The 71,624-nt window shown below is 42.8% G+C and overlaps 5 protein-coding genes across 6 annotated transcripts; 2 read left to right on the top strand and 3 right to left on the bottom strand.

Annotated features, from left to right (window-relative positions):
• Window positions 1-20,352: 20,352 nt before the first annotated feature.
• On the top strand, window positions 20,353-23,432 carry LOC127308164 (uncharacterized). The gene is made up of 10 exons (XM_051338935.2): window positions 20,353-20,589; window positions 20,948-21,286; window positions 21,588-21,660; window positions 21,790-21,902; window positions 22,001-22,085; window positions 22,222-22,294; window positions 22,430-22,485; window positions 22,582-22,647; window positions 22,818-22,883; window positions 22,971-23,432. Exons 1-10 carry the CDS (start codon window positions 20,465-20,467, stop codon window positions 23,052-23,054), a joined length of 1,080 nt encoding a protein of 359 aa, XP_051194895.1. The 5' UTR covers window positions 20,353-20,464; the 3' UTR covers window positions 23,055-23,432.
• Window positions 23,433-25,366: 1,934 nt separating this feature from the next.
• LOC127308158 (probable glycosyltransferase At5g03795) lies at window positions 25,367-28,335 on the top strand. Its single transcript, XM_051338927.2, has 5 exons — window positions 25,367-25,878; window positions 26,073-26,359; window positions 26,814-27,046; window positions 27,181-27,338; window positions 27,698-28,335. Exons 1-5 carry the CDS (start codon window positions 25,441-25,443, stop codon window positions 27,797-27,799), a joined length of 1,218 nt encoding a protein of 405 aa, XP_051194887.1. The 5' UTR covers window positions 25,367-25,440; the 3' UTR covers window positions 27,800-28,335.
• A 400-nt stretch (window positions 28,336-28,735) lies between these two features.
• Window positions 28,736-31,084, bottom strand: LOC127308160 (cyclase-like protein 1). Its single transcript, XM_051338929.2, has 6 exons — window positions 30,561-31,084; window positions 30,382-30,426; window positions 30,007-30,079; window positions 29,826-29,923; window positions 29,576-29,646; window positions 28,736-29,176 (listed from the first exon to the last, which is right to left on the bottom strand). The coding sequence occupies exons 1-6, from the start codon at window positions 30,958-30,960 to the stop codon at window positions 29,051-29,053; spliced, it is 813 nt and encodes a 270-aa protein (XP_051194889.1). The 5' UTR covers window positions 30,961-31,084; the 3' UTR covers window positions 28,736-29,050.
• Window positions 31,085-32,850: 1,766 nt separating this feature from the next.
• On the bottom strand, window positions 32,851-35,348 carry LOC127308162 (cyclase-like protein 1). Of its 2 annotated transcripts, none has more exons than XM_051338930.2 (6): window positions 34,914-35,344; window positions 34,701-34,745; window positions 34,280-34,352; window positions 34,070-34,167; window positions 33,872-33,942; window positions 32,851-33,211 (listed from the first exon to the last, which is right to left on the bottom strand). In XM_051338930.2, the coding sequence occupies exons 1-6, from the start codon at window positions 35,302-35,304 to the stop codon at window positions 33,086-33,088; spliced, it is 804 nt and encodes a 267-aa protein (XP_051194890.1). In that variant the 5' UTR covers window positions 35,305-35,344; the 3' UTR covers window positions 32,851-33,085. The 2 variants fall into 2 exon arrangements, with proteins under 2 accessions (XP_051194890.1, XP_051194891.1); XM_051338931.2 differs by lacking the exon at window positions 32,851-33,211 and adding an exon at window positions 33,219-33,751 and having other exon boundaries at window positions 34,914-35,348.
• An 882-nt stretch (window positions 35,349-36,230) lies between these two features.
• LOC127308159 (cyclase-like protein 1) lies at window positions 36,231-38,835 on the bottom strand. Its single transcript, XM_051338928.2, has 6 exons — window positions 38,321-38,835; window positions 38,047-38,091; window positions 37,587-37,659; window positions 37,400-37,497; window positions 37,125-37,195; window positions 36,231-36,697 (listed from the first exon to the last, which is right to left on the bottom strand). Exons 1-6 carry the CDS (start codon window positions 38,754-38,756, stop codon window positions 36,572-36,574), a joined length of 849 nt encoding a protein of 282 aa, XP_051194888.1. The 5' UTR covers window positions 38,757-38,835; the 3' UTR covers window positions 36,231-36,571.
• Window positions 38,836-71,624: the final 32,789 nt, after the last annotated feature.

The following is a 71,624-nucleotide window of genomic DNA, read 5'->3' as shown; positions in this document are numbered from 1 at the left end:
GAGGGATGTAATATTTGCGGAATGGTACTTCGTGAATGTTATATCAACGACTGGCATACTACAACATGCAGTGGTATGCAGGGTCACCACAGCACCTATCTTCCTCTTGCCGGTGGTCGGCTTCTCAGGCGCGTCGGCGGGCTTGTCAGCATCGAGGTTGACCGTGTCGGACTCCTGGGTTTCAGCATCCTCAGGTGCAGGATTTGCTGCAGCCGAGCCCAGGGGCTCACTAGATCCCATGGCGTACTTGCCGGTGGCGAGACCGAAGGAGAAGATGGTATGCATCTCGTCGTAGTTGGCGATGGGCACATTCAAGAACTCCGCGTCATTTGGCTGATCCTACGATACGAAGGGACAATGATGTTAGTTCTGCTCGTGGCTGATCACAAAAGTTAGTGAAGAGGACTGAGTTAGTGAGGTGCTCACCGCGACGTGCCCGCAGTAGTACTCACCCTCAAGGACGATGCATTTGGTGTCCTCGCATCACTGAGCACCGCTTAGATCGCGGAACCTGCTAATGGTGAGCCACCTCCGCCTCCACTTCCGTAGGTGGTTGTACATCTGAGTGGAGCAGACGGACACACAAGAGTGCTCAAAAAGGCCCTTCGCCACATAATTGAGATGGACTTCCTTGAATCCTTTGTCAGTACTCACTCCGCTCTGGATCAAGCCGCACATCTTCTCCAACACGAAGCTGGACATGAATGGAAGCCATTTCATGGTGACATTCCTTTCCTGCTCGGTCTTCAAGGCCCTCTCCGCTTTCCTGCAGTTCTTGTTCTTCTTAGTGGTGGCCAACCTAGCCGCCACCTCTGCCGCTACCTGAGCCACCAGGTCAGACACAGGCAGAGGGGTGACCTTGGAATCATACGTGGGCTGCGAATGGGAACTTGCGAAGGGATCTGAGAGTCTCCAACGCAGACAAGTGCCTGGCTAAAGTCATCGCAGAAGGAGTCCTGCACACATCGTAGTACATCCTAAATCAGACAAGCAGTTCATTGCAACTGTGAATAGCGCAAATCATACCAACAATCATCCTAAATCAGACAAGCAGTTCATTGCAACGGTGAATAGCACAAACCCTTGTAAGATCATGGCAAGTGACTACATTTTGGACTAACCCCTGCTACAAGACCAAACCCTAGACAAGATCATGGCAGTAGCAACCAAAAATGTCGAATCCTAGCAAGGTCATGATAGCTCACTAATGTCTACTCACGCTTCTTTTCCTGTAGACAGTGTTGGGCCTCCAAGAGCAGAGGTTTGGAGAACAGCAGCAAGTTTTCCCTTAAGTGGATCACCCAAGGTTTATCGAACTCAGGGAGGAAGAAGTCAAAGATATCCCTCTCATGCAACCCTGCAACCATAAAGCAAGAAGTCTCTTGTGTCCCCAACACACCTAATACACTTGTCAGATGTATAGGTGCACTAGTTCGGCAAAGAGATAGTGAAATACAGGTGGTATGAATGTATATGAGCAGTAGTAACGGCGCCAGAAAATAGCTTGCTGCTACAACTGGCATGTGGTTGATGGTGGTAATATTGCAGCGATACGAGATGCGATAGAAACAGTAAACAAGCGATGATTGCAGTATTTGGGAACAAGGCCTAGGGATCATACTTTCACTAGTGGACACTCTCAACATTGATCACATAACAGAATAAATAGATATATGCTATACTCTACACTCTCTTGTTGGATGATGAACACCACTAATTGTGTAGGGCTACAAGGACCCTCAATGCCGGAGTTAACAAGCTCCACAATATTCGATATTCATATTTAAATAACCTTAGAGTGCATGATAGATCAACACAACTATACCAAGTACTAACATAGCATGCACACTGTCACCTTCATACTATGAAAGGAGGAATAGATCACATCAATACCATCATAGTAATAGTTAACTTCATAATCTACAAAAGATCATAATCATAAACTACGCCAAGTACTACATGATGCACACACTGTCACCATTACATCATGGAGGAGGAATAGAGTACTTTAATAACATCACTAGAGTAGCACATATATGAATAATGATACAAAGCTCATTGCAATCATAAAGGGATATAAATAAGCACTTCACTATGCTATTCATAACAGTGAATAAGTATTCTGTGAAATATAGCCTAAGAGACCCACACGGTGCACACACTGTCACCTTTACACACGTGGGACAAGGAGTCTCCGGAGATCACATAAGTAAAATTCACTTGAATAGCATAATGACATCTAGATTACAAAGCTCATCATATGAATCTCAATCATGTAAGGCAGCTCATGAGATTATTGTATTGAAGTACATAGGGAGAGAGATTAACCACATAGCTACCGGTACAGCCCTTAGCCTCGATGGAGAACTACTCCCTCCTCATGGGAGACAGCTGCGGTGATGAAGATGGCGGTGGTGTCGATGGAGATGCCTTCCGGGGGCACTTCCCCGTCCCGGCGGCGTGCCGGAACAGAGACTTCTGTCCCCCAGATCTTGGCTTCGCGATGGCGGCGGCTCTGGAAGGTTTCTCGTACCGTGGCTTTTTCGTATCGAAGATTTAGGTCAGGGACCTTTAAATAGGCGAAGAGGCGGAGTCGGAGGGCTGACGAGGTGGTGACACCATAGGGGGGAGCGCCCCCCCCTTGGGCCGCGCCGCCCTGTCATCTGGTGGCCCTGTGGCCCCCCTCTGGTTCCTCTCGGGTGTTCTGGAAGCTTCGTCCAATTATAAGATGCTGGGCGTTGATTTCGTCCAATTCCGAGAATATTTCCTTACTAGGATTTCTGAAACCAAAAACAGCAGAAAACAGGAACTGGCACTTCGGCATCTCGTCAATAGGTTAGTTCCGGAAAACGCATAAAATCATCATAAAGTGTGAACAAAACATGTAGGTATTGTCATAAAACAAACATGGAACATAAGAAATTATCGATACGTTGGAGACGTATCAGCATCCCCAAGCTTAGTTCCTACTCGTCCTCGAGTAGGTAAACGATAACAAAGATAATTTCTGAAGTGACATGCTACCAACATGATCTTAATCATACTATTGTAAAGCATATGAGATGAATGCAACGATTCAAAGCAATGGTAAAGACAATGGTTAAACAACTGAATCATATAGCAAAGACTTTTCATGAATAGTACTTTCAAGAGAAGCATCAATAAGTCTTGCATAAGAGTTAACTCATAAAGCAGTAAATTCAAAGTAAAGGCATTGAAACAACACAAAGGAAGATTAAGTTTCAGCGGTTGCTTTTAACTTGTAACATGTATATCTCATGGATATTGTCAACATAAAGTAATATAACAAGTGCAATAAGCAAATATGTAGGAATCAATGCACAGTTAACACAAGTGTTTGCTTCTAAGACAGAAAGGAGTAGGTGAACTGACTCAACATAAAAGTAAAAGAATGGCCCTTCGAAGAGGGAAGCATCGATTGCTATATTTGTGCTAGAGCTTTTATTTTGAAAACATAAAGAGAGCATAAAATTAAAATTTTGAGAGGTGTTTGTTGTTGTCAACGAATGGTAGTGGGCACTCTAACCCCCTTGCCAGACAAACCTTCAAAGAGCGGCTCCGATGAAACATTTTTATTTTTGGGTGGCACTCCTTCCAACCTTTGCTTTCACAAACCATGGCTAACCGAATCCTCGGGTGCCTGCCAACAATCTCATACCATGAAGGAGTGCCTTTTTATTTTAGTTTTATTTAGATGACACTCCTCCCCACCTTTGCTTTCTCAAGCTATGGCTAACCGAATCCTCGGGTGCCGTCCAACAATCACATACCATGGAGGAGTGTCTATTTTTTTGTAAAATCATGAAGGTTAATTAATTGGGGCTGGGAACCCCATTGCCAGCTTTTTTTGCAAAATTATTGGATAAGCGGATGAAGCCACTAGTCCATTGGTGAAAGTTGCCCAACAAGATTGAAAGATAAACACCACATACTTCCTCATGAGCTATAAAACATTGACACAAATAAGAGGTAATAAATTTTGAAGTGTTTAAAGATAGCACTCAAGCAATTTACTTTGGAATGGCAGAGAAATACCATGTAGTAGGTAGGTATGGTCGACACAAATGGCATAGTGTTTGGCTCAAGGATTTGGATGCACGAGAAGTAATCCCTCTCAATACAAGGCTTAGGCTAGCAAGGTTGTTTGAAGCAAACACAAGTATGAACCGGTACAGCAAAACTCACATAAAAGACATATTGTAAGCATTATAAGACTCTACATTGTCTTCCTTGTTGTTCAAACACCTTTACCAGAAAATATCTAGACCTTAGAGAGACCAATCATGAAAACCAAATTTTAACCAGCTCTATGTAGTTCTTCACTAATAGGTGCAAAGTATATGATGCAAGAGCTTAAACATAATCTATATGAGCACAACAATTTCCAAGTATCAAGTTATTCAAGACATCATACCAATTACCACATGTAGCATTTTCTGTTTCCAACCATATAACAATGAACGAAGCAGTTTCAACCTTCGCCATGAGCATTAAAAGCTAAGAACACATGTGTTCATATGAACCAGCGGATCGTGTCTCTCTCCCACACAAGCATTTATTCAAACAAAAACAAAAACAAAAACATACAGACGCTCCAAGTAAAGCACATATGATGTGACGGAATAAAAATATAGTTTCAAGAGAAGTGACCTGATAATTTTGTCGATGAAGAAGGGGATGCCTTGGGCATCCCCAAGCTTAGATGCTTGAGTCTTCTTGAAATATGCAGGGGTGAACCACGGGGGCATCCCCAAGCTTAGACTTTTCACTCTCCTTGATCATATTGTATCATCCTCCTCTCTTGACCCTTGAAAACTTCCTCCACACCAAACTCAAAACAACTAATTAGAGGGTTAGTGCATAATCAAAAATTCACATGTTCAGAGGTGACACAATCATTCTTAATACTTCTGGACATTGCCCAAAGCTACTGGAAGTTAATGGAACAAAGAAATCCATCCAACACAGCAAAAGAGGCAATGCGAAATAAAAGGCAGAATCTGTCAAAATAGAATAGTCCGTAAAGACGAATTTCTAAGAGGTACCAGACTTGCTCAAATGAAAATGCTCAAATTGAATGAAAGTTGCGTACATATCTAAGGATCACTCACGTAAATTGGTAGAATTTTCTGAGTTACCTACAGAGTATTCAACCCAGATTCGTGACAGCAAGAAATCTGTTTCTGCGCAGTAATCCAAATCTAGTATGAACCTTACTATCAAAGACTTTACTTGGCACAACAATGCAATAAAAATAAGATAAGGAGAGGTTGCTACAGTAGTAACAACTTCCAAGACACAAATATAAAACAAAAATTGCTATAGTAAAATAAAAACATGGGTTATCTCCCAAGAAGTGCTTTCTTTATAGCCATTAAGATGGGCTCAGTAATTTCAATGATGCACTCGCAAGAAATAGTATTTGAAGCAAAAGAGAGCATCAAGAGGCAAATTCAAAACACATCTAATCCTAACATGCTTCCTATGAAAAGGAATCTTGTAAATAAACAAGTTCATGAAGAGCAAAGTAACAAGCATAGGAAGGTAGAACAAGTGTAGCTTCAAAAACTTCAGCACATAGAGAGGTGTTTTAGTAACATGAAAATTTCTACAACCATATTTTCCTCTCTCATAATAATATCCAGTAGCATCATGAGGAAACTCAACAATATAACTATCACATAAAGCATTCTTATCATGAGTCTCATGCATAAAATAATTACTACTCTCCACACAAGCATAATCAATTTTATTAGTTGTAGTGGGAGCAAATTCAACAAAGTAGCTATCATTATTATTCTCATCATCAAATATAGGAGGCATATTGTAATCATAATCAAATTTATCCTCCATAACAGGCGGCACCAAAAGACCACTATCATTATAATCATCATAAATAGGAGGCAAAGTATCATCAAAGAAAATTTTCTCCTCAATGCTTGGGGGACTAAAAAGATCATGCTCATCAAAACCAGCTTCCCCAAGCTTAGAATTTTCCATATCATTAGCAACAATGGTGTTCAAAGTATTCATACTAATATGTTCCATGGGTTTTTTAATTTTCGCATCAAACCATCCATGTCTTAACTCAGGAAATAATTTTAAAAGCTCACTGTTGCTTTCCATTATGCCAAACTAGTGTAAAACAAGAAACAAAAAGATGCAATTGCAGGATCTAAAGGAAATACCTTCGAGCACTTACAACGGTGCCGGAAAATAGCTTAGTAGCCGAGATCCGGAGTGTGAGTACCTTTTACCTTTCCTCCCCGACAACGGCACCAGAAAATAGCTTGATGTCTACTCACGCTTCTTTTCCTGTAGACAGTGTTGGGCCTCCAAGAGCAGAGGTTTGTAGAACAGCACCAAGTTTTCCCTTAAGTGGATCACCCAAGGTTTATCGAACTCAGGGAGGAAGAGGTCAAAGATATCCCTCTCATGCAACCCTGCAACCACAAAGCAAGAAGTCTCTTGTGTCCCCAACACACCTAATACACTTGTCAGATGTATAGGTGCACTAGTTCAACGAAGAGATAGTGAAATACAGGTGGTATGAATGTATATGAGCAGTAGTAACGACTCCAGAAAATAGCTTGCTGCTACAACTGGCGTGTGGTTGATGGTGGTAATATTGCAGGCAGTACAGATGCAGTAGAACAGTAAACAAGCGACGATTGCAGTATTTGAGAACAAGGCCTAGGGATCATACTTTCACTAGTGGACACTCTCAACATTGATCACATAACAGAATAAATAGATATATGCTATACTCTACACTCTCTTGTTGGATGATGAACACCACTAATTGTGTAGGGCTAGAAGAACCCTCAATGCCGGAGTTAACAAGCTCCACAATATTCGATATTCATATTTAAATAACCTTAGAGTGCATGATAGATCAACACAACTATACCAAGTACTAACATAGCATGCACACTGTCACCTTCATACTATGAAAGGAGGAATAGATCACATCAATACCATCATAGTAATAGTTAACTTCATAATCTACAAGAGATCATAATCATAAACTACGCCAAGTACTACATGATGCACACACTGTCACCATTACATCATGGAGGAGGAATAGAGTACTTTAATAACATCACTAGAGTAGCACATATATGAATAGTGATACAAAGCTCATTGCAATCATAAAGGGATATAAATAAGCACTTCACTATGCTATTCATAACAGTGAATAAATATTCTGTGAAATATAGCCTAAGAGACCCACACGGTGCACACACTGTCACCTTTACACACGTGGGACAAGGAGTCTCCGGAGATCACATAAGTAAAATTCACTTGAATAGCATAATGACATCTAGATTACAAAGCTCATCATATGAATCTCAATCATGTAAGGCAGCTCATGAGATTATTGTATTGAAGTACATAGGGAGAGAGATTAACCACATAGCTACCGGTACAGCCCTTAGCCTCGATGGAGAACTACTCCCTCCTCATGGGAGACAGCTGCGGTGATGAAGATGGCGGTGGTGTCGATGGAGATGCCTTCCGGGGGCACTTCCCCGTCCCGGCGGCGTGCCGGAACAGAGACTTCTGTCCCCCAGATCTTGGCTTCGTGATGGCGGCGGCTCTGGAAGGTTTCTCATACCGTGGCTTTTTCGTATCGAAGATTTAGGTCAGGGGCCTTTAAATAGGCGAAGAGGCGGAGTCGGAGGGCTGACGAGGTGGTGACACCATAGGGGGGCGCGCCCCCCCTTGGGCCGCGCTGCCCTGTCATCTGGTGGCCCTGTGGCCCCCCTCTGGTTCCTCTCGGGTGTTCTGGAAGCTTCGTGGAATTATAAGATGATGGGCGTTGATTTCGTCCAATTCCGAGAATATTTCCTTACTAGGATTTCTGAAACCAAAAACAGCAGAAAACAGGAACTGGCACTTCGGCATCTCGTCAATAGGTTAGTTCCGGAAAACGCATAAAATCATCATAAAGTGTGAACAAAACATGTAGGTATTGTCATAAAACAAGCATGGAACATAAGAAATTATCGATACGTTGGCGACGTATCACTCACCAAAATCCGAACTTACCCCTGCTACAAGACCAAATCCTAGGCAAGATCTGACTACTCCTAACCTAGATCTAAACATTACCGCGGTACGGGGATAAGGGATGGCTTATAGTCATCGCCAGATGTGAAGATGCGCTGGACCACGAAGTAGATGAAGCAGCCCAGATGTACTCGTCGCCGCCGGCGCTGCAACCGTCGCCGACCGGAGATGCGTGCGCCTCTTACCTTCTTGCCGACAGGAGGAGGAGCTCAAAATTTGGGGGGACAGTGGAGGAGGGGGTAGAAATAGGACATGGGTGATGACCCACAAGTATAGGGGATCGCAACAGTCTTCGAGGGAAGTAAAACCCAAATTTGTTGATTCGACACAAGGGGAGCCAAAGAATACTTATAAGTCTTGATAGGGGAGTTGTCAATTCAGCTGCACCTGGAAAAGCACTAGCAACAGGGTGATGTGAAAACAATGGTAATATGATGCGGCGCCAGAAAATAGTTGGTACTACTTTGATGGCGTATTGACAGGGAAATGTGATGCGGCAGTAGTGAAAGATCGAGATGTCGCCTAGAGGGGGGGGTGAATAGGCGATTAAAAACTCTTGCGGATTTGTCTTGTAAGAATGCGGAATTAAACTATCATTTAGTTTACAAGCACAAACCCTAAATATGCTAAGCTCAACTAAGTGTAACAATATCAACTAGAGCTAAGCAAGATAGGCACAAGATATATGTAGCACAAGTGATAGAAAGATATATGTACTTCAAGCACGATGGCTATCACAAGGAAAGAGAGCTCGGGTATAGAAATAACCGAGGCACGTGGAGACGAGGATGTATTCCCGTGTTCCCTTCCTTTGCAGGAAGTAACAAGCTCACGGTCTCTCACTCGAACTAATCGTGGTGGAGAGCTCAACACTATGCAATGATGCAAAGCAAGAACACTAGAGGTGTTCAAGTCCTTCACTCTCAGATCCCACCCAAGCAACAAATGCTAAGATGAGATTGGAGAGGAAGAGCAATGGGGAAAGTCAACAAAAGACTCCAAGATCTAGATCCAAAGGGTTCCCCTCACTTAGAGGAGAAAATGATTGGTGTGGATGTAGATCTAGATCTCCTCTCTTAGATCCCTCAAGAAATAGCAAGAGTTATGGGGGGAATCAAAGGGGAGAGCAAGTTCTTCAAAATGCAACAATGGAGGAGAGAGAATGGGAAGAACTAACTTGCTCAAGGTGGAAGAAAGGGCTATTTATAGCTAGGGAGCAAGTATACCCGTTGGGGGGAAAAACAGAGAAAAAGACAAGAAAAATGGCCAGAAAAAAAATGCCCAGCCGGCGGCCCAGCCGGCTGACCGGACCAGGCACTGAGGAGGCCGGCCTGGGATCCGGCCCAGCCGGACCAGTAGCCGGGCGGGGCGGCGTGCCGCACTGGGCGGCAGTTAGCCAGGCCGCGCGAGGTGGCAGACCACGCCGTGGGCCGCGCAGGGCATAGGCGGCCCGACGAGGCGCTGGTCGGGGCCGAGGGCGCGCAGGGCAGGCCGGACGCGGACCGGGCCTGCGGCCGGTCATGGGCCCAAAGGCCACTGGACGCCGGTCCGGTTGGCGCCCGGTTGTGGACCGGGTGGGCCGGTGGCTGGGCCAGTCGGCCGGCTGGCCCCTGCCCTTTTCTTTTTCTTCTTTTACCTTTTCTTTAATAACAAATGCTCCCGAACTCCGATTCGAATGAAACCAAATTTGTTTGAGAGATAAGAACAAATGCTATCCTATGGAAAGTGAAAACACAAGAATCTGTAGGAGGGGATTTTATCATGAATATAAAAGGTAGAACCTTATATCATGAATAACCGATAAAATCACCCAACCTCGAAAACGCAATAGAAGATGCATGCGAACTCCGTTTTCGGTGAACTTGGGCTTGTTGTAAAGCTAGCAACAAGCTCAAGAACCTTACACATAGAAAAATCAAGAAGCAATAAGGATATGCAAAGTATGCAAAGGATTGAGCTCCCTAAGACGATGTGATCATGTTACCCAACCGAAAGCCCCTCTTGATAGTGCGGCTATCTGTCCTATAATCCGGTCTCCCAACAACTACCTTGAGACCGGTAAAAGGAAAACCTAGCAAGGCCATACCTTTGCCTTGCGCATCCCGCTTGATCTTGATGATAGCTCTTCACGCTCCACTCAAGCTGGAATGCCTCACTTGATCATTGTTGCTTTGTGAAGACTCACAAATGCTCCCCCATACACTATGATGGGAAAGCTTCATTGATGCACATCTTCACAAGTCCATTATCACCAAATGGACGGCAAGCTTCAAGCATGTGATTCACTTGAGATGCTCATCTTGAACTTGCCCAACTCAACCTTGTATCTTCACATACTCACTTAAGATAGAGCATGGCTAATATTGAGTTCCACATAAGAACTCCATCTTCATTTCTTCTTCTTGATCATATCACATATGTATCTTTAAAACGATGATCTTGATGCCAATACACAAGGTGTATCTTTATCTTCATGGCATCCATACTTGAATCCAACACATGGAATACAAGAAGTACCTATGGAATATTCCTTCATATAAACTCAATGAAAACATTAGTCCATAGGGGTTGTCATTAATTACCAAAACCACACATAGGGGAAATATACCCTTACAATCTCCCCCATTTTGGTAATTGATTACAAACACAATAAGAGGGTTTATATAATGAATATTAGAAACAAGTACGCAACTTATCCGAGAATAAGTTGTATACAAGAGGCTGTATTTGATATGGTCAAGTAACACAAAGCTACTAGGCCATATCAAAACCGACTCTACTCACACAACTACAACAAATGCAAGGGATGTGAGTAGAACCAATATATATAGAGAAAACTCCCCCACAATGTATGCACGTGTGATGAACATGAATTCATTGCATACATTGTCAAGATTAACCTTTGGGATAGTTTCCACTATATATATACAACCATGCAAGACATATAAATATGGAATGCATGAGAGGCAAAACACTTAATCACAAACCAAACTTAAGTATAAAACCATTCCCTTAAACCCTCTAAACTTCTCCCCCATTGGCATCGAGTGCCAAAATGGGTGACAAATTTAGAAAGCCAATATAATGTGAGATCCTCCCCAAAGTGTGCACTTCTCATAATTTGAGTGGAATCAAATGCACATATCCAATGATGAATACTTGACGGAAGTCAAACTATATTGAGGATCAAAGATTGCATAAGAATAATATGATGGAGAAAGTTTTCACAAATAAAACAAGCAATCAAAGATCCAATTGGAAACAAAGATATCATGATAAGAGAGATATGGTGCTCTAAATAAAATAAGAAAGCTCCCCAAGGTTCGTGCAAAATTTATAATGTTTGCATTTGAATACAATATGCACAAACATGGAATCCTCACTCCCTATATATCATTTAGAACACAACTAAGATAAAGAGAATATGCTTATCAAGAACAAATTTAGTCCAACAATTAAGAGATATGAGTGCATGAAGAAAATAAATAAACTAAGCATTCATAAATCTTCTTTACCAACCCACTAAAAACAAAGGGGTAAAAGATGGTCGGCAAAGAACAAGGATATCAAGGTGATGGATTAACGCTCTTATGTATATGAGTTTCTAAAGTGGAAAAAGTGATCCATAAAGAAACATGCACACACAAGAGGTTAACAAAATAGATAAGACAAGATATCCAAGATGAAGTCATAAAATATACCAAAGGATGTTTGCTTAAGAAGCATATATAGCCTATGGCTCCAATTTTCACTTATGGTATATGAATGAACTTCAACCAAGTTAAATCTCAAAAACATCACAACTAACAATAAGGGAAGTAAAGCTAGTTGGAGTGTTTTGAGAAAGGCAACAAGTATCACAAATACGGATTTATTTCACAAATTCATCAATATTGCACACAAGAGCTCTTTGAGGAATTGATATGCAATAAATTGCTAGAGGGCATATTTGTGATAGGTGAATCATAAAATATGATATATATATATATATATATATATATATATATATATATATATAACCTATCATATGCATCTTCTCAAATTACTCAAATGTTCAATAAGAAGTTTTACTTTAAAAGGGTTTTTCAAGAACCGCAATATTTTCGAAATAAATAATTTCATGCCAAGATACAACCTACAAGAGGTTAGATGCTATACGAGAGTGCATGAATAAGATACTTGTTACCGAGATAGCAATGTCATGATGTAGTAGATAAGATTTCATCAATCATCCTAGCTTGACTCCAATTATCATATGGTGACAACACCTTCCTTATAGATGAGACAAGCCTCCATTGCATCTCCAATGTACCTAAAACATCATTCAAGTACATCTTGGTCCCCAAACTCATTGGGTCCAATATGGTTAGACTAACCACAATATATATAGGACACACTCCATATAAATATGTGCATATTTTAGATGAAATTTGAATTTCATGCACATCTTAGCCATTTAGGATTTGATGGAGTATATCCTATATAATGGATCAAAGAAAGCAAGCATGCTACAAGTATAAACAAATTACATATAAGCATGCACCAAATTTTTTAAAGATCCAAGAAAGATATACTTTGGACAAAACACCAAAAGAATTGAATAAGACATAAAGGTGTCACAAAACAAATTTGTCGTCCAAATTATATCAAAGAAGCGAATCACAAAAGATTTGTTCAACAAAGTTCAACAAATGGACTAAGAAGAAACCATTTAGCATAGAGGATGAAATAAAGCAAACATGCTCAAAGATTTATCTCATTCACCAAATAACGCATAGAAGAAGGAATGAGATAGCAAAACTCCCAAAGGAGCAAGGTTCGAACAAATAAACCAAACCCACTACACTTTTCACAATGGCACAATGTACCGTAAGGAAAAGGTATGTATTCCAAAACAAACACTTGATATGAATCAAGGGGATTTATCAAAAGATTTTTCAAAGGGACAAGGAAGACATATGGGAGCTACAAAGATTTCTTGGAAATAAAATAAGAAAGTAAGAAACAATCCAAGGTGAAGATGATCCAAAAATTCAACCACATACAAGGTTATCAATTGTCAAAGACAATGAGTATATTGGAAATAATTTCTGGTGGAGTATTGACAATGATAGTAAGGATCAACTTCACAATAAAAGACATAGGATAAGTATATAGAATTAGGCACTATGCACGGATGAAGATTCTTGATAACTTCAACTAGTCAAACAATCACGCACGGCAATGATTAGAATAACTTGAAGCAAACGGTGTCTCAAATAAGATATAGAGATATGTATTTGAGGAAAAACCGCACCAAGAATTTCTTATTCAAACAAGAACCCACAAGATGAGTAATAAAAGATTTTTATTAGGAATGGAGCTTGTTTGAGCAAACATGCCACCTAGGAACAAGATAATTAAGAGCATCAACTCTAAGTGGCATAACCTCATATGTTCACATTTTCTAGGCTTGTGATATGTACAAAACATATTACTCCCCCATAATGTGATAAAACATTTCTTCTAAACAAGAGGCAACTAAAATTCAACTAGAGATGATTAATGGATATTTAGAATTTGAATTTCTCATGAGTATGACACACCACATAGTGACTAGATAATCTTGCAATATCAATACTAAGTGGTGGTACCCATGTACACACATATTGAAGAAAGAGAGATGCACAAAGCATATCACTCCCCCAAAATGGGATGTTCCATTAATCACTTCAAGGAGAGCCAAATAAGATATCATCAAGATGCATTAGGCTCAAAACAATACACAAGTATATGATGAGTCAAACAAGCATACTTGAATACACAAGGTAGGCAAGTAAGATACAACATATACAAACACATATTTGATACAAAACCAAACATGCAAAGGGAGCAAGTAACTTACAATAAATATGATGAGTTGAAGTATAAGTTACCACAAAGAGGAACATTGGATATAAGATATAGATGATAATCCATACGACTTGGCTTGGTCAAAATATAATATATGAAGATCCCTTAATTCTTCATGAAGTAGCCAAGACTCCAATGACCTCCACATGCACCTATTGATCAAGTTTGAGCTTGTTGGTCCCCAACCAAGTTGGGTCCTAAGAGGTTAGTCACAATAGGCTTGGCAACCCAAATGGTCCTTTTCTTGAAACCACTTTGAGTTCCAACAAACTTGGCAAACACATTGCCATCCTTGTCCTTCCCTAGAGAATAATCATCATCAACAATTATAGGGTTAGATAAGGTACCACCTAAGCATGAAGAAGCAAGATGCCCCTTCTCACGGCATAAGTAGCAAGTGTTCCCCTTTTTCTTCTTTATTGATTTCTTCTCTTGGGGAACTTTGTCTTGATTCTTCTTGGGAATTGGCCTATCTTCAATTTGAGGTCGATCTTGAGCTTGAGCTTGACCTTGTGGCCGTTTCCCTTGTTGCTTCTCACTTAAGTGCTTCTTCTTCAATGGGCATGATCTAACATGGTGCCCTTCAACTTTGCACTTGAAGCAAACAATCTTGGCCGAATCCTTGACTTTGTCTTGGCCCTTCTTATTGTTGTTCTTGCTCTTGGACTTGTTCTTGTTATTGGAGTTGAATCCAAGTCCACTCTTGTCATTGGGGGATTGTTGCACACTTAGCATCTTGTCAAGTGCGGATTTCCCTTCATGACGCTTTTCTAAGTCTTTCTTCAAAGAAAGGACTTGGGCCTCAAGCTCTTTTATTTCCTCTACATGGTTAGTAGAAATACAAGTACTAGAGGAAGTATAAGCTTCATTGTTGGAGCAACAAGGCAAAGCAAGTAATCCAACACAAGGTGTATCACTAGTTTGACTAGATGGATTACTAGGACTAGCACATGACAATATAGCATTTGTAGTAGAGATAGTGCTAATGTCCACATGAGGCTCACAATATGTTACCTTAGTGATACTAGCCTCATGAGCTAACTTTAGCCCACCATAGGAAATTAGAAGATCATTATGAGAGCTTGAGAGCTTTTTATGACTTTCTTCCAATTCCCTATAGTTGCTAGTTAGCAACTCAAGTTGAGCCCTTAGCTCAACATTCTCCTTTAAGATAGATGCTTCACAAGAATTAGAGTTAGTAGCACAAGCATCATCAATAGATTTTTCATTTTCAAGCTCATAGGATTCAATTTTTTGTGTAAGCATAAAATTAGTATGCTTCTCATCTTTTAGCTCATGCTTGAGGAGAGTGAATCTCATTTCCCCATTTTCAACATGGGACTCCAACTCCACTATGGTTTCCCTATATTTATTCAAGGTATCCATAGAGTGTTCGAGATTAGCACGAGCTTCTTTATTACCATGAAGAGAAGCATATACCGTTGCCATATTATGCACCAAGGTATTATATTATTCATCATTATCATCATCATCACTCTCATCATTAGAGGAAGTGTTAGGAGTCAAACTAGGAGATACCTTTGATCCATTTGCCATAAGGCACATGTGCATACCGGAGGATGAAGATGAAGAAATTCTTGAATCCTCATTTGAAAACATGTCTTGATCCATAGAGTGTTCGGTTTCCTCTACATTGTTAGTCAACAAACAACTAGAGGAAATAGAAGCATTTTGATTATGAGAGAAAGACAAGGTAAGCATATCATCATGAGATATATGTAAGCAATTTACACATGATATGCAAGGACTATCAACACAAGCATGTAGATTATTTTCAATGCTAGATGTGTTTAAGTCCAAAGAGGAAGCATTGCAATGGGAAAGAGATGAAGAATCATCACTCTTGAGCACAATATCAACATTGCAATTTTCCTCACCACTCACCATATCATTACCTCGTGTCTTGCTACACGTTGGTGAAGTGGAAGAAGATGATAACTCATCACGACCGGAGGTGGAAGCTACTTGGAGCTCTTCATGATGTGAAGGGGAAGAGAGCTCCTCGGAGTCACCATCGACCAATTGAGAAGTGGATCCACCAAACATTTCCTTAAGCTTGATCCACATCTCATGAGACTATTTTCGCTTTATATATATCAAGAACCTACGAAAATCGGGTCTCAAGGAGAATAAAATCTCATTAGATACTTGAGCTTCAAGATGTAAGTTTTTCTCATCCTCTAAAGATAGATTTTGAGAATCCATCGGAGGAGAAAAACCGACATCTAGAAATTGCTCTATATGTGGACACAAGGTCTGAAGATTACAAAGCAAGCAATTTCGCCACAAAAGATAATTTGTGCCATTAAAGACAATTGTGTCATTGTGCACTATACTAGCCGACATCTTTACTCTCAAGGCGGTGAAGCCTTAAACAAGGAGAGACCTTGCTCTGATACCAATTGAAAGATCAATATGTCGCCTAGAGGCGGGGTGAATAGGCGATTAAAAACTCTTGCGGATTTGTCTTGTAAGAATGCGGAATTAAACTATCGTTTAGTTTACAAGCACAAACCCTAAATATGCTAAGCTCAACTAAGTGTAACAATATCAACTAGAGCTAAGCAAGATAGGCACAAGATATATGTAGCACAAGTGATAGAAAGATATATGTACTTCAAGCACGATGGCTATCACAAGGAAAGAGAGCTCGGGTATAGAAATAACCGAGGCACGCGGAGACGAGGATGTATTCCCGTGTTCCCTTCCTTTGCAAGAAGGTACGTCATGTTTGGAGGAGTGGAGGTCCCACGAAGGATTCCCCGTGCCACGAAGGCTCACCCTATTCTCCGAACCACACCCACGAAGGATAATGGCCCTTTCCTTATGGTTAGCTTTTCCTCCGCTCCGGAGATGGCAAGCTCCACAACCACTTCACAAGCTCCACGAAGGAGAAGCCCGGGCCTCTTCACAATCTTCTTGAAGAGATCACCGGAGCACCAACCGCCAAGCAAACTAGGAGGTCTCCCTCCAAGAGTAACAAGCTCACGGTCTCTCACTCGAACTAATCGTGGTGGAGAGCTCAACACTATGCAATGATGCAAAGCAAGAACACTAGAGGTGTTCAAGTCCTTCACTCTCAAATCCCACCCAAGCAACAAATGCTAAGATGAGATTGGAGAGGAAGAGCAATGGGGAAAGTCAACAAAAGACTCCAAGATCTAGATCCAAAGGGTTCCCCTCACTTAGAGGAGAAAATGATTGGTGGGGATGTAGATCTAGATCTCCTCTCTTAGATCCCTCAAGAAATAGCAAGAGTTATGGGAGGAATCAAAGGGGAGAGCAAGTTCTTCAAAATGCAACAATGGAGGAGAGAGAATGGGAAGAACTAACTTGCTCAAGGTGGAAGAAAGGGCTATTTATAGCTAGGGAGCAAGTATACCCGTTGGGGGAAAAACAGAGAAAAAGACAAGAAAAACGGCCAGAAAAAAAATGCCCAGCCGGCTGACCGGACCAAGCACTGAGGAGGCCGGCCTGGGATCCGGCCCAGCCGGACCAGCAGCCGGGCGGCGCGGCGCGCCGCACTGGGCGGCAGTTAGCCAGGCCGCGCGAGGTGGCAGGCCACGCCGTGGGCCGCGGGGCATAGGCGGCCCGGCGAGGCGATCGGTCGGGCCGGAGGGCGCGCCGGGCAGGCCGGACGCGGACCGGGCCTGCGGCCGGTCACGGGCCCAAAGGCCACTGGATGCCGGTACGGTTGGCGCCTGGTTGTGGACCGGGTGGGCCGGTGGCTGGGCCGGTCGGCCGGCTGGCCCCTGCCCTTTTCTTTTTCTTCTTTTACCTTTTCTTTAATAACAAATGCTCCCGAACTCCGATTCGAATGAAACCAATTTTGTTTGAGAGATAAGAACAAATGCTGTCCTATGGAAAGTGAAAACACAAGAATCTGTAGGAGGGGATTTTATCATGAATATAAAAGGTAGAACCTTATATCATGAATAACCGATAAAATCACCCGACCTCGAAAACGCAATAGAAGATGCATGCAAACTCCGTTTTCGATGAACTTGGGCTTGTTGTAAAGCTAGCAACAAGCTCAAGAACCTTACACATAGAAACATCAAGAAGCAATAAGGATATGCAAAGTATGCAAAGGATTGAGCTCCCTAAGACGATGTGATCAAGTTACCCAACCGAAAGCCCCTCTTGATAGTGCGGCTATCTATCCTATAATCCGGTCTCCCAACAACCACCTTGAGACCGGTAAAAGGAAAATCTAGCAAGGCCATACCTTTGCCTTGCGCATCCCGCTTGATCTTGATGATAGCTCTTCACGCTCCACTCAAGCCGGAATGCCTCACTTGATCATTGTTGCTTTGTGAAGACTCACAAATGCTCCCCCATACACTATGATGGGAAAGCTTCATTAATGCACATCTTCACAAGTCCATTATCACCAAATGGATGGCAAGCTTCAAGCATGTGATTCACTTGAGATGCTCATCTTGAACTTGCCCAACTCAACCTTGTATCTTCACATACTCACTTAAGATAGAGCATGGCTAATATTGAGTTCCACATAAGAACTCCATCTTCATTTCTTCTTCTTGATCATATCACATATGTATCTTTAAAACGATGATCTTGATGCCAATACACAAGGTGTATCTTTATCTTCATGGCATCCATACTTGAATCCAACACATGGAATACAAGAAGTACCTATGGAATATTCCTTCATATAAACTCAATGAAAACACTAGTCCATAGGGGTTGTCATTAATTACCAAAACCACACATAGGGGCAATATACCCTTACAAGTAATATGAGAGCAATAGTAACACATCAGTAGCAGTAACACAGAGGCGATGGCACTGGAAAATATCCCAGCGCGCAATTGATTGAAAAACAATGATGATGAAATAAAGGATCGGGGTTCCCGGCTATCTGCACTAGTGGTAACTCTCTAGATAATAAGTGTTGGGTGAACAAATTACAGCTGGGCAATTGACAGAATTGAATTTAGCATTAAGGCAAAATATCCAGTCTATTAATATCGTAGGCATGTTTTCCATATATAGTCATATGTGCTCGCAATGAGAAACTTGCATAACATCTTTTGTCCTACCAGCCCGTTTGCAGCGGGGCCTCAAGGGAAACTACTGGTAATAAAGGTACTCCTTTTAATAGAGCACCGGAGCAAAGCATTAACACTTGGTGAAAACATGTGATCCTCATATCAAAGCCATCCCCTCCGGTTATCCCAATTCGAGATCACTTTGGAGCCTCGGGTTCCGGACAAAGATATGTGCATACAATTTGTAGATACAATCTAAGCAACAATTATAGAGCCTAGATCTAAAATCATGCCACTCGTGCACTAGTGACAAGCATTAAACATAACAATATTGCAGCAACAAATACTTCACAAACTTATAAGATATACTGAACATAATGATCAATCCATCGGATCCCAACAAACACAACACCGATTACATCATATGGATCTCAATCATGTAAGGCAGCTCATGAGATCATTGTATTGAAGCACATGTGAGAGAGTACCATCTAGCTACAGCCAAGAACCCATAGTCCCTGCGGGAACTACTCACAAACCATCATGAAGTCGAAGTGGAGGCAGTGGAGTCGATGGCGATGGCTCCGGGGGCACTTCCCCGTCCCGGCAGGGTGCCAGAACAGAGACTTTTGTCCCCCGAAACTTGGTTTCGGCGATGACGGCGGCTACGGAAATTTTCGTGAACGGAGAGTGATATGTGGCGGAGTTTTTAGGTCAGAGGGGTCTTACAGGTGAAGAGGCGACGCCAGGGGGCGCACGAGGCCACCATACCACACCCAGGCGTGGGCCAGGGCTAGCTGCGCCTGGGCCTGGTATGGGCGGCCTGTAGCCCCCCTCCGGCTCTCCTTCTGGCTCCCGGGGTCTTCTGGTATATTAGAATTTCTGTGATTTTTCTAGGATTTTCCGAGCACTTTTATTTTTAGACATTTTCTGCAGTAAACAGATATAATAAATAGGAATTGACACTGTGGCACTTGTTAATAGGTTAGTCCAATAAATGTCATAAAATGATGCAAAGTGCACATAAAATACTGAGGAATTGGTGTAAAACAAGAATGAATCATCAAAAATTATAGATACGTTTGCAACGTATCAATGGAGCGCGGCGGGAGGTGACGAAATCCTTCCCGCCCCCTTTTTGCTTTTCGCCGATGCGCGCTGCAGCTCCTGGCATCTCCATTTTCATCTCCGTCCGTGCATAGAAGATTCTTTTTTGCATCAGCGGGCGTGGAGATTTGCCTGCACCGCTGAAAACTGCCGAACCAAACGATTTCTGCAGACCTAATCCAACACTAGTTTAAGAAGCGGTTCATGCAAGACAATCAACACTGTTAATCATCATCTCCCCCCGCCCTGCAGCAACCAACCTACTTTGGCGCCACACAAAACATACGCTGATAGCCTGCTCCTGATACACACACGCGCGCCGCCGCCGCCTCCTCATGGCGATGGTCCCCGCGCACTTCGGCTCCCCTCCGCCACCGCCTCCTCCTCGTCTCCTCCGCAACCGAGCCACCTTTTCGGCCGGATCCCGCCGGTCCGCCGCCGCCCGCTGTCGTATTACGAGGTTGGATTCTCCCTCTCTTGGAGTTTGCCCCCTGGTAACATCAGAGTTTGAGGGTGGCTTTTCTCCGTAGGCGTTTGTGCAGACGGCATCGTTAGCTTCCTGCGCAAATTTGGAGCACGCCCCGCTAGAAATGACGCTTCTAAGCTTCGATTTGTGGCTAATATCTAGTGCATCGCTGTAGCATCTGTAGTGTAGTTGTTCCTAAGTTTGCTTATGTTTCTCACTGAATTTAACAAGCTGTGGATTTCTTATAGTCATCTCTCGTAGATTTAGTGCTCGATTTTGTTACAGAAAGGTAGTGCTTTTGGGGAAAATTGTTGATGGATGTGTGATAATTCTTTGCTGCAAACGTTAACAGTTTGCGAAGGTTGCGCCGTTTGGGTTCATGGACTGCGAAGGCGACGTCTGGGCCAGAATCTTGTGCTGGTGGCGGTGATCCGAGTGAGATCATTGATGCGGTGGAAGCGGAATCTAGCAATCCTGGTGCTTCTTTCCTTGCAAAAGTGGCAGTTGCTCTGGGTGTTGCAGTGACGGTCACCGCGGTATCGATCTTAATGAAGCAATCTTCTGCTGGCCCTTCTTTCAGCTTGCCCCAAATTATCGATGCTTCTACGCAGTCAGATACAACAGCAGCAACTATCGGATATACATTTTCTCTATTTGGGAAGAAGGTCATAATTCCTGAATATACGCCGGGGTATGCACATTTGACCATTTTTCTGTCATCTCTGTTTCCCACATGCTAAATGTTGTGCTATTACCCTAGGAATAAATATATGCTGAAGTACAAAATATTTATTGTTGAAACGTATTCGTGAGGCACTGGGAGTCTGAGGTGTCAGATCTATTCCTCCGTGAACTGTGATTGAATCGAACACTACACACAATAGTCGATGTCTAGAGACAATGGCCCCCATGTTGGGCTCTGGTCCATGTCTTAAATAATTCTTCATTGATTTTTGTATATTAGATTAGGTTTGCTAATAAAATTTCTTCAGGTGGGTGTACTTCTGGTTGCTCATGGCTGCTGGATTTGGACTGTTTATCAGTGAAGAGGCTTTGAACGTTTGGGTCTGTCCTCTGTACTGGTACCTCAGACTGCTCATCTAAGATTCTAGCTCTATTTTTCACTTGGGCAACTTTATTATACTTGTTCATATTAGTTTGATTGTTTATAAGTGTAAGTTCTTCATAATGTAGGTTGGGATTTCCTTATCACGGACCCTTTGTTTGGATGGAACTTGGCAATCTTTTGTTAACTCGTTCTCGTCGAATGCATCTTATATAATTTCTACAGTGTTGTGGGTTTACTGGTATGCTCACCCTTTGTCTCTGTATACAGACCTTTTGTCAGAGGATGTTACAACATTAACTAATGTAAAATATTACCATAAACCATCCTTTGATGCAGGGGTGTTTGTATCAGCGATATGGTTCCCTTCTATCTTGGGAAGCTTTTTAGGAAAACAAAAGCCTCTGAAGACATATACAGCAAGGTTAGGCAGGGATTTTCGTTTATCCGCCCACTATAAGATTAGTTGTTAACCTTGCTATAGTGTCTTCTATTTTGCAAAATCACGCACAAACCTTTCATGCATTATATTGAGATCTAATTATAGTTAATTTTTACAGCTTGGAGTTAGCAAGGAGAAAGCCCTTAGTGTATCCAGTGCGATACAAAAGTATGGGAATCTGATTGGTTTTGGTATGCGTCTGAAAGTAGTTTCTCAACAATTGATAAGCTTGGGCAAACATCAAGTGCTGTAAATTCCACAAAATGCACCACATGCGTTCATAAACAATTTTTTGAGCACTTAAATATTGGTTCAATTTACTGCAGTTGAGCGATTTTCAATTGGTGTAAGGAATCCCACAGCATTTCTGGCCGGCGCAGCAGTTAGTACTTCTTGAGGGTTCACTCTCAGTTAAAATTTTCAACATTATACTGCTCATGAATGCTGTGTCATTGACATTATTGATAACTGTAAACAGGGTGTATCCGCAGATTGTTATTTCGCTGGAGTTTGTTGTGGCTGTCTATTTACTCTTCCGATCCAGGTAAAGTGGCATTGACCTTATAATTTGGTTCTGAAACTGTTTTCTGTTCTTAAGTTACCAATTGACCACTTGATACAGCCACATGATTTATCAACACAAGAACTTGCCACATATCAGTGAACAAAAACCTGTCAATCCTTACTCATAACATTCAAGATGTTTCACTGCAGTTATTGGTCGGATTTCTTCTCAGAGAACGCCCAGTCGTGGCACTTGCAAGCGTCGCAGCTGCCGTGGTACATCATCTGCCCCCCACACCCCACACTGCCGTTTGTCCCTCCCCCTAACTCCTCTAATCCAAATCATACTTCCTTTGCAAACAGGGCATCTGGACCGTGTTCCCTTACGCAGCGGCGGCCTTCACGGCATTGTTCCTCTACCTCCGGCGATACAGACCCAGCAGCTGAATGCAGTGATTCATTCTGCACAGATTCATGGTGCATGTCACCCACTTGACTCACCAAGACTCCAGGACTATTTCTCTTGCATGATATAGTCCTTTAAAATTCCAGAAACTTTTCATCGAATGTGTTGATTGACACTTGCCTTCCTCCGCCATGAAGCACCCAGTAGAAATTTAATGTAGGCTCTTTTGCTTTACTGTAGTACTGGTATGGTACTGCATGTTAGCGTCTGAACTAAAGAGCTGTGAAATGTAAATAGACCTGAAAAATGTAAATTATGTAGCATGCCATTCTTGGAGTGCGGTGTTTTTTCTCCCGGGCTCGAGTGAGCCTGGGATTTTTCAAATTTCGGAAATGATATTTAGAAGTTCCATTTTTTTTGTTCTGTATCAGTTGATACATAGAGATGTATTCTATGCATCTGTAAAGTTTAGTTAAGTAATACTCCTTTCGTTCTAAAATGTAAGGCGTCTAAGCATTAGTTAAAAGTCAACATTTTTTAAGTTTGTCCAAGTTTATACACAAAAATATGAAATATTTACAATACTAAATCAATATCAATAGATTCACCATAATGTTTAATTTCTTAATGTGTCCATCCGATATTGTAGATGAAAATATTATTTTCTAAATATTTGATCAAAGTTAGTAAGGTTTGACTTTTGACTAATCCTTAGACGCCTTACATTTTGGAACGGAGGGAGTACATTCATTTTGGGCTACACAAAAAATATTTGTGGCTATAAAAACTTTTTTCAGAATTTTTGAGTTTTCAAAATGATGCTTTTGATTTAAAAAACCGAGCTCCATGGAGCTGTGGATCTAAAACGACTATTCAGTCATTCTTGTGCTTGTACTGGAATATAAAAGTGGTAAAGTGGCGTTGGAATCGCATGCACGTTGCTAATGCCTTCAACCCTTAAACAGTTCATCGCCTCATGTGTTCCAGCACGTAAAGCAGCACCTTTGTGATGCAGATCCAGCGTAAGCGTGGTTTTGTTTGTCATCCAAGACAGATAAATACTTCGTTGCATGTACCGACATTACACCTTGTGACCATGGTGTGTAATCTTGGCAAGCTGTACCACAGAAAATTAGGATTCTTAATTTCCAAAGAAAATAAGACTGTTTTTGTTTGAACGATCATAATCTGCACTCTTAATGCTTTTTTGATTTGTAGGGCTAAAAAACCGAAATAATAGGGAAAGAAACATGAGTGAAACTGTGAAGCCCGATTTACAATCCATCTCCAACTAGTTGGATTCAGGGGCGGAGCTGGACATGAAGTTTCTCTAATGCATCTCTCAAGCAAGACAAGCATAGATAGTTGCTCTTACGTTTATAGCATTGCAGGAGGGAATTATGGCCACCCTGATGCACTATTCTCAGCTTAACCTGGTGCACTAGCTTTACTTAGCTCATGTAGTTGTGGTGATCCTTGCTCTCTGCTAATTTGCAGCGCTGCCCTGCTCGGTCGCTGCTTCCGATTGGGCTCCTTTGCTTGATCGAATCAAATCACAAATTACCTCCAATCAGAGTTTATAACTGCAGTATCGCCAAGGCTAGGGCAAGTATGGGGATCGCCAGAACGGCCGCCCCGATTATTGAGAGTAGAAACCGATATGGACGTCTTTTGCTTCTCGGGCTGTGTCTAGAGATGTTATTTTTTTCTCAAATATATCTTATATAATAGGGCTATTGGGCCAAATTCTTAGGGTGGTCCTAGCCCCACCCTTCCACCCTATTGGACCCTCCCATGATTTAGCACCGCTCCTGGTCGGATGGGTCCAGATGAGATCTTCAAAACTGAACACTATGTTGCTATATTTTGCCGCATTCTTTTCAAATTTACAGTTGCTATCCGAGATTTATAAAATTGCCACATATTAGTACTAAAATTGGCACATGTTTCTTTTTTAATAAAAATGTTGACACAAGAGTTCAAAATGTGTCAAAACATAACCATATGTGATCTAGTTTTGGTGCCCCGTCGATAACAGATTATCATTTGAATAGAAAATTTAGTATATACAAAAAAATTAAACTTTTAAGTTAGTTTCGAATTTGTTTATGTTACTACATGCATGAGAAGTTAGTCTCGACTATCCTTAAAATTTCCGTAAAGCAAATGGTTCTTCGCAATAGGTTGCAGTGGTTGGAAAACTTTTTTAGAATGTAGTTCAAAGAAATTCGTAGAGAAAATCACTATTACTCCACCAAATTTAAATAAAAATTCTTTGAAAATCGAAGAGATCATAATTTTTCTCCCAAAGACGCAGAAGATCTAAACGGCATCTTTCTTTTACAGAAAACACCCTTGAGTTGCTGTTCCCTCCCAATCCGCACCCCGCATCACTCCCTCGCTCCACTCCTCTCCCCACCTCCGGCGATGGCCGGCCGCCTCGCCGGCGCCTCCTCTCCCCTCCCCCGGGCGCTCCTCCTCCTCGCCACAGTAGCCCTCCTCTCTATATCCTTCCTCTTCCTCCGCTCGCTCCGCCCCGGCGCGGCCCCCTCCCTCTCCGTCGATGAATCCCGCCGCCTCCGGCCCTTCTCATCCTCCACGCCGGTGGCGCCGCGCCCGTCAGTGTACCACTCCCCCGAGGCATTCGCGGCGGGTTACGCGGAGATGGAGCGGAGCTTCAAGGTATACATCTACCCGGACGGTGACCCCAAGACCTTCTACCAGACGCCGCGGAAGCTCACCGGCAAGTACGCCAGCGAGGGATACTTCTTCCAGAACATCCGGGAGAGCCGCTTTCGCACCCAAGACCCCGACAGTGCCGATCTCTTCTTCGTCCCCATCTCGCCCCACAAGATGCGCGGCAAGGTCCCCTACACTCTCTTTAGCCCTACTTCTCCTTTCATCAGATTGTAGTGCTATAATTTCCTTAGTATTGCTCGGAATCAAGCTTTACTTTCCAAAAGATCACTATGCTGCTGAGTGACCAGAAGCCACTTGAACTGATTAGTTGCTGTGCTCGTCTGGTCTTTGATTAAATTATTCTTGCAATTACCTTGCAGGGTACTTCGTATGAAAATATGACAATGATAGCTAAGGATTATGTTGAAGGCTTGATAAACAAGTACCCTTACTGGAACCGGACGCTAGGAGCGGACCACTTCTTTGTCACATGCCATGACGTAGGCGTGAGGGCGTTCGAAGGACTTCCATTCATGGTGAAGAACTCTATTAGAGTTGTCTGCTCACCAAGCTATAATGTTGACTTTATACCTCATAAGGATGTTGCTCTGCCTCAAGTATTACAGCCATTTGCTCTACCCGAAGGAGGGAATGACATTGAAAACAGGTTTAGATGACACTTCCTATTTGTTGTGCTATATAATAAAGTACCCTATATGGGCTTCTATATGTGATCTAAGAAAAAGATATTCTATATGCTAGTTTTTATTGTATTTAACTGTTTGGAACTCCTAAGTTTTAAATTTGCTAGACTTGATGGCTATGACTCTAATAACTATAGCCTCTTATGAAGTAAATATCTGGATTGCGTAGAAGTTTTTAGAAACTCACACGCTTATTTACCCAATTGTCTCATTATTAATGCGTTTATACTCTCTGAATCTGAATACTTCAGAAGTGTACATGATTTTACACTGCTCAATGTTTTGTTCTAGTGCATATGGAATTTGGAAGTTGCTCGTAATTGATAACCATAAACTGGTCCCAACTACAGCCTAAGGATCTATTTGCGTTCCTCCTAAACCTGCATCTTTAACTTGTTGCTTCTGCAATGGAAACAGGACAAATCTTGGATTTTGGGCTGGCCATCGCAATTCAAAAATAAGAGTTATTTTAGCACGAGTCTGGGAGAATGATACAGAGCTTGCTATCAGCAATAATCGGATTAATAGAGCTATTGGAGAGCTAGTTTATCAGAAGCAGTTCTACCGTACTAAGTTCTGTATCTGTCCTGGTGGCTCTCAAGTTAACAGTGCTCGTATATCTGATTCAATACACTATGGTTGTGTGCCTGGTTAGTATTTTTTACATGTGAAATACATGCTACCCATGGCCATTCGTTGTTATTATTCTCATTTCATGGGCACTTAAATTTTTTAGTGCTCTCCAGATTATTACGTTCTAATTTATTCTGTTATGTTCTTGTAGTTATTTTGTCAGACTACTATGATCTGCCTTTCAATGATGTTCTTGACTGGAGAAAGTTTGCGGTTGTACTTAAGGAGCGCGATGTATATGAACTGAAGAGTATCCTAAAATCTATATCACAGGAAGAGTTCGTTGCATTGCACAAATCTCTAGTTCAGGTATGCATCTCTTGAGGAAGATTTTTTCATTATAAAACTTCTTTATATATTCACCTTCCTTTATCTAGAAGACAGAAAAGTTATTTACAATCAGAAGAATGTTGTTGTATACTGAATCTAATTGTTGTAGAAAATAATCTAGGAGATCAGAATACAAAATAACAAGACCACCACTTTTGTTCTTTGGTTGAGGTTTTATTTGGTCATGTCTTTTCACTAGACTATTAGCTACTCGAAAGTTCTTTTGTAAGACCTGAGTAGTGGATCCTATTGATTTGTCGATTGTTTTTCCGTAGTGCCCAAAAAACTAGATTGTTTCTGGCGCACTCCGATACTAACATGTTAATTTGGGATTGCAGGTTCAGAAACACTTTGTATGGCACTCACCTCCTGTTCCTTATGATGCATTCCACATGGTTATGTATGAGCTGTGGCTGCGGCACCATGTGATCAAGTACTAACTCAAGGCTTACACAGCCGCTGTTTGCAACATAATGGGCTGATCCTTAAGAGCGATCTGACAGATCTACCTGCTGGTGCTATACCAAGTATTGCTTCTGTTCTTGGCTCAGCTGCTGGATGGGTCATTCAACACAAGGTGCAACGGAAAAATTGACATAGAAAAGTAGGCCATCATCAATATGGCAAAACCGATGTTCCAGTTATTTGATTCATTGGGTCATGCTTTCAAGATTAGCTGTCTGTAGCATTACTAGTTTGCTTTTTGGTATACTGAATTTTCACTGATCTGCTTGAGTGACCGCATATGCTTTCTCATACAATTTTGCACCTACTCTTGTAAAGTAATGTACGTTAGTACTGATGATATTGTAAGCATCCAAAGATATACTCTGTATCAGATTGACATGCTCTCTACCTTTTCCTCCTGTGAGGACGGTCCAATTGCTTTACTCTTGTAAAAGTAATGTAAGGTATTACTGACGAGATAGTAAGCATGGAAAGATATGTCAGATTGGCATGATAGCGTTTCAAAGAATGAGTAGTGGCATTTTGCTCAGGAGCCAGGGCTAATATAGTACTCCCTCCGATCCATAATAAGTGTCGGGATTTTAGTTCAAATTAGCTCAAATTTAAATTAAACCCCTGGCACTTATTGTGGATTGGAGGTAGTAGACGTGCACAAGAGTATCCATGTAGCTGTTATATCAGTATCATCAATTGCAGCTAGAAGGGAAAAATGAGAACTTATACAGTAAGCATCCAAAGATCGTACGCTATATTCACCAGCGTGCAACCTGTTTTGAGTTACACAGGAAACATAGTGCAGCTATAGCAGCTTTGACTAGCTAGCATCTCAAAGAAGAGTTCAACGTGGCAGCAATGAGAATAGGAGTAGCAGGTTTCATCATATTCTTGGTCTGAGTTGAGTCGAAATATTGCAGAAATCACCTGAGAGCAAAATGTACTTATAAACTGCTCAGTTCATGTGGTTCAACATGGGTCACACCATTACAGGCACACAACACAGCATTGGCAGAGCAAGCAGGCTGCCCTAATTCACTATAGGTTTGGTCTTGCACCACAGACTTGTAGTAATACTAATTTTCATTGTTGATTTGACAGTACAAACATATATATGTGACATGAGGCGTTTTCTTTTTACAGAAACTGTGCACCGAGAACAGTAGCGAGGATGTAGCATATGTGGGTACGATACATCGCAGCCTTCAGCCAGAGCAGAAGCGAAGTGATCACTTGATAAGAATGCACCTAATTGGTGAACCCTCGGCCCCAACCAGTCTTAGAGGTAAGCAGTGCAGCATGTATAGTCCAGTGTTGACGTTGTCTAGTTTCAGGGCTTCGACTATGATGATATCCTGATAGAACAAAGTAGCAAACCAACCGATAAGTTTCAATCAATAATGCAAACTCCAAGAAGGTAAGTTCATTGTGTTTATCATCAATATGTCAAATGTAATGTTCTTCGCAGGAACATTGAAATAGCGTAAGCAAACATTTTACACCCGAAGGAGGTTGATTAGTAAGGAAATTGTAGAACCAACACTTTTGCCAACTTGTTACTTGTCAGCATGCAATGCCGTACTACATGTTTTCAGAGTCGGTTATTTAGTCAGTAATGCTTGAGAAGGAATTTCTGGTGTGGACTTGCGGAATAAGCAACGTAGGATCAGAGATTAGTACAGAGCAACGAGCATAACTGGTGGCTTCAATTTCATATTTCGGTTTGGGCTCATGAAAGGGCAGCTGCTTCTTACCGCGTTTTTGAAAAAGGCCAAATGAGCAGTGATCAAGTGATCAAACGAAGCAACTGATATATAGTCAATCCCTGCAAAATTGGCAATATCGCTATGTTAAATTCACATCAGATAAGGCAAGTAAATGCCTATATTGATCCACCAAGCAAAAATGGCATGAACTATCTGAACCTGGATAGTACATATTTTTTTAAAGGTTATTATAGCAAAAAAAATCTGGTATGATACCAAAAAGCTACAGTTTACTTACCGACTAGCTTGATGTCGGTATTGTCAGCTAACCACTGTGCACCATCCTCTGTAAATCCAACATAGCTCAGGTCACCAGCTGGCTTCCACATGAGCCCCCTACATATGATTTGCTTGCATACATTTTCAATACAGCCTTTCAAATGTTCAACTAATGATATGGAGAAAAATGTATTCTCTACCTGTCTGTGTTCAGTGTTCTGAAGAGAACTCGACGAACACCTTTCGGTATATTTAGGGATTTCATTGCTTCAGCTGTATATACCAAGTCATGTATGTGAATCAAATATTCTTAGTAAGACGGTACATATTGAATTCACATAAAAAATGCAGATGCTAGTCTGTGCATATTGAATTCACATTGAACAACTGTTAAAAAAAGCATGAAATTCAATAGAGAAATTCGGTATACTTTTGATGTAGCTCTCGTCATGTTGAGTTAATCTTGTGACATGATATGAGAAGTTCATTAGCAGGGTGATGATTCATCGATGATGCAGTACAGTAGAGTCATATAGGAGCTGAGCTCTCCCTGTGAAAAAAAGAGAGGAAACTACCTGTTATATTCGTGTGTCTTGGAACATCGATCAGCAAGGCAGGACCTGTCGAGGAACACGAACAAGTCAAACGTCAAATCATTCACAAGTACTAGCACCATGCTAATTCTGATGAACTCCAGCGGCGAAATCTTCCGGCCGAGAAAAGTCACAAGAAAGAAAACACAGGGAGCGCGCACCGTTGAGGACGTCGAGGTCGAGCTTGTCGACGTCGAGGCCGGCGGCGAAGTGCTCCTGGTTCATGTGGCCGGGCGCGTCGACGTGGGTGCCCATGTGGCACTCCATCCGGAGCTCCGACAGGTTGTACTCGGACCCTTCCTCCATGGACGCCTTGAGCCGCACCAGGGGCCCCACCGTCGCACCGGTCGCGAACGCCGGCATGGCCGGCCGGTACGCGTGCGTGATGTCCAAGATGCGCCCGCCGCCGTACTCCTCCAGCGCCGGGCCGTGGCGGGCCGCACCGCAGGTGTCGGCCTCCGCGCCGGCGTAGCCCGGGTGCGCGTCGCCGGCCGCCGTGGCGAGGGCCTGGTGGGCAGGGAGGAGGACCAGCAGGAGGAGGGCGAGAGCCGCCGCGGCCATGGTGGTTGGCCGGCTTGCCGTGCCGAGCGCTCTCGCTGACTCTGGACTCTGGGAGTGATGGCTACTGGAAATTCAGTGCTACTGTACTCCTGATCTCCCTGATTCCTGGTGTCAATTCAATACTGGAGGCTGCTGCCGATAAGTACACAGCGAGTTCAGTTGACTGAACTGCCGTGGGGATGGATGCCTGCAGCTTCTGTCAGCTCGGCGTTTTTAGTCAGTCCAAAGTCCAAGCAATCCAGGGGGCCAATCCCCATCAAATAGTACAGTACATCTATTCCTTTGGAAAATGGACTATGTTCGTTTCCTTTGTCTTGCTCCTTTCTTTTTCCCAGTTGTGTTGTGTAGCAAAGCGTGGCATTGTTTAGACACCACCGCCCAAACAAGCCCAAGAGCCAACTACCAAAAGTGTGCAATCGTTGAAAATGGAGTGTCTTTTTTCTTCTCTGGATATCTTTGAGATAGCGATTTCTTATTGAACAGTTGCAAAGTTTTAGAACATATCAACTGTAGCAAAAAGTCCAAATGTAGCCCGAGCTACATGGGTCCCTTTTTTTTTGACAAAATTCGAATTCAACATTTTGAAGTTTTAAAAAATTATTAAAAAAAATTCTCGATGTAGACAATGATGTACTCTACTACTGTGCGGAATCTCAGGATGAAATATATTATATTCGAGGCTACCGAAAAATGACAATTTCTGACAAATTTTGGATGTTTCAAAATCTATACTGTTCACTTATTCAGATCCATGGATTTGTGAATTTTGCACAGCCCAAATACTCAGTCTTTCGTATTGCTTTTTTTTTCACAGTGGTAGAATACAACATTATCTATCTCAAAAAAAAAATTGTTCATATTTTTTGAACCTATGAAATTCCATTTTTAAATTAAAAAAAAAAACAGGTTCCATGTAACTCGAGCTACAAAATGCCACACTCGCAACCGAGGTGTTAATGTCACATATATATCATGTTTTTGACGGTCTGTCTATTACATGTACGCACTTTGTTTGTTGTTATTTGGGCCTTGTTATCTTGTATCTAGTTTAGTTAAATTATGGTGGACTTTATCCGTGGATGCAGAAGGTTCAACTATTTTACGGAAAAGACATAAGATATAAAATATGAATTAATAGTGAAACGCTTCTTCGCAGGGTTGAAAATATTGTGAGAACCGCTCAAAATCAAAAGGTACTTGACGATTTTACTGAACAAAAGGTTCAGTTCGGGTTGCAGCTCAACAACGGCAGAGCAAGCACACTCCCATTTACACACAGTATGTGTTTCTGTTGCACCAGTTATCTGTAGACCATAGTACTGCTATATAGTTTTTGCCGATTGAGATACTTCATCGACAATACAAACATATCTACCTGAAAAACATATTTACCCCTACATTTTATGCAGCCTGTAATGCCATTAGGGCGTTTCATTGTTGTAGAGGCTAAATGTGATTGGTACCTCCGCGACATTAATATATACTACTCCTTATCGAAAAATATTATGCAGCCTGTATTTTACAGAATTGAGCATGCACACCATAACGTTAGCCACTATGTAGCATCAGGGGCATGATAGGTATGCAGTTGCAAAGTTTTAGAACATAGCAACCTCAGGTGTTAATTGTCACATATATATCTTTTCATAGTTTTGACAGTACTTCCTATTACATGTACCCTGTTTGCTGTTATTTGGCCCTTGTTATCTTTTATCTAGTTTAATTAAATAATGATAGACTTTATCGGCGGATGCAGAAGGTTCAACTATCTTATGAAAAAGACAAACACTTTGACAGATTAGCATGCAAAGAAGATCTACAAATATGAATTAATAGTGAAATGCTTCTTCGCAGGGTGAAAATATTGTAAGAACGCTCAAAAGCAAAAGGTACTTTACAATTTTACTGAACAAAAGGTTCAGCGAGGGTTGCAGCTCAACATTTACACTGTAAACATAATATTTGCTGATTGAGATACTTCATCGACAGTACAAACATATTTACCTGAAAAACATATTTACTCCTACATGATATGCAGCCTTTGTTTTACAGAGATGGAGCATGCACTGTAACGTTAGCCAGTATGTAACATCAGCGGGGAATATAGGTTGCAGCAGCGAAGTGATCACTTGATAAGAATGCACCTGATTGGTGAACCCTCCGCCCCAACCAGTCTTAGAGGTAAGCAGTGCACCATGTACAGTCCAGTGTTGACGTTGTCTAGTTTCAGGGATTCGACCAGGATGATATCTAAGGTAAGTTAATTGTGTTGATCACCGATATGAAAAATGTACTGTTCTTTGGAGGAGCATTAATACAGCGTAAGCAAACATTGTACCCCCCAAAAGATGTTCATTAGTAAGGATATTGTGGAACAAAACTTTGGTCAATTGGGAAACATGCAATGCTGTACTGACATGTTTTCAGAGTTGGTTGTTTAGTCAGTAATGCTCGAGAAGGAATTCCCCGCAGTAGACTTGGCCAGCTGGTGTTGCGTCAGGTTTTCTCCAACCTCCATCGGAGGCCCTATGGTGGACTCACGGCGGAGCTCATCCTCTTCACTGCACCAAGTGATCTAGTCCCCGGTACTGGTGGCGACGGCCGTCGCTTGAGTCCTGTGATCGTCGGCGGTGTAGGAGCACCCGATTGCTTTTTCTTCTATTTGTTCAGGGTCTATTCTGTAAAAGCTAGGGACCTGGTCCAAAATGTGCTGTTCTTGGAGGTTCCTTATGTATTCTGTACCACACCGCTTTATGTTTAATGCAGTATCCAGGCCCTTCGGGGCCTATCCCTGTTCAAAAAAAAAAAGACTTGGCCAGTAAGTAACGTAGGATCAGAGACCGACGAGGTTAATTAAATGGTAGCTTCAGTTTTTGATTTCTTTTGAGCTCGTGAAAGGGTAACATCTTACCGCATTTCTGAAAAAGGCCACATGGGCGGAGATCAAGTGATCAAACGAAGCAACTGATATATAGTCAATCCCTGCAGAATTGCAAATATCACTATGTTAAGTTCCACATCAGATGAGGTAATGAAGTAAATACTTATATTGATTTTCAAGCAAAAAAAAAAGGCCATGAACTAGCCGAACCTATGTATGCATACTTACCGACCAGCTTGATGTCGGTGTTGTCAACTAACCACTGTGCACCATCTTCTGTAAACCCAACATAACTCCAATCAGTACCTTCCTTCCACATGAGGCCCCTACATATCGTTTGCTTACATACATGTTCAGTACAGCCCATGAAACGATGGGCTAGTGATATGGTGAAAAATGTATTTTGTACATGAATATATGCTCATAAAGAGGTTACACCTCTCTGTGCTCAATGTCCTGAACAGAACTCGGCGAACACCTTTGGGTATATTTAGAGATTCCATTGCTTCAGCTGCACAGAATTAGAGGGGGAATAGGTTTGCCTCCTTTTCGAAAAGAAATTTACCAAACACTAGACCACATGGACATGAATCGAATATTTTCCACAAGAATATCAGCATCATCTTTTTTCAAAGTGCAGATGATGGTCTGAGCATATTAAATTTGGTCAAATCAGTGTAAATAAACATGAATTCGATCGAGAAAACTGATATCAAAATACAACACCATATGAGTGTATCTCTCGTCAAGTTAAATAAATCTGGTGACATGATACGAGAAGAGGTTCATTAGAAGTGCGATTCATTCACGATTCAGCTCCCTGTAAAAAATGAGAGAGAAAACATCCGGCTTGCCCTACCTGTTATATTTGTGTGTCTTGGAACATCGACCAGTAACGCGGGACCTGTCCAGGAAGAAGAATACGTGAATTGTCAAATCATTGAATTCTCCATTTCATCATCTCCTTCCACACCTCAGTCAGCTCCCACAGTAACAGCTAACACTGAACTTATCTGACGAAAACTGACCAGAGTGTACACAGTTCTTCTCGGAGAAAAGCGGGGACACGCACCGTTGAGGACGTCGAGATCGAGCGTGTCGACGTCGAGGCCGGCGGCGAAGTGCGCCTGGTTCATGTGCCCCGGCGCGTCGACGTGGGTCCCCGTGTGGCACTCCATCCGGAGATCCGACAGGTTGTAGTCCGACCCCTCCTCCATCGACTCCTTGAGCCGCAGCAGCGGCTGCACCGTCGCGCCGGGCATGACCGGCCGGTACGCGTGCGTGATGTCCACGATGCGCCCGCCGCCGTACTCCTCCAGCCCCGGGCCGTGGCGCGCCGGACCGCAGGTGCCGGCGTCCGCGCCTGTGTAACCCGGGTGCGCGTTGCCGGCCGCCGTGGCGAGAGCGTGGCTCGCCTGGAGGAGGACCGGCAGGAGGAGGGCTAGAGCCACCGCGGCCGCCATGGTTGCTGGTCGAGTTGCTGTCCCGAGCGCTCTCGCTCTCTCAATCGGTTATTGCTACAGGAAGATTCTGCTGCCGATATGTACACACCGAGTTGCAGTGACAGCTTCTCCTTCAGCTCGGCTGCTTGGAGGTTGGAGAATAAGAGGCGGTCTCTGGAAACCACAAAATTTCTAATCTGTCCAAACAGTCCCTCTTAAGTATCAATTCGTGCCCGTCTCTCAGAAATGGGACTACGTTTCATTTTCTTTCGTTACTACTTTAAGGTTACAAATTTTGCCTGCAGGTAGGCAACCAGCATATCGGTCCTGCATGGGGCTTAAGGGCTCTTTGATTCAAAGATTTTTCATAGGTATTTCAGAGGATTGAAATCCTTAGGAAAAAAATTCATATTCGTAAGATTGAATCCTATAGATTTTTCTCTATTACTTTGCACCATATACTGTAGGAACTTTTGCATCAACTCAAACCTATTACTCCTAGAAAGGATGTTTTGTTTTCCTCATGATGAAATAAAACAAAAATCTATATTGTTTTAATTTTCATGACACCACAGTCCAAAAAAAATCATTTTTAGAATCCTACAAATCAAAGAGAGTTATATATTTGCGGTTAGCTGTCAGGAAAATAGGTGACTACCTAGATAAAATTTGCTTAACTTGTGCTTTTCTGGTGTAGCAAAGCGTGGGACGATTATATAGGATCAAAACAAGCCCAAAGAAGTATGCAATCTTTGAAAAATAAGAATACATCGATTTATTTTTTCTTGATATATTCTTAGGTTATGACAACTATTTCTTATTCAGCGTTGCATTTATAATTTATTTGTCAAAAATACATTAGTAGATATAGCTGCTTGACATCTTAACATACAAAAGAACTACAGAATAGTTCAAAATATCAATACTGACATGTTTCATCGCAGGAGTGGAAATATTGCAGAACTCACTCATAAAAAAATGGTAGTACTTCAAAATTTTGTTGCAGCTCAACAGCGCTCGAGCAAGCAAACTGCCATTACAGACTATGTTTCTGCTGCACCAGTTATCTGTAGTAATGCTACATAATCTTTTCCAATTGAAATACTTTATCGGCAGTACAAATTAATATACTGCATGACAAATTTCTGGAAAACAAATTATATCACATGCAGTGTTTATTGTACAGAGATGGAGCATACACCATGATGTTAGCCAGCGTATATATGTAGCATCAACGGGCATGATCAATTGCAGCCTTCGAGAATAGCAGCGGTGAGCAGCGGAGTGATCACTTGATAAGAATGCACCTGACTGGTGACCCTTCAGAGCCAACCAATCTTAGAGGTAAGCAGTGCAGCATGTATATTCCAGTCTTGACGTTGTCTAATTTCAGAAATTCGACTAAGATGATATCCTGAGAGAACAAAGTAAGCCAATCAACGGATGATTCCAGCCAATGATGCAATATCTTCTTTTTTCAAAAGAGGAAACCCCGGTCTTATGACGCAATCTCTTACAAAGCATTTACTTCATTCAGTTCTTGATCATCTACATGTCTACTGTAATATTCTTCGCAAGAGCGTCAAAATAGAGTAACCAAATATTGTACCCCAAAGAGGTTAATTAGCAAGGACAATGTGGAACCAAGACTTTGGTGAACTAGTCAGCATGCAATGTTGTAGTAAGATTCTTTTCAGATTTGATTATTTAGTCTGTAATGTTTGAGAAGGTTTTTTTTTTGCAGTTACATTAAGGAAACAGCAGCTAGTAAAGGTAACAAGGTTAACTGATGCCATTGTTGTTTACTTATTTTTTGCACTCAGGTAAGGGAAGCATCTTACCGCATTTTTGAAAAAGACGATATGGGCGGAAGCTGCATGATCAAGTGATGCAACTGATAGATAGTCAAGCCCTGCAGATAGGAATATATTATCATGTTAGTTTTGCACTAGATACGATAAGGGAAAAGAAAAAGTCATACAACAAACAAAACCTAGCTAGTTCGCGATTGCACAGGCTTCTAGCAAATATATGAAGCCATAGCCAGAGCACGAAGAATATATATCTAAACCTGATACAGATTTTGTAGATCAAAATCCAATATATTGCAACCTACCAACCAGCTTGATGTCGGTGTTGTCAACTAACCACTGTGCACCATCCTCTGTAAATCCAACATAACTCATATCACCTCCTTCCTTCCACGAGAGCCCCCTACATATCATTTGCTTACATTCACTTGCAAACTATGTCGTAAAAAATGTATTATACAGTGGAATAAGTGCCCTTGAAAGAGGCCACACCTGTCTGTGTTCAGTGTCCTGAAGAGAACTCGACGAACACCTTTTGGTATATTTAGGGATTCCATTGCCTCAGCTGCATAAAGTTAGAGGGGAATCATATACCAAATACTAGGCGGCGTCCATTCGAACTAGAATATTCGTAGTGAAGATGTCGACACTTATTTTTGTGCCAAAAGGCAAATGGTGCTCTATGCGCAATGAGTTCATGCATATCAAACCACTTGGAATTTCTTGATTGTGGTAAGCCAATATCTGAATACAACACCATATGAGCGAAATACTTACATCTCCCATGCATGCTAAATTAATCTCGTGACATGATAGGATAATATGTTTGCTAGCAAGGTGATTCATCATTTGCAAAAAAAAAAAAAAAAAAAAACAGGTGATGCACCAATGATGTGAATGTGATGGAGGAGGTGGAGCTTCATGGAAGGAAAGAAAAACCTGCAAGCGCTACCTGTTATATTTGTGTCTCTCTGAACATCGACCAGTAATGCAGGACCTGTCCAGCAACAAGAACAAATCATTGACAAGTAGCATGCTAATAATGCATTGAAGTAACTGCGATTTTGTGTCCAGAATCTTAGCGATAGTTTTTTTACAGCTATTCTGAAATCAGAGGATGCATCGGCTGCTCAGTTGCTTGTGTCAGTTGGCATCTGAATCAGCATCTCATATTTCCCCCTCAAATGCGCACATGACTGACGAAGATCAAAGCATAGTTCACTCACCGTTGAGGACTTCGAGGTCTAGCGTGTCGACGTCGAGGCCGGCGGCGAAGTGGGCCTGGTTAAAGTGCCCCGGCGCGTCGAGGTGGGTGCCGGTGTGGCACTCCATATGGAGCTCCGACAGGTTGTACTCTGACCCGTTCTCCATCGACTCCTTGAGCCGCACCACCGGGCCCACGGTCGCGCCCGGCGCGTACGCCGGCTTGCCCGGCATGTACGCGTGCGTGATGTCTATGATGCGTCCGCCACCGTACTCCTCCAGCTCCGGGCCATGACGCCGGACCGCCGCGCCTACAGAGGAGGAGGAAGAGCCGCCCAGCGACGGCCCGCAGGTGTCGGCCTCCGCGCCCGCGTAGCCCGGGTGCGCGTCACCGGCCGCCGTGGCGAGCGCCTGGTGGGCCGTGAGGAGGACCAGCAGGATGATGGTGAGAGCCGCCATGCTCGCCGACTCGTGCCGAGCGCTCTCACGTCGGAATCTGGAGCTGCGCTGTGGGTACTGATGGTTACTAAAAAACTGTCGAGTACCACACCTTATTTCTGGGGTCGAAACAACACGACTTTTTAGTACTCCCTCCCAGCTCATATTAATTATGATAAATATAAATAAATGTATATTTACAACTAAAATATTTGTAGATACTGCTTCTATATAAACGATATAAATATAATTAATATGGATCGGAGAGAGTGATGTCTACGCGCGCTTCTATTTCTGTAGACAGTGTTGGGCCTCAAAGAGCAGAGGTTTGTAAAACAGCAGCAAGTTTCCCTTAAGTGGATCACCCAAGGTTTATCGAACTTAGGAAGGAAGAGGTCAAAGATATCCCTCTCAAGCAACCCTGCAACCACAATACAAGAAGTCTCTTGTGTCCCCAACACACCTAATACACTTGTCAGATGTATAGGTGCACTAGTTCGGCGAAGAGATAGTGAAATACAGGTGGTATGAATGTATATGAGCAGTAGCAACGGCACCAGAAAAGTGTTTGCTGACGTGCAGTTGATGTGAGAGATATTGCAGTAAGTAGAGATGCAGTAAAACAGTAAACAAGCGATGATTGCAGTATTTGGAAACAAGGCCTAGGGATCCTACTTTCACTAGTGGACACTCTCAACATTGATCACATAATAAAACCACTCTACACTCTCTTGTTGGATGATGAACACCGCTATTTGTGTAGGCTACAAGAGCACCTCAATGCCGGAGTTAACAAGCTCCACAACATTCGATATTCATATTTAATTAACCTTAGAGTGCATGATAGATCAACACAATTATACCAAGTACTAACATAGCATGCACACTGTCACCATCATACTATGAAAGGAGGAATAGATCACATTAATACCATCATAGTAATAGTTAACTTCATAATCTACAAGAGATCATAATCATAAACTACGCTAAGTACTACATGATGCACACACTGTCACCATTACATCATGGAGGAGGAATAGAGTACTTTAATAACATCACTAGAGTAGCACATAGATGAATAGTGATACAAAACTCATATGAATCTCAATCATGTAAGGCAGCTCATGAGATCATTGTATTGAAGTACATAGGAGAGAGATTAACCACATAGCTACCGGTACAGCCCTTAGCCTCGATGGAGAACTACTCCCTCCTCATGGGAGACATCAGCGTTGATGGAGATGGCGGTGATGTCGATGGAGAAGCCTTCCGGGGGCACTTCCCCGTCCCGGCAGCGTGCCGGAACAGAGAATCCTGTGTAGGATAACGTTGCATAGAAAACAAAAAATTTCCTACCGCGAACACGCAATCCAAGCCAAGATGCAATCTAGAAGACGGTAGCAACGAGGGGGTATCGAGTCTCACCCTTGAAGAGATTCCAAAGCCTACAAGATGAGGCTCTTGTTGCTGCGGTAGACGTTCACTTGCCGCTTGCAAAAGCGCGTAGAAGATCTTGATCACGATCGCTTCCGGCGCCACGAACGGGCAGCACCTCCGTACTCGGTCACACGTTCGGTTGTTGATGAAGACGACGTCCACCTCCCCGTTCCAGCGGGCAGCGGAAGTAGTAGCTCCTCTTGAATCCGACAGCACGACGGCGTGGTGTCGGTGGTGATGGAGAAATCCGGCGGAGCTTCGCTTAAGCGTGCGGGATGAGGTGGAGGAGAGAGACCGCTAGGGTTTGGGGAGAGAGGGGGGTTGGGCGCCGGCCCTCTAAGGGGTGCGGCCAAGGCTGAGGCTTGAAGTGATCAGCCCCCCTCTCCTATGCCCCTCATTATATAGGTGGAAGCACCAAGAGTTCTAGTCCAAGTCTTCGAATAAGACCCCAACACTAAAACCTCCCATATGTGGGAAACCTACTCAAGGAGGGAGTCCTACCCAAGGTGGGACTCCCACCTTTCCTTGAGGTGGGTTGGCCGGCCACCCTAGGGGAGTCCACCTTGGACTCCTCCCCTTTAGGGTTGGCTGGTCATGCAAGGTGGAGTCCCTCCGGGACTCTACTTTCCATGCTGATTTCTTCCGGACTTTTCTAGAACCTTCTAGAACCTGCCATAAATGCACCGGATCATTTCCAAACTTGGAATATGACTTCCTATATATGAATCTTATTCTCCGGACCATTCCGGAACTCCTCGTGATGTCCGGGATCTCATCCGGGACTCCGAACAAATATTCGAACTCCATTCCATATTCAAGTTCTACCATTTCAACATCCAACTTTAAGTGTGTCACCCTACGGTTCGTGAACTATGCGGACATGGTTGAGTACTCACTCCGACCAATAACCATTAGCGGGATCTGGAGATCCATAATGGCTCCCACATATTCAACGATGACTTCAGTGATCGAATGAACCATTCACATACGATACCAATTCCCTTTGTCACGCGATATTTTACTTGTCCGAGGTTTGATCATCGGTATCACTCTATACCTTGTTCAACCTCGTCTCCTGACAAGTACTCTTTACTCGTACCGTGGTATGTGGTCTCTTATGAACTTATTCATATGCTTGCAAGACATTAGACGATATTCCACCGAGAGGGCCCAGAGTATATCTATCCGTCATCGGGATGGACAAATCCCACTGTTGATCCATATGCCTCAACTCATACTTTCCGGATACTTAATCTCACCTTTATAACCACCCATTTACGCAGTGGCGTTTGATGTAATCAAAGTACCTTTCCGGCATAAGTGATTTACATGATCTCATGGTCATAAGGACTAGGTAACTATGTATCGAAAGCTTTATAGCAAATAACTTAATGACGAGATCTTATGCTACGCTTAATTGGGTGTGTCCATTACATCATTCATATAATGATATAACTTTGTTATTAATAACATCCAATGTTCATGATTATGAAACTAATCATCCATTAATCAACAAGCTAGTTTAAGAGACATACTAGGGACTTCTTGTTGTCTACATATCACACATGTACTAATGTTTCGGTTAATACAATTATAGCATGATATATAAACATTTATCATAAACATAAAGATATAAATAATAACCACTTTATTATTGCCTCTAGGGCATATCTCCTTCAGTCTCCCACTTGCACTAGAGTCAATAATCTAGTTTACATTTGTAAAGATATAACACCTTGGCCTTCTGGTGCTTTATCATGTTTTGCTCACGGGAGAGGTTTTAGTCAACGGATCTGACACGCTCAGAAACGTATGTATTTTGTAATTCATTTGCGTCTCAACGCATCACTCATTTCCAAATGAGTTGGCATTAAATATGTTTGATCTTCTGGTGGAACCTTAATTCCGCGGTCTGAAATATGTCACTAATATTGTCACATACAATATAGCTTCAAAGTTCTGACACTATCGGAACTACACCAAGTTCTCAAAGAACTTCTTGACTCAACATCCTCAGTCATTTGTCAAAACAATGACATACTCTGCCTTCGTTTGTAGAATCCGTCACAATATTTAGAACTCTTCTAAATCTAACATAGACAACTTCTAGCTCATTGTGCTACCTTTAAAACAACACTTAGTCTAATTTGAGATTGAAATTCTATTTTTATATGTGACAAAATAAATATCGGTGTAATCACATTACAGCGATTTGTTTGTCATTTCTCCATACAAAACTATATATATATCCTTGGTTCTTCTAAAGTACTCAAGGATACTCTTACTGTCGTCCAATGATCATCTCATGAATCATTCTGGTATATGCTCATAACATTTTAGCGCACAGGACATCTGATTGTGTACATATTATTCATGATCTAAAATCACTCATGTGTTTTTACTCATCGAGTGTCAGATACACTCAAGTCTTGTTAAACCTTCACATGATAAGAACATTTTCTTAATATTTCTATATTGAACTACTTCAATATCCATTCTATGTACTTTGACTTAAACTTATTATGTGTTTCAATCTATCTTCATAGATCTTGACACTAAATTTGTTTCAGTCCATATCCTTTCATTGAAGTTAATTTCTCAATGAAACTTTTTAATCAAGTATATAATTACATCATTTATAACCAACTATATGTCATCTACATAAAGTATTATAAATATGTCTCAGCGCTCCCACTTAATTTCTTGCAAATGCAAGCCTCTTCATCATTTTTGATGAAATCAAAAACTCTTTGACTATTTCATCTGGTGAAGATTCCAACTCCGCGATACTCACTTCATCCAATTGAAGTTTGTATACCTATCTAGTATTCTATGGACCAGCAAAACTCTTGGTTGTATCTTGTATACACCTTTAATACATACTTCTGTTAAGTAATGTATTTTGCCATCCTATTAGCATATCTCATAAAATAAATATGTAGTGATTACTAGAATAATCCACATAGACTATAAGCATTACTACGAAAGATCTAATCTTATCGTATTCAACTCTTTGAACTTTGTCGTAAACAATTTTTCGACAAGTCGAGCTTATTCAAGGATATTCCATCCAAGTCCATCAATTTTATAGATCCATTTACTTTCAGAAAGTATTCATCTATCTTGGATTTCATGGCGTATAGCCATTTTAACGGAGTCAGGGCCCATCATAATTTCTTTGTTCGTAGTTGGTTTATCATTGTTCAAAATCAATGATTTGTCCACAAATCATTTATTTGATCACAAAGTAAACCATACCTACAAGGTTCAATATGTGCTTTGATCTCCATGGCTAAAACACTTTGTAGTCATGGGAGCCATGATCGTCGTGGCTGCTTCCGAAACCAATTCCGATGCTGCGCTATTCTGATCATTATGCTCAGGTTCATAAACCTTATCAAATTATATTGTCCTCCCACTCAAATACTTCACTAGAAACAATTTCTCGGAAATAAGAAACATTGACAAACACTTTTATCTTTGTCTCGTGGGAAGAATTCCCAATTAAATCTCTGGGATAACCAACAAAGACATTCATCCGATTTTGGTTGAAAACTCTTAGACCAAAATTTAAAGAAAAGACTATTAGGGTTTATACCCATACCATAACTTGTATGGTGTCATTTCAACGGATCATGATGATGGTCTATTCAGTGTAAAAGTGGTAGTCTCTAAAGAATAATCCACAAAAATATAATGGCATTAATATTTTATCTCATCATTGACCCAACAAGGTTTGGATACATCTCTCGGATACTTTATCATTACTATGATACTCCAAGAAACGTGAGTTGTAGAACAATTTAATAACTCTCTTAGATGTTCGCTAAAACTAGTAATTCAAATATTTCCACTATGATCCAATCATAGATATTTGACTTTTCTATTACGATGATTTCTACTTCATGCTGAATTTTATTTGAATCTATTTAAATGTTTCAAACTTCTTCCTTATCGAATATATCCACATATATATACTCAATTCATTGTTTGAAGTTTTCATGAAGTAGAAGAATCTCCCGCACACAACTATGTCCAGTGAACCACATACATCATCATGTATTTTTCCACTAATTTAGTTGCCCGTTCAACTCTTGGCCTATGAACGGTATTTTAGTCATTCTCTTTAGAAAAGATTTGCAAGCGACAAACGATTCAAAAATCAGATGACTCCAAAAATCCATTTGCATGAAGTTCCTTCATGCGTTCTTTTCTAATCATGACCTAAATAGCGGTTCCACAAATAAGTGGAATTCAAATCATTTGCCTTACGGCATTTTAGCGTCAGTGTTATGTATGTGTGTTTCACCATTAAGATTTATAATAACTTATCCATCGTACATGGAGTAATGTCATAATTTGAACAACTCATTGTTTTCATTTGACCAGAGCAAAATAACAATTATTAAGTTCTTTATTATAAATTCTAAGGGCTAGATAGAATGCCAACGACGAACATAATAACACTTTATTTTATTCCAGACGTGCATTCCTATCATATTCCTTGTCAGTCACTTAGGCCATTGTATTCTTGTATTGCGTTGTTTTGTATGACACTTCATACCAACCAATATAATACTAATACCCAAGAATTTCATAGTGTGACTTAACTAGGAATACAACCATAACATGTATATCATTTATATACACCTGAGCTAGACTTTCTAGTCTTTTCTTTTCTTTTTGCCAAAATATCTTTTGCAGTTTCTCTTTTAGCTTTCCTCATTATTCAGAAAAACACTTCAACATCATTAACTTCTAGGTTTGTTGGTGAAATACCAATAACCTTGAGGTTCTTACTTTGAAGTTGATCATCATATGACAAGTGTTCCATATTTCACTATTAGTAACTTTGTAATATGATGAACAATTTCACTCATAGTTTTATCCATCATATCATGACGACTTTCCGAGGCCATGTCTGTACATGCTAGGCTCGTAAAGTTTTAACCTTGGTATTTGCATGTGCAAATCTAGCTTGCACCCGTTGTATGCACACGTAGAATCTATCACACCCGATCATCACGTGATGCTTCGAAACGACGAGTCTTAGCAACAGTGCATATTAAGGATGGTCACTTCATGGATATGCGAATATCTTTAGTGCCCCAATACTTGGAGGATTGTGACGCCTTGCGTCTTCAACCTTCGTACATTCCCATAAAACTTATGAGTTTATGTAGTCTCACCAAATTATATTCTATCATCTTGCAATAAGGTCTTAGATATCACTTATATCTCATACCTTGATTATTTCTGAAAACTAAATTTTCAGCTCCTTACTTTTTAAACAAATTTGAACTTCAAGTTTCACGGAGACAAGATAACTTTTGGTACTAATTGAAACCATAGCTCTTTGAATCAACAATGTGAGGTTTACTAAAAGTTTGCAATAGGACTTAATCAATTCTTGATTCTTTAACAATACGGTACCAATCCGTAAAGTTTCTTGTCAGATTTTAACAGTATTTCTATCTCAATTACAAGACTTAGCGCATGGTAGAAAACGGATGCCAATACTACAAAATTAATTCAAAATACTACTCAGACTATGTTTATGATAATTAGTTCATGTTTTAATCTAATTACTAATGAACTCCCACTTAATACAACATCCCTCATAGTTGTTAAGTGGTACACGATCCACATCCACTACACCAAAACCGATCATCACGTGAGATGATGTAGCTTCAATGGTGAACATCAACATGTTGATCATATCATCCATATGACTCGTGTTCAACCTTTCGGTTTCCGTTGTCCCGAGGCCATGTCTGTACATGCTAGGCTCGTCAAGCAAACCCAAGTATTCCGCGTGTGCAATATGGCTTACACCCGTTGTATATGAACGTTGAGTCTATCACATCCGATCATCACGAGATGCTTCGAAACGGCGAACCTTGGCAACGGTGCATACGAGGGGAGAACACTTTATTATCTTGATATTAATGTGAGGGATCATCTTATAATGCTACCGTCGCGATCTAAGCAAAATAAGATGCATAAAGGATTAACATCACATGCAGTTCATATGTGATATGATATGGCCCTTTATTCTTTGCGCCTTCGATCTTCATCTCCAAAGCACGGACATGATCTCCATCATCAACGGGCATGATCTCCATCATCGTCGGCGTAGCGTCAAGGTCCATGGCGCCGTCTTCATGGTTGTTCACCTCATGTAGCAACTATTACAACTACTTTGAAATACTACTCAACATGAAATTTAAAGACAACCATAAGGCTCCTGCCGGTTGCCACAATACAATAATGATCATCTCATACATATTCATCATCATATCATGGCCATATCACATCACCAAAACCCTGCAAAAACAAGTTAGACGTCTCTAATTTGGTTTGCATATTTTACGTGGTTTAGGGTTTTCGAGTAAGATCTAATCTACCTACGAACATGAACCACAACGGTGATACTAATGTTGTCAATAGAAGAGTAAGTTGAATCTTCACTATAGTAGGAGAGACAGACACCCGCAAAGCCTCTTATGCAATACAAGTTGCATGTCGAACGAGAAACAAGTCTCATGAACGCGGTCATGTAAAGTTAGTCCGGGCCGCTTCATCCCACTATGCCACAAAGATGCAAAGTACTCAAACTAAAGATAACAAGAGCATCAACGCCACAAAACCATTGTGTTCTACTCGTGCAACCATCTATGCATAGACACGGCTCTGATACCACTGTAGGATAACGTTGCATAGAAAACAAAAAATTTCCTACCGCGAACACGCAATCCAAGCCAAGATGCAATCTAGAAGACGGTAGCAACGAGGGGGTATCGAGTCTCACCCTTGAAGAGATTCCAAAGCCTACAAGATGAGGCTCTTGTTGCTGCGGTAGACGTTCACTTGCCGCTTGCAAAAGCGCGTAGAAGATCTTGATCACGATCGCTTCCGGCGCCACGAACGGGCAGCACCTCCGTACTCGGTCACACGTTCGGTTGTTAATGAAGACGACGTCCACCTCCCCGTTCCAGCGGGCAGCGGAAGTAGTAGCTCCTCTTGAATCCGACAGCACGACGGCGTGGTGTCGGTGGTGGTGGAGAAATCCGGCGGAGCTTCGCTTAAGCGTGCGGGATGAGGTGGAGGAGAGAGACCGCTAGGGTTTGGGGAGAGAGGGGGGTTGGGCGCCGGCCCTCTAAGGGGTGCGGCCAAGGCTGAGGCTTGAAGGTGATCAGCCCCCCTCTCCTATACCCCTCATTATATAGGTGGAAGCACCAAGAGTTCTAGTCCAAGTCTTCGAATAAGACCCCAACACTAAAACCTCCCATATATGGGAAACCTACTCAAGGAGGGAGTCCTACCCAAGGTGGGACTCCCACCTTTCCTTGAGGTGGGTTGGCCGGCCACCCTAGGGGAGTCCACCTTGGACTCCTCCCCTTTAGGGTTGGCTGGTCATGCAAGGTGGAGTCCCTCCGGGACTCTACTTTCCATGGTGATTTCTTTCGGACTTTTCTAGAACCTTCTAGAACCTGCCATAAATGCACCGGATCATTTCCAAACTTGGAATATGACTTCCTATATATGAATCTTATTCTCCGGACCATTCCGGAACTCCTCGTGATGTCCGGGATCTCATCCGGGACTCCGAACAAATATTCGAACTCCATTCCATATTCAAGTTCTACCATTTCAACATCCAACTTTAAGTGTGTCACCCTACGGTTCGTGAACTATGCGGACATGGTTGAGTACTCACTCCGACCAATAACCATTAGCGGGATCTGGAGATCCATAATGGCTCCCACATATTCAACGATGACTTCAGTGATCGAATGAACCATTCACATACGATACCAATTCCCTTTGTCACGCGATATTTTACTTGTCCGAGGTTTGATCATCGGTATCACTCTATACCTTGTTCAACCTCGTCTCCTGACAAGTACTCTTTACTCGTACCGTGGTATGTGGTCTCTTATGAACTTATTCATATGCTTGCAAGACATTAGACGACATTCCACCGAGAGGGCCCAGAGTATATCTATCCGTCATCGGGATGGACAAATCCCACTGTTGATCCATATGCCTCAACTCATACTTTCCGGATACTTAATCTCACCTTTATAACCACCCATTTACGCAGTGGCGTTTGATGTAATCAAAGTACCTTTCCGGCATAAGTGATTTACATGATCTCATGGTCATAAGGACTAGGTAACTATGTATCGAAAGCTTTATAGCAAATAACTTAATGACAAGATCTTATGCTACGCTTAATTGGGTGTGTCCATTACATCATTCATATAATGATATAACTTTGTTATTAATAATATCCAATGTTCATGATTATGAAACTAATCATCCATTAATCAACAAGCTAGTTTAAGAGGCATACTAGGGACTTCTTGTTGTCTACATATCACACATGTACTAATGTTTCGGTTAATACAATTATAGCATGATATATAAACATTTATCATAAACATAAAGATATAAATAATAACCACTTTATTATTGCCTCTAGGGCATATCTCCTTCATCCTGTCCCCCAGATCTTGGCTTCGCGATGGCGGCGGCTCTGGAAGGTTTCTCGTACCGTGGCTTTTTTCGTATCGAAGTTTTAGGTCAGGGACCTTTAAATAGGCGAAGAGGCGGAATCGGAGGGCTGACGAGGCGACGACACAGTAGGGTGGCGCAACCAGGGCCTGGGCCACGCCGCTTACATGTGTGGGGCCCACATGGCCCTCCTCTGGTGGCTCTCGGGTGTTCTGAAAGCTTCGTGGAATTCTAAGATGCTGGGCGTTGATTTCGTCCGATTCCGAGAATATTTCCTTACTAGGATTTCTGAAACCAAAAATAACATAAAACAGCAACTGGCCCTTTGGCATCTCGTCAATAGGTTAGTTCCGGAAAATGCATAATAATGACATAAAGTGTGAACAAAACATGTAGGTATTTTCATAAAACAAGCATGGAACATAAGAAATTACCGATACGTCGGAGACGTATCAGCATCCCCAAGCTTAGTTCCTACTCGTCCAGAGTAGGTAAACGATAACAAAGATAATTTCTGAAGTGACATGCTACCAACATAATCTTAATCATACTATTGTAAAGCATGAATGAAGTGATTCAAAGCAATGGTAAAGATAATGAGTAAACAACTAAATCATATAGCAAAGACTTTTCATGAATAGTACTTTCAAGACAAGCATCAATAAGTCTTGCATAAGAGTTAACTCATGAAGCAATAGATTCATAGTAAAGGCATTGAAACAACACAAAGGAAGATTAAGTTTCAGCAGTTGCTTTCAACTTGTAACATACCTATCTCATGGATAATTGTCAACACAAAGTAATATAATAAGTGCAATAGGTAAACATGTAAGAATCAATGCACAGTTAACACAAGTGTTTGCTTCTAAGACAGAAAGAAGTAGGTAAACTGACTCAACATAAAAGTAAAAGAATGGCCCTTCGTAGATGGAAGCAGGGATAAATCATGTGCTAGAGATTTTCAAGTTTTAAAATCATATAGAGAGCATAAAAGTAAAATTTTGAGAGGTGTTTGTTGTTGTCAACGAATGGTAGTGGGCACTCTAACCCCCTTGCCAGGCAGACTTTCAAAGAGCGGCTCCCATGAGGGACGTTATCTCTACCAGCAAGGTAGATCATCCCTCTTCTCTTTTGTTTACACATGTACTTTATTTTTTATTTTTGGGTGACACTCCTCCCAACCTTTGCTTACACAAGCCATGGCTAACCGAATCCTCGGGTGCCTTCCAACAATACGTCGGAGACGTATCAGGGAGCATGTCCAAACAGCCTGGCGAATATGTTATCGTGAAGGAATGTACATGCCCATCGCTTCAAAATGAGACTAAGTTGCGAACCTAGGCATAGCCCGGTGGCAGTCTCAGTCTGCCCAAGTTCGCTTGTGTTCTCGGTGTTGTGTATACAATTATCTTTATCAAAGTACAAATTGCTGCTGATATTTTCCAGTACGATCACTCTTTTTCTAATGGAACTACATTTATTTCTTTTCACTGATTTGTTATGGTTATAAATTTTGCCATATATTTTCTTCATAGGCATTCAGAATTAGCAGAATTAGCATAGCATTCTTTCGAGTCACACTTATCTAGGTGCTCGTCACATTGTGATCTAAATACTACGAGAGTTTAAGACGAAATCTAGAAAATCTCACAACTGGTTGAATAGTTAGGAGGATGATTGCACCTTAGATTTCAACCCACAAAGCTCTATAAGGAGGGAAATATTGGTCCATACATGTCGAATACTCCGGAGAAAAATCAACTACTCCATTCGTTTACTAATATAAAAAGTTTTAGGCATTTTCAAAGTGGGTTAGATATAAAATAAGAAAAGTGAACCTACACACTAAAAATAGACTAGATACTAGCACAATGCCCGCGCGTTGCTGCGGAAGATAAAAAAAGTTAATTTTAAAATAGAAAAGCAAATAATGTTGACTTCAAAGATAGGAAACAAGGCATCGGCAAATACATGTTTACCATACCTTGTGTTTTTGCTTATTGTCTTATCAATGAACCGGGAGATTGCCAAGACGCAAACATGTATGGTGTGAATGTGAACACACTTTTATGGCATGAGCGACATTCGGAGTAGGATAGCCGATGGTTTGCTTATGGCTAGAGAGGAATAGAATATTTTTGTTGACGAAGAACATTATCATGTGAACTATGTCTTTTGCGTGCATTTATCTTTTCTAACTATTTGAGGACATTACTTTGTATTCATATTATTTATAAGTATGGATCATTATGAAAAAAATACAAATATTCTCCCGAAATGACGATATACATATCAGTTAGTGCACGTACCGATGTTATCTGATTAATTCGCATATAAACAGGGGGCATTACAGACATTTATAACCAAACTCACAATTCAGGTTACAGTTGCTACAACCAAACAACTTCCAGATAATCTATAGTTCATAGTTTACAACAGTTTTTTCACAATTCACCGTTCACATCAGCTTTTTCATAATCCACAACTCAACCAAATACACATTAAATATGTCAGATTTGATTTAAAAAAAATCAATTCTCCGTATGTTCTTATGGCAAAGTGGAATGATAGACACTTATACGTAAATGTAGTAGATTTAAACGTAACTTCGGATGAGACCACATATAATTATACCATCTGCCAAAGACAACAACAAAATTATCTATTGTTTATACTTTATACCATATATATGCTCTACGACAGGCTTTATTGCCTCTAGCAACATTGACAGAGTAAAACTAATTTTTGACGGTTCTGTATAAATAAGAAAGTTTATAAGATGACAAAAAAAGAACAAAGAAGGAAAATTTAGTTCAACAAAAAATGAATAGATACACCTAAAGACATGAGATGGATAAGGAACAATGTTCATCACCTTTTCCAATAATTTACGGTAGAAGAGTATTAGACGCTTAACTTGTGTTTACTGAAAACGAGCAGAGACAACAAAATACCACTACACCCTGGGATACTTTCGCATAGATGATGGACAGATCCTCATGTGGATGGAGAAGCAACGTTGATCGAGGGCATTGAAGAAATATAGCAGACGTGCTCCACCCTCCAGCAGTGAACGCCAGGAGGCCCGACAGCAGTTCCGTGTGTGAAACATGGAATCCATCCCCCCCCTTCCTTGACCACCAAAGACCACCTTCACTCGTCAATCTCGTGGGCGTCCAGAATCAGCAAGCGCGTCACCGCTCTCTCCTGGTCGCGTCGGGGGCATATGACCGCATGAGCAGAGAGGGTGCTGCGACCAACCGCTGGCGCCGGGCATGCTCTGTCTGCTCGCCGCGATGCCAGCCGTCCACGATTTGTCGATCCCTCTTGTTACATCCACCACCAATCCCGGCACCACGTAGCCTCCCGGTGCTATCAATCTCATCGATGAAGACGATGCACGGCTGACTTGGCCTTCTCGAAAAGGTCAAATCACTCTAGAGGCATGGACACGCTCAATATTACGAGAGCTCGACTGACTCCAACGCAGCATAGGAGAAGAACGGCACCCCGGCTGCAGGCCTCCTCGGCGACGACGAGCTACGTATTCCCAGTCCGGGCAGGCCAATGAGCAGGCATCCATTGGGCCGGGGATCATGACCCCGAGCATGGTGTAATTGTTGGGGTTCTTTATGAAATCAACGACCTTTTGCAGCTCGAGCTTAGCCTGGTCGGCATCGGTGACATCCTTGAAGGAGACCTCGTTATTGAGCACCTACTCGAATTTGTTGTTGAGCGTCCCCTTGCCTTGGAGAACGACACAAGCTCCACCTTGTCCCTGTAGACAGCGTCGGGAACTCGCTGATCCCAGATCCGTTGCATACGATTTTTTTCAGGATCTCCTTGAACATCATTGACAACTTGTCCTGAATCCGCATGCACCCCGGCGACCACAGAATTGAGGATCTTGCAGACTTGTGCTTGGTCGCAGTTGGGTTCTGCGGCTTGTCCTCGTCCACCTCATCAAGGATCTTGCCTATGTCGTGCTTCGTTGGGCTCGGGTTCCCGGCCAGGTTAGCCAGCAGTACGCCGCCAAAAGAACTGCTCGATCTGATCCTCGACGAAGAAATTGCTGACGAAAAGTCAGTAGATCGATTCTCGACACGCTAGATCGTGGTAATCGATTTGGTCGATAGATTCCTCGCTGGAGTGTTTATATATAGGAGCGGTTACCTTATCTTGGCAAGAATCTCAACTGGACACTCTACGATGTAAAGAAAAGAAACATGACTCGTGCGCAGGCTGGATGACGAACGAAATCAGATACCACAAAGGACGACGGACGAAACCGGACCAAACCACGGAAACACTTCGTACTTTATTATTAGGTATAGATATATAAAAGTGAGTGAACCTATAAAATATCTTAAACGTCTTATAAAATTGTACAAAGGGAATAGTAGTGACTAGTGAGGTTTTTTTGCCAAGAATATGCCACTAGTAGCGAAACAAGGCCTAAAGGTCGAACTCAAGATTTGCTATGACGTGTGCCTTATCAAAGTGGCAACTTCTGCAATTTCAAGGCTCCCCAAATCCTGTATTCGATAGGCGTTGCATGAGTGTAGATCTATGATGGTCATTTTTTTTAGAATGGACGCTTTATTACTCAATAAAAAGCAATACATTTATGCCGCAACAATCCACGAGTTAAAACTATAGAAAAACTGTAGGTCTCAACTATTACAAAATCAAAACGAGTCTAAGGTGAAGGAAGGTCGATCCGTTGCCATCCATGTTGGAAAAAAATATCCCTCGCCGTGTTCTCCAACCGTGTAGACACCTCCATAAATAGGCCGTGATGCTCCGCACGCTGTAGATGTGACCACAAACGGAGCGTAGTTGTACACCGGTAGATGATCTACATAATAGAAGCATTTTTTTTGTTAAAAGAATTTTCATTTCTACATAGCCATAACGACCATATAACGGTAATCGCTCCCACTATAATAAGTAGCTTGAACTTAGGATCTACACCGTACCATTAAGTCAATTGCCGAATATATTCGCAACACTCCATGGCGGATATAAGGTAGAACCTATATGGATGGCTAGCCATAGAGATCTTGCAAATTTGCATTGGAAGAATAAGTGTTTAATAGTCTCATCATGTTAAGAGAAGACACACTTTTTACTTCCCTGCCAATTGCGTTTTGCAAGATTATCCTTGGTAAGAATTACCACTATACGAAGATACCACACGAACACTTTATGAATGGATATAGGCGCGACTAGAGGGGTGCGGGGGTGAATAAGAGCTATGTCAAGTTTTACCCATTTTCAATTTTAGGCGTAGCAGAAGTAAAGTAGATCGAGTAACAAGCAAGTGTTAGGGAAGCGAGACAACCGGGCGGGCGGTAGCGGAGACGAGTCACGATGTATTTACCGCAGTTCCTCCCACTAAAGGGAGTACGTCTGCGTTGAGGAGGTGTGGACCATAAAGGTTCCAACATCCACAAAGGCTTCACCTTGTTCCTCGTGAAAACCCCACAAAGGAGTCTTCACCTCTCCACTATCAAGGCCGGTCGAGGCGGCGGTTCCTTCACACGAGGTTGGGGCGAGCTCCACAACAGTTGGAGGCTCCCAACACCATATGGGACTAGTACAACACCAAGCTAGTCTTCATAGGGGCTCATCTCAAGACATCCCACAAAGGAACCATAGGTTACAAGATCCACAAAGGACTAGGTGGGATTGACGAATTCTTTCTTGGTGGATGTGTAGATCGGGACCTCCTCCTTCACTCCTCAAAATATGGGCTTGATTGGTTGGATGGGGAGGGAGATCCTCTAGATTTGAGCCCAACAACAATGGAGGAGAGAGTAGAAAAGATCTAATTCGAGCTGGGGAAGATGACCCCCCTTTTATAGGGATCCTCAGATCCAACCGTTATGTCCAGTTTCCGCACAACCGACACTACCGCTTTGTGCAGCGGTACTACCACCCTGGAGCTTATAGATTCCTTCCGAGAAGTACACATGGGGCTCAACCAGTTTTACTGGTGTATGTACCGTCAAGGTACTGGCATGGGTTCTGTGAGCCCTGGATACCTAGCCGGTACCAGAGTGGTACCGAGCCCGGTATCACCGCACGCTTTCCTTAACCGGTACATGACCGGTACTACCGCGTTTCACCATCAAGGGTGACTCAAGCGGTAGTGCCGGTTGGGGTACCGGAAGGATACTGTAAGCTCGGCCGAAAATGCAGTATCGCCAACGGTACCTCGACTGGTACTACCGATCCCAAAAGGGAGCGGTAGTACCGTCAGCAAGGTTCCAGGTTGACATGTACCTGGTGTTGGTAGCTGTAGCGGTACTACCGCAACCAGCACCAGTTATACCGGTTCAGCAGAAACATGTTTCTTTTCAAAACCTCTCAAACCATGCCGACTCACGACACATACACAAAACCAGGAAACCTATCAACTATGCCTATCGATGCCTATAGCTTCGATCTTGATCTTTTGATCTTGAGGTGTTCAACGAGAACACCGTGTACCTACAAATCTTTGAATCAACTATGCACACGGTGAAATACATTCTAGTGTTGTTATCAAACACACAAAACTATATGGGAATGATTTTCTCTTTCACTTTAGTTTTAAGTGGGACCTTCATTTTCCAAATTTTCATATTATGATCAACTGGAACATTGGGTTGAATTAAAGCATTATACATAGAAGCTACCGAGAAAGTGCCATAATCAGTAAAATTCCAACGAAATACATCGGGTCCCGGCGTCAGTTGAACCGTATACAGACGCCATAACAAATCATTCGATAATACATGTCTAGGTCCAATGAGACTTCTTCTGAATGACACATTCGGTGGCAAAGTTTACAACACCTTAGCGAGCGTAACACTCTTGTGTCGAACTATATTGTACAATGCCGGATATTTCTCTCGGAGCGTGGCATTTCCTAGCCATTTATTCTCCCAGAATCTAATCCCCGATTCATCCCTAATGGAAAAAAGAACGATATGGGAAGAAGAATTTCTTCATTGCCATAAGACCAGCCAAAAAATGAGAGTCCACAGGTTTCCAATAAACCTGAGACAATGCATTTTGACCAATGTAATTTCTCCTAATTAAGGAGGGTTTGCCAGATTCCATCCCCAGTGAATAGCTTAAACAACCACTTACCAAGTAGGGCCCTATTTTTGATCTCAAGGTCTTGATTCCAAGACATCCTTGATATTTCGAGCAGCAAACCACACTCCATTTTGTTAGTAGATACTTATTTTTTTCACTATCTCCTTGCCAGAAGAATTTTGATCGGAAATCATCCGATCTTTTTAAGACTACTTTAGGAAGTTGGAAGAAAGAAATCATATACAGTACCATATGACTTAGCACTGAATTGATAAGAACTAATCTTCCTCCCAAGGATAGTAACTTGCCTTCCCAGTCGCATAATCTATTTTGTAGTCTCTCCTCCGCCATTTTCCATTTGGCGTTTGTGAGTTTCCGATAATGAATCGAAATACCCAAATACCAAATACCCAAATACCATTTTCCATTTGGCGTTTGTGAGCCTTGCCCGCAGCCAAATAAGTTGGAATACAGGTCAACCTGGTCTTTAGCCTTGCCAAAACACTACAACTCACTCTTATGGAAATTTATTTTTAGGCCCGATAATTGCTCAAATGTTGAAAGTATAAACTTTAATTCATTGCTTTCTCGATATCATGTTCCATAAAGATAATTGTATCGTCGACTATTGGAGAATGGATAATCCACTATCAACCAAATGTGGAATCACACCTTCAATCTGGCCATCATACTTAGCGTGTTCAATCATGACAACGAGCATATCAACCACTATATTAAATAGCACTGGTAAGTCTGGATCGCCCTGTCTGAGCCCCTTCTTGGTCTGGAGGTATGATGTCTACGCACGCTTCTATTCCTGTAGATAGTGATGTAGCCCCGCTCAAGGACGAAACTACATCATGGCCAACGTTTCCCCCAAGAGAACCAATGACCCGAGACCGAGTGAAGTCCATACATGATAAGGTGAATTCACTCCTTTCTACACTTGAACTCGACATAACCTTGGACGGATTGCTACCTCATGCCTATGTCTATATGTCATTAGGTACCAATCTCGTCAAGGACCCGAAGGGAGCGTCAAGGAGCCGAGGAGGGAAAGAAGCCTCATTGCTCATGAACAAGAAGAAGAAGAAGAAGAAGACGAAGGAGAAGGGCCCCAGCCGCCTGCATCGACGCTCCGGCACTGCCTGCCTCTGGACGCCGGCACTGCCGGCCTGCTCACCCCGGCACTGCCGGCCCCCAGACGCCGGCACTGCCGGCCCCACCTGCTGATGGCGCCTCGAAGACCAGGCCGGCACTGCCGCCGGATCCTGACCGGCACTGCCGGCCCATCCCGAGTTGACTTCATCCCAACCGTCTATTTATCATCTATGGTCACCAATACTTTATTGTAATGCCCCTTTTACCCCTGGACGGATCTGGGCCTATATATAGCTCATCCCTCTCCCCAAATTAGGGTTAGACAAGATTTGGCTTAGACTATATGAGCTTTGTCTCCCTAGAACTATGTTCTTTGTATCAAGGCACTCTTGAGTGATTTCTACTCTTCATGGATGATTCAAGGCTACCCCTCTCTCATCCAAGTTCTAGTTGAGATCTCCTCACCAATCTCCCACTTGTTAGATTCTACCCAAGGGTCTCTCTAAGAAGTGGTTCTATTGGCTTGGTCTAACCTACCAAGGGAGTAAATTTGGTTTGTGTTGGGTTGTGTGTGTGTGTTCTTATTTGGATCTTGTGTTCTTCATCCTCTTCCCCCTCATTCATCCACTCACTTGGTCAAATTCGTGGGATCTGGGCACATCCTAGTCCTTAGGCCACATCAAATGGTATCAGCAGCTCTTGGTTAGCCCGGATTTGACCCCATCCACCCAAATTCGCCCCAAAAAATTTCTCCAAAAAATCCCCAAAAAATAGCCCTAAATTGCCTTTGGTCAGATCTGGATTTTGTTGCGTTTTGAGTGGTTTTGATCCATGGATTTCGTGTTCATATGGTAGATCTACATCCCCTCCAAATTTCGCTGCCAAATTCCTTCTATATCTCCGTGAATCGACGTTTTTCCGTCCGAATTTCCGCTGCCTGCGTCGTACTGTTCATCGAGTTCGTCGTGCGCCGGCACTGCCGGGCAGTGCACAGCGGCACTGCCGGTTGGTTTTGGCCGGCACTGCCGCCAGCCCTCATCTTCCACCTTGGTTCATTCGCTTGGCCAAATCCATCACCCCCAGCAGCTCACCTCCGCGCCGGCGCTCGAGCCCATAGCCACAGCACAGTAGCCGCTCACCCAAGGCCACGCGCGCCAGCAGCCCGCTCGCCCGCCAAATCCCTGCGCACGCAAGCTGCCGCCGGCCGCCCTCAGCTCGCCCCGCACACGCGCGCGCGCAGCACGCCAACCACCATCGCCCGCCGCATCACTGAGCTCAGCCACCAGCTGCTCCCGCCCGCAAGCCTCCAGCATCCAGCCAAAGCCCCACGCTCGATTCCTTCCACGCGCAAGCTCACAAGGACAGGCCGGCACTGCCGCCTCAATCCGGCCGGCACTGCCATGCTGTCCATCCTGGCACTGCCGGCCACACCACAGCGGCACTGCCGGCCATGCGCTGTGCAAATTTCGCCCAGTTTTGACTCAACTTTTTCTCCAAATTTTGACAACTTTCCGGCGCCCGTTTGACCCCAAACTTTCACAGCTATCCTTTTTCATTTTGACTCTAATCTTGATACCGTTTCCGAAATTTTCCGACTCCAAAATTTTGACACCTTCGATCGCTCGTCGTGACCCAAGTTTTCGGGCATTGACTTATTTTGCTCGGTTTCCGTTTTGGAGTGCAAGGATTGTCTTTCGAGCTTCCGCGCCTACATCGACACCGCGGCGACACCTTCGGCACCCCGGACTCCGGCGCAACTACGACACCATCGTCGCCATCATCGCAAGTTGTGTGTTCCGACACCGCCTAACATTTTCATCTAGGTATAACTTGCTCCCCACCTTGTAGCCCCTCTTCCTTTTGCGACCTATCCTATTGAGCATTGCTTATCAAGTGTTGCGAGACATTGCACGTGGCCCCAATTGTGAGGTGTGTGTGTTGTGTGGAGTCAAGCTTATAAGCAAAACTCGTGTGGCAAGATAGCAAAAGCGAGCTAACACTAACATAGTGCGAGAAAAAGCCGCCAAAACACAAAAAGAGCAAAAGAGTGCAAGTGCCACCATACATATACAAAAGAGTGTCTAGTGCCACCAAATACAAAAGAGAAAAAGCTTTTAAGCAAAAGAGAGAAAAGAGAAGAGAGGCCGCGTGTAAATCTTGTTGTCTCTCAAGTTGCAACCAAAGCTTTGATCTCTTCTTGTGTTAGTGTGACACCGAGCACCACCTTGCATATAGGTTCTTCTTTTTCCGCTCATTCCTTGGTCGCACTAACCCCATTCATCTCGTGTGTGAGTTCCACATCATTCGTGTTTCCGTGATCACCATTTGGACATTTGATTTTTGGAGCTTACCCACTCTTAACAACAAACTTGATTTCGGATTTTGACTTTTGGCTTTCCACCATCCTCACCTACCACCATATTTGCTAGCTTTTGCGTGTATTTTTGTGTGTGTACCCAACACAAATTGAATTATCTCTTGGTTTAGTTAGTTGACCCAATTCCATCACTTCAAGGTGAGACTTGACGGTAGTTTCTTTCACTAACACCCACCATATAGCTTTTGTCGTGCTAACATGGATAGTGAAGAAGAGGAGATGGAAGACTACATGGACTACTTCGAGGAGGATACCTCCGCAAGCACCGCGGATGTGGAAGAGCATGTGGAGCTCGACACCAACTATGGCTCCGCACGCATCGCGGACATGACCGACATCGAGGAGCTCTACATCGACAATGGCTCAACAAGCATGGACGACATGGTGGAGCACCACCTCGAGGACGACATCGCCGAGCTCTACATCGACAATGGCTCACCACTCATGGACGACATGGTGGAGCAATGCCACGAGTACGACATCGACGACATGGTGGAGCAACACCACGAGTACGACATCGACACCATGGCGGAGCCTCACCTACACTCCACGATGAGCAAAGACGATGCTCCCACGTACACCTACTTGGCCAATGGAACTACATATGAAGATAGAGGACCTCCAAGATGGCACCATCATATGGAGCATCAAGAGCGTCCCCAACATGATCTCCATCGACACACTTCTCCGAGCTCCACAAGGCGCCACCATGAGAGTTCTTATGCACAAGATCATCGACATCAAGGACATCATATGGAGCTTCAAGGGCGTCCCCAACATGATCGTCATCGACACTCTTCTACAAGCTCCACAAGGTGCCCCAAGCAATATGCCAAGTCGCATGAGCCATCATCTAGGCATGGCAAGGACCGTCATCGACTCACACCATCTCATGATAGTCGTCGACCACTACCACCTCATGGTCTACATCGACATACGTCACCACATGAACTTCGCCGCCACAAGCCACTTCATGATCGCCATCGACCAACATCCCCCAAGGATCTTCGACGACACTCATCAAGACATGGTGATGAAGCACGATGACGAGAGCCTCTACATGAAGGCGGCAAACACCATCATAGGGTGTCTACCACTCCAAGGATGGAGAGGGCACATCAAGAAGACCTTCCTCATAAGGCGACTTCTCCCTCTTGTGCCACCACCACATTGGCCCCTACCTCGTCACATGCCTATGGACTCCGATGCTACAAGTGCAAGCAACAAGGCCACCCTCCACGGGAATGTCCCAATCTCCTATGTGAGGTGTGCAAGGCCAAGGGTCACGTGGCATGGCAATGCACAACGCCAAGTGCCAAGACGCTCTACTTCGACAAGCTACAAGCACAAGTCCCCAAGATGCCTATTGCGCCCACACTTCAAGATGGAGATCTACAAGGTCAACTCAAGGATGATGTGGATAGGAGCCTAGATCTCTACGACACTACGGCGCCACCGATGGAGGACGACTTGGGAGGCGATGGAGTTGAGCATGGTGAGCATGGGATCTTCCCTTCACCTATGGAGGCGCATGGAGTTGAGATGGTTGAGCATGGGAATTTCCCTTCAACCAAGGAGGCGCATGGAGATGAGAAAGTCGAGCCTACTCCTACATGCTTGATCGATGAGTTGGTACCAATCCCATGTGAGCATGAGAGCCACCTAGCCCACTTGAGTGAGAGTGATAGTGAGTTGAGTGACTCCCACCCCATATGTGAGTTTGAGTGCTTCCATTTGGAGGACATGAGTGATACACTAAGTGAGTTGAGAGAGGTAGATGATAGGTCCATGGAGGACATCGCATTTGCTAACACATTAACCTCTCCCTCGTTTGTGTCTTCTTATGTTGCACTAGGTTCCACGGAGGACGAGTTCCCGCTCATGGAGACGATGTACATGGTGCATGAAGATGATGATATCTCACCATGCTTGCTTCAAGACGGACATGTCGACCACATGGATCCTCCTACTTCCACAACACCTACCTCAAATGAGTCGGCCTACAAAGGTAACAACATAGGTGTTGATGATGCCATGATCCCACTAGTGGACATGATGACTTATGAGTGCATGCATGATCTTGATGATACATTTGCTACGTCACATGCTACTTTCACTTTCCCATGTGATGCTTTGCTTGATAACATTGTTGATCATGTGGAAGTGAATGCTTGTGATACCATGACCATGCCATGCTATGAGAGCTTCAATTTTTCTACCATTGCTTGCAATATGTCGACAACTTGCTCTTTTCCATGTATTGCTTGCAATGATAATGATAAGGATGACATTAGCTTCCGCATGCTTTGCCCCAAATGTTTACACCATTCCATGATCCTTGCATCCAAGATTGTGAACACTTGCTCTTTCTTATGCTTGGTATGCAAGAATGCTTATTTCATTGTCCACGAGCTGGCCCCCACAACCTTCTCACTTTTTGATGATCATGAGTTACCACATGCCATGAATGCACCTTCTTGCCATATGCACCATCGCCATGCATTTCATACTATCTTGATTGACACTAATGGTGATGTGCACAAGACATGGAACATCATGATGGATGATGTGTTCCTCTACCATGCACACACGCTTTTTGTTTTCTCCTTTGTGTGTATAGGTACCCGAATGACAACTTCCACCGCTACGGAGCATGAGCTCACGAAACGCGCAATTGAGAGCTTCCCCAACACGGACGAGATACATGATCCAACCCATGGGATTCACGCCAAAGGGTATGTTCCCAAACGCCTTCGCCCTCGTGTGTTTCCGGCTTGTCTTGTCGAGCTTCCGGTTTGGACCAATGCCTCGTCACCTCTTTTGCCTCTTATGCAACATATCTTGACACATCTTGTTGGCACAAGGGTTGTTGTATGCCTTGATGTTATCATCATACACTCCGATAATCTCAAGGATCATGTCATACATGTGAGAGACACCTATGCATCTTGTGCCACATGTCACTCATAAAGTTGCTCTTCTTTGGATTTCTCATTTCACCTTTGGCAATTGAAATGGATTCTTGGACACTTGAGGATACCCATACTTGGCTCACGCCAACCATACTTTCCCAAGCTAGAAGTTTCCATCTCTTTGCCATTGCACATAACAATTTTGCCCGAAACTTTGCCGCCGATACTTGCCTTTTGATTGTTCCATTTGTGTGGGACAATGCTACACATCACATTTTTGACACTTTACAAACCAAACTTTTACATGCACAAACTTTTGGCCCACCAAAATTTGCATACATCAACACTCTTTTGGTTCCCATTTTTGCCAAATGCCTCTTGGAGAAACGACTTGATGCTTCGTATTTGATTAAGAGCCTCTTGTTCGCCAATCACCAAATTGGCATCCACAAGCTTTCCATTCGCAAGTTGTTTTTCCCCAAGTTCTTCTTCGACCGCGACTTTATCCCTCTACCACAACATGGGACAACCATCATGGACTACATCGTCGGTGAGGAGGAACAAGAGTCGAGGGCGACTCTTCCCCAAGGGGGGGGAGATGATGTAGCCCCGCTCAAGGACGAAACTACATCATGGCCAACGTTTCCCCCAAGAGAACCAATGACCCGAGACCGAGTGAAGTCCATACATGATAAGGTGAATTCACTCCTTTCTACACTTGAACTCGACATAACGACATAACCTTGGACGGATTGCTACCTCATGCCTATGTCTATATGTCATTAGGTACCAATCTCGTCAAGGACCCGAAGGGAGCGTCAAGGAGCCGAGGAGGGAAAGAAGCCTCATTGCTCGTGAACAACAAGAAGAAGAAGACGAAGGAGAAGGGCCCCAGCCGCCTGCATCGACGCTCCGGCACTGCCGGCCTCTGGACGCCGGCACTGCCGGCCTGCTCACCCCGGCACTGCCGGCCCCCAGACGCCGGCACTGCCGGCCCCACCTGCTGATGGCGCCTCGAAGACCAGGCCGGCACTGCCGCCGGATCCTGACCGGCACTGCCGGCCCATCCCGAGTTGAATTCATCCCAACCGTCTATTTATCATCTATGGTCACCAATACTTTATTGTAATGCCCCTTTTACCCCTGGACGGATCTGGGCCTATATATAGCTCATCCCTCTCCCCAAATTAGGGTTAGACAAGATTTGGCTTAGACTATATGAGCTTTGTCTCCCTAGAACTATGTTCTTTGTATCAAGGCACTCTTGAGTGATTTCTACTCTTCATGGATGATTCAAGGCTACCCCTCTCTCATCCAAGTTCTAGTTGAGATCTCCTCACCAATCTCCCACTTGTTAGATTCTACCCAAGGGTCTCTCTAAGAAGTGGTTCTATTGGCTTGGTCTAACCTACCAAGGGAGTAAATTTGGTTTGTGTTGGGTTGTGTGTGTGTGTTCTTATTTGGATCTTGTGTTCTTCATCCTCTTCCCCCTCATTCATCCACTCACTTGGTCAAATTCGTGGGATCTGGGCACATCCTAGCCCTTAGGCCACATCAGATAGTGTTGGGCCTCCAAGAACAGAGGTTTGTAGAACAGCAACAAGTTTCCCTTAAGTGAATCACCCAAGGTTTATCGAACTCAGGGAGGTAGAGGTCAAAGATATTTCTCTCAAGCAACCCTGCAATTAAGATACAAGAAGTCTCTTGTGTCCCCAACACACCTAATACACTTGCCAGATGTATAGGTGCACTAGTTCGGCGAAGAGATAGTGAAATACAAGTAATATGGATGATTGTAAGTAGTAGTAGCAATCTGAAATAAAGATGGCAGCAAGCAAACACGTAGCTGAACTTGTTGGAAACGGTGTTTCAATGCTTAGAAACAAGGCCTAGGGATCATACTTTCACTAGTGGACACTCTCAACAATGATATCATAAAGGAATATAAATATAAGCACTTCACTATGCTATTCTGAATTACTCTCTGGCAGGATAACGAACACTAATTCACCGTGTAGGGCTGCAAAAGCAAACCTTAAAGATGTATTCCCAAGTACTAATAAACACCCCACGCTGTCACTGTGAGCATTCATAGGAGGTACTAACACACCACAATTTCATAGAGACATCCAACTCAAATCATAACCTAGTGAACAAGTATTCTGTGAAATATAGCCTACGAGACCCACACGGTGCACACACTGTCACCTTTACACACGTGGGACAAGGAGTCTCCGGAGATCACATAAGTAAAATCCACTTGAATAGCATAATGACATCTAGATTACAAAGCTCATCATATGGATCTCAATCATGTAATGCAGCTCATGAGATCATTGTATTGAAGTACATGGGAGAGAGAGATGAACCACATAGCTACCGGTAGAGCCATTAGCCTCGGGGGAGAACTACTCCCTCCTCATCATGGGAGACAGCAACGGCGATGAAGATGGTGGTGGTGTCGATGGAGATGGATTCCGGGGGCAATTCCCCATCCCGGCGGCGTGCCGGAACAGAGATTCTGTCCACCGAAACGGAGTTTCGCGATGGCAGCGGTGCCCCTGGAGTCTTTCTGGAGTTTCGTCGATTGGTATAGGGTTTTCGCGTCGCGAGGGATTATATAGGCGAAAGGGCGGTGCGAGGGGGTGCCTGGGGGGCCACACCATAGGGTGGGGCGGCCACCCTCCTGGCCGCGCCGGCTGCTGGGGAGGCCCCCTGGGCCTCCTCTGGCTTGGCCCTTCTGGCTCCATGAGTCTTCTGGCGAAATAGAATTTCTGTGATTTTTCTGGATTTTTCCGAGCACTTTGGTTTTTGGGCCTTTTCTGCAATAAACAGACATAATAAACAGAAACTGGCACTGTGCAATAAATACTATGGAGGTAACCTGTATTCGAATCCCCTTCAAGAATATATTGGGCCTTAGATAGTTAGTGAAAGTGCATGGAGCCCCCATGTGTGGTTTTGGTAATTAATGACAATCCCTATGGACTAATGTTTGCATTGAGTTATATTTGTAGGTGTTGTCCATAGGCAATGCTTGAACCATATGTTGGCTTCAAGGTTGCAATAAGAAGAAATTGATGAAGGATATCAAGTGTCAAGTATGTCTTGAAGATGAAGAGGAAGTGAGCCCTCAAGTTACTTCAAGACATCAACATGAAGAAATGAAGTGCAAGTTCAAGATGAGCCAACTCGAAGAGATCATATGCTTGAAGCTTGCCATGAAGAATTGAAGTGCAAGTTCAAGATGAGCCAACTCGAAGAGATCATAAGCTTGAAGCTTGCCATGGAGAAATGAAGTGCTAGTTCAAAATGAGCCATCTCGAAGAGATCCTTTGATTGACTCTTGTCATCCATATGGTGATCATGGATATGTGAAGTTGCGCCGAAGAAGAAGCTCTCCCATGGTGGTTTATGGGGGAGCAATCTACAAGACTTCGTCTAGAAAGCACAAGCAAGAAAGGCGTTCCATCTTGTTGCGGTCAAGATCGTCATCATCGAGCTCAAGTGGAATGCGCAAGTTTAAGGTTTGCTCTTGATAGGGTTTCTTTCTCACCGGTCTCATAGTGTAGTTGGAGACCGGTTTATAGTTTAGTTGCCGTACTATCAAGAGGGCTCTCGAGTGAGTAACTCGATCGTATCATTCGGAGAGAGCTCAAACCTTTGCATCCTTGCATCATCTTTCTTGGTTGTTATTTGGATCTTATCCATGTGATGTTTTAGAGCTTGTGCTTATTCTCATGACAAGCTCTAGTTCATCGAAAACGGATTTCGTATAGATCACTTGTTGCGTTTTCGAGTTTGGTTCATCATCATCTTTCTTGGTTGTTATTTGGATCTTATCCATATGGTGATGTAGAGCTTGTGGTTACTTCCATAGCAAGCTCTAGTTCATCGAAAACGGATTCCGCATGAATCACTTGTTGCGTTTTCGATATTGGAGTTTTTCTCGGTTTCTCGTATTGAGAGGTTTCACTCTAAAATACATAGAAAAACCTACCCCACTTGTTCTTAAGCTTTTCACTCTTTGTTGGGTAGCTCTTGTCATACCCTTTACAACAAAATTGGTTTCACCTAAATCCGAGTTTCCTAACTCAACTTGTTGCATTTTCGAGGTTGGAGGTTTTACCGGTATGTCTTTTTTAGACAGGTCAAACCTTTCGTCTTTTATTTCTATCCTACCTTACTGGACTATGATGGTTCCCTGCATGATCTTGTAGAGCTTGTTACTAGCTTCGAAACGAGCCCAAGATCATCAAAATCGGAGTCCGGATGCAAAAGTTCTTAAAGTTTTCGTATCGGGTGTTTGGGCAAAAACTGGGGGGCCGGAACTGCCGCCGGAACTGCCGCCGGGAGCACCCCGGCACTGCCGGTGGCGCAAGGCCTGCACTGCCGGCCACCCCGGCACTGCCGGTGGAAAATGGCCAGCACTGCCGGCCACCCCGGCACTGCCGGTGGCACAAGGCCGGCACTGCCGGCCTGTCGCGATTTTTGCCCCAACGGGCAGAAATCTGAGGCCCCTATTTAAGGCCTTCTTCCTCCTCTTCCTCCTTACTTCTTCTTCCTCCTTTGGCTCTCCACCATTGCTGACCTTGAGAGCTTTCCACATCCCTCTACTCCTCCAATGATTCTTGAATCCATTTAAGGGAAAAGGAAGAGGAGATCTAGATCTACAATTCTACCAATCAAATCCATCTCTTTGTGAGTGGAACTCTCTAGATCTTGATCTTGGTGTTCTTGGTGAATTCCTTTGTTCTTCCTCTCTTATTCCCCCAATAGCTTTTGTAGCTTTGTTGGAATTTGAGAGAGAAGGACTTGAGCATCTTTGTGGTGTTCTTGCCATTGCATTTGGTGCATCGGTTTGAGTTCTCCACGGTGATTCGTGGAGGTGAAAGCAAGAAAGTTGTTACTCTTGGGTTCTTGGAACCCTAGACGGATTCTAGGCCTTTGTGGCGATTTGTTGGGAGCCTCCAATTAAGTTGTGGATGTGTGCCCCAATCTTTGTGTAAGGCCCGGTTTCCGCCTCGAAGGAAATCCCTTAGTGGAACCGTGACCTAGGCCTTTGTGGCGAGGGTCACCGGAGATTTAGGTGAGGCGCCTTCGTGGCGTTCGGTGTGTGGTGTGAGTACCGCATCTTGGGGTGAGGCCTTTGTGGCGTTGGTGTGCATCGAGCAACCACACCTCAAGGTGAGCCTCTTGTGGCGTTCGGGAGCACTAAGCAACCGCACCTCTCCACCGGAGATTAGCACTCGCAAGAGTGTGAACTCCGGGATAAATCATCGTCTCCCGCGTGCCTCGGTTATCTCTATACCCGAGCTCTTTACTTATGCACCTTACCTTGTGATAGCCATCGTGCTTGAAGTTATATATATCTTGCTATCACATACTTGCTTAGAATAAGTTGTTGGTGCACATAGGTGAACAATAGTATATAGGCTTTGGGCTTGACAAAGTAAACGCTAGTTTTATTCCGCATTTGTTAAGCCCATCTCGTAAAAGTTTTAAATCGCCTATTCACCCCCCCCCCCCTCTAGGCGACATCCGTGTCCTTTCAATTGGTATCAGAGCAAGGTCTCTCATTCTTAGGCTTCACCGCCTTGAGAGTAAAGATGTCGGTTAGGGGATTAGATCACAATAACTTGTTTATATTTGATGGCACAAATTATGATCTATGGAAAATTTATGTGCTTAATATTTTGCGGGGTATTTCCCCGAACATGGAGCGATTTCTTGACATGGGTTTTTCTTCTCCTAAGGATCCCCAAAATTTATCTTATGAGGAGAAGAAAAACTCTTGTCTCGATGCTCTTGCTTCTCATGTGTTTTCCATTGTTGTGAGCAATGTAGTTACTTCTTCAATCATGCCTTTTGGGAGCGCTCATGAATTATGGACAAAGCTTCGAGATAAATATGATGTGTCCAATATCATTGAGGATGATTGTATTGCTTCCACTTCCGGCCGTGATGAGTTCTCATCTTCATCCACTTCACCAAAGTGTTTCAAGACACAAGGTAATGATATGGTGAGTGGTGATGGAAATTGCAATGTTGGTATTGAGCTTACTATTGATGATCCTTCATCTATATCTCATTGCAATGGTTCATCTTTGGACTTAAACACATCTAGCACTAGAAATGATTTACATGCTTGTGTTGATAGTCCTTGCATATCATGTGTAAGTTGCTTGAAAAAATCTAATGATGATATGCTTGCATTGTCTTGTGGCCATGATAAAAATGATTCTATTTCCTCTAGTTGTTGTGTGTCTAACAATGTAGAGGAAACCAAAGATTCTATTGGTCAAGACAAGATCTTGAAAGGAGCCTCAAGTAACTCCTCATCTTTATTTCACGGTCCTCATATATGCCTTATGGCCAAGGGTTCCACGGTACCTCCTACCATGGAACCTAATATGTCTCGTGGTGATAAGAATGAGGATGAATATGAAGAAGAGGATTGGGTTGTCTCTCTACGCGATAAAGGTGAGAGTGTATTCAAGGTTCTTTACAAAGATAAAATTGCTAGCTCTCACTTCTTTGAAATCTTGACTACCGCTATTGAGAGCCAAAAACTTATTTGGATGCATGAGAACACCATTGATAAAAAGGGTGCTCTTGAACGAGAGTATGCCGATGATGTAGCATCTTTAAAGAATGATCTTGAAGAAGAACAAGAGACCGTAGCCTCTCTTGAGGAGCAACTTCAAACCCTTGAGGTGTCTCAAAATGAAATATTTGCTAAACTCACTAAAGAAAGAGACCATGCTAAAGCTAAATTAAAATTGCTTAAAAATGAAAAGTTCAAAGTTGGTGTTGGCCATGATAAACTTGTTAAGGATCTAGATGATCTAGACAAGGCCCACAAGGCCTTGGAGAGCGAACACTCTATCCTCACCAAGTCATATGAGCAACTACAAGCTTCATATTTAAAAGAGCATGCTATGTTACCCTCTCTTCTTGATATGTCTTGTGATGATGCTTGTGCTACTAACTCTACTTCTTGTGAAGCCTCTATCATGAAGGAGAATGTTGAGCTAAGGGCTCAACTTGAATTGCTAACTTGCAATTATGGGAAATTGGAAGAAAATCATGGAAAGCTTTCTCGCTCCCATGAGGATCTTCTAGCCTCTCATGATAGGCTAAAGTTAGCTCATGAGTAAGGATGGCACCCGCAGGGTATGGGTACGGGTAGAGCCATCCCATACCCGTACCCATCACATTTGATCTTACCCGTCACCCGTACCCATATCCGTCAACGGGTACAAGTTTTTCCCATACCCGTCACCCGACAGGGTAAATGGGTACCCGCGGGTGAAAATACTCGCGCTTACAACACATCAAATTGATCAAAAAAAAATATGACAGGAGGTGAAGCGATCATAAATAGGGGTCTAATCCTCACTAACCTACCAACGATTATGAGACCGGAAATCGTGAGGTTCAGTCTAGCAACATGAAGGCATGATTAGGAAAAAATTAAGTAGTTTAGAATATTACAATGACCTACTTGTTAATTTTAGATGGGTACATGGGTACGCGGGTATGGGTTCTATGATCCCATACCCGTACCCACTCTACCCGATGGGTATAATATTTTCCCATTTACAAACCCATGGGTAATATTTTGTCCCATACCCGTACTCCTATTGGGTTTTTACCCGGCGGGTACGCGGGTCATGGGTACCCATTGCCATCCCTACTCATGAGGCTATCATATCTAAGGCAACACCTTGTGAGCCTCATGTGGATACTAGCACTTCTACTCAAAATGCTATATTGCCATGTGCTAGTCCTTGTAATTCATCCACTCATAATATTGCTAAATCTTGTGATGAATTATCTTCCTTGCCTTGTTGCTCTAACAATGAACATTCTACTTCCTCTAGTACTTGTGTTGTTACTAACCATGTAGAGGAAATCAAAGAGCTCAAGGCCCAAGTCACTTCTTTGAAGAATGACTTGGTAAAGGGTCATGAAGGGAAATGCAAACTTGACACGATGTTGAGTATGCAACAATCCCCCAATGACAAGAGTGGACTTGGATTCAAATCCAACAACAAGAACAAGTCCAAGAACAACAACAAGAAGAAGGGCCAAGTAAGAGTCAAAGACCCGGCCAAGATTGTTTGCTTCAAGTGCAATATTGAAGGGCACCATGTTAGATCTTGCCCTTTGAAGAAGAAGCAAAAAGGGAAGCGGCCTCAAGCTCAAACTCATATTCAACCTCAAGTTGAAGAAATGCCACTTCCCAAGAAGAAACAAGCCAATGCTCCCATTGTGGAGAAACCTAGTGAGAAGAAGGAGAAGAAAAGAACTTGCTACATATGCCGTGAGAAGGGCCACATCTCCTCCTTGTGCACTATTGGTACCTCATCCAACTCTATCACCATTGATGATATTTATTCTATTCGTAAGGATGAGGGTGGCAATGTGTTTGCCAAATTTGTTGGTGCTCAAAGTGGTGTCAAGAAAAGAACCATTTGGGTTGCCAAGCCTATTGTGACTAACCTCTTAGGACCCAACTTTGTTGGGGACCAACAATCCAAAATTTGATCAATAGGTGCTTGTTGGAGGGCATTGGAGACTTGGCTACATCATGAAGAATTAAGGGATCTTCATCATTTATATTATCTCAAGCCAAGTCTTTTGGTTATCTTACTTCTATCATACACCCAATGTTCCTCCTTGCGGTAACATGTGCTCAACTCATTTATATTGAAAGTTACTCGCCCCTTTGCATGTGTTAGTTTTGTTCCTAACATGTGTTTGTATATGTTGTGCATCCTACTTGTTTTTCTTGAGAAATCAAGGCTATGTATGTTAGGTTGCACACCATGTATTTGTGCTTGTGTTGGAGCCTCTTTGCATCTTGTTGTATCTTATATGGCTCTTATGAGAGATTATTGGACTATAACATTTTGGGGGAGTGATATGCCTTTAGGAATTTCACAATCCTAACAATGTGTGTACATGAGGAATATCACTTAGAATTGATATTGCAAGATTATCTAGTCTCTATGTGGTATGTCATCTTCATGAGAAATTCAAATTCTAATGTTCATTAATATCTCTAGTTGGATCTTATTTGCCTCTTGTGAAAATAAATTCCTTATCACATTATGGGGGAGTAATAAGCTTTGTGCATATTACAAGCCTAGGAAATGTGAACATTTGAGGTTGTGTCACATAGAATTGATATTGTAGATTATCTCTCCTATGTGGCATGTTTGCTCAAACAAGCTCCAATTTGCTTAAATGGCTTCATTGCTAATATCTTTGTGGATCTTATTTGTGTAAGTTTTTCTTGGCATGGTTTTTCACAACGTGTCCCTCAATACATTTTTGGAAAACCATATGCTTCAAGTCATACTATTAATTGCTTTGCATGTTGGTATGAATACTATTAATTGCTTTGCATGTTGGTATGAATACTATTAATTGCTTTGCATGTTG

The sequence above is a fragment of the Lolium perenne genome, chromosome 6 (assembly GCF_019359855.2).
Source record: "Lolium perenne isolate Kyuss_39 chromosome 6, Kyuss_2.0, whole genome shotgun sequence".
Taxonomy (NCBI): domain Eukaryota; kingdom Viridiplantae; phylum Streptophyta; class Magnoliopsida; order Poales; family Poaceae; genus Lolium; species Lolium perenne.
This window is presented reverse-complemented; position numbering and strand designations above follow the sequence as displayed.

Coding starts and splice junctions, on each gene's coding strand:
- LOC127308162 (XM_051338930.2), bottom strand. CDS start 35,304: ATGGCGGCCGCGGTGGCTCTAGCCCTCCTCCTGCCGGTCCTCCTCCAG. Junction 34,168..34,279: donor AGGACATTGAGCACAGAGAG/GTGTAACCTCTT, acceptor AACGATATGTAG/GGGCCTCATGTGGAAGGAAG. Junction 33,943..34,069: donor CACCGACATCAAGCTGGTCG/GTAAGTATGCAT, acceptor GCAATTCTGCAG/GGATTGACTATATATCAGTT.
- LOC127308159 (XM_051338928.2), bottom strand. CDS start 38,756: ATGGCGGCTCTCACCATCATCCTGCTGGTCCTCCTCACGGCCCACCAG. Junction 38,092..38,320: donor AGACCTCGAAGTCCTCAACG/GTGAGTGAACTA, acceptor GTTGCTGGACAG/GTCCTGCATTACTGGTCGAT. Junction 37,660..38,046: donor GAGAGACACAAATATAACAG/GTAGCGCTTGCA, acceptor AACTTTATGCAG/CTGAGGCAATGGAATCCCTA.
- LOC127308160 (XM_051338929.2), bottom strand. CDS start 30,960: ATGGCCGCGGCGGCTCTCGCCCTCCTCCTGCTGGTCCTCCTCCCTGCC. Junction 30,080..30,381: donor AAGACACACGAATATAACAG/GTAGTTTCCTCT, acceptor TGGTATATACAG/CTGAAGCAATGAAATCCCTA. Junction 29,177..29,575: donor TGGCCTTTTTCAAAAACGCG/GTAAGAAGCAGC, acceptor TTGTTCTATCAG/GATATCATCATAGTCGAAGC.
- LOC127308158 (XM_051338927.2), top strand. CDS start 25,441: ATGGCCGGCCGCCTCGCCGGCGCCTCCTCTCCCCTCCCCCGGGCGCTC. Junction 25,879..26,072: donor CCCACAAGATGCGCGGCAAG/GTCCCCTACACT, acceptor ATTACCTTGCAG/GGTACTTCGTATGAAAATAT. Junction 26,360..26,813: donor GGGAATGACATTGAAAACAG/GTTTAGATGACA, acceptor CAATGGAAACAG/GACAAATCTTGGATTTTGGG.
- LOC127308164 (XM_051338935.2), top strand. CDS start 20,465: ATGGCGATGGTCCCCGCGCACTTCGGCTCCCCTCCGCCACCGCCTCCT. Junction 20,590..20,947: donor GCCCGCTGTCGTATTACGAG/GTTGGATTCTCC, acceptor AAACGTTAACAG/TTTGCGAAGGTTGCGCCGTT. Junction 22,648..22,817: donor TATTTACTCTTCCGATCCAG/GTAAAGTGGCAT, acceptor GTTTCACTGCAG/TTATTGGTCGGATTTCTTCT.